Raw genomic sequence first — 72089 nt, 5'->3', positions numbered from 1 at the left:
TATCAATCAATTTTGATTTGAATTGAAGGATAATATCAAAGATTTATTATTGATAATACCAAAAGCAGATTTTTTAGAACAGTTTATTCTGCAAGCCATTGCATGCAATAATTGATTATTTGAAAGACATCAAGAATAAAGACTTAACTAGAGAAGAACAAATTAAGTAATGTTGGCAACTTCCAAGTTTTTAAAAACTTATTCATTAAAGTCGAAATCAATACAAATTGATATAATATATTTTGAATCCTTCATTAAGTAAGAAAAGTCATAACATTGTCAAGAGGATTTATGCTTATATTGTGAAAAAGCTAACCACACTGCTCAATATTTTCCTAAAAAGCAATATAATCACAAAATGAAGAATATAATTACTAAAGAAGATAATATTGTGGAAAATGAGTTTTTCCAAGCTATAATAGGAACCATGCAATTAGAATCATGTGCAATACCTAGTAAAGGTCCTATTCTCTCCTTAGATCCCTCATCTTGTTTTATAATAGATGAGTGTTTAGAACCTAAAAATCACAAATTCTTTGCATTATTAGATTTAAGAGCCTCAACCTCTTTTATAGAGAAAGACTTTGTCAAAAAATAAGAAATATCTTTAATTAAGAAATCTAAATTTGTACATGTAGAAGTTATAGATGGTCGTTCATTATCTTTTGGAGATGTTATTTATGAGACTCTTCTTTTAGATGTAGTAATTAAAGATTATAATAGTGTAGTAATATTTAATATAATAAGATTTTCTTCTAATTTATTTATTTTAGAATTATCATGGTAAAAAAAATATAACCTTCAAATAGATTTGATTTCTTATAATCTTAACTTTTATTATAGTTTAATTTCAAATTTTGATAGTGAAGTAGAAATAGATAAGCCTAATATATCCAAATCTTATTTGATAGGTGCAAGAACTTTCATACATGTGACAAAAGAAGGGCTATCTTTTGCTATATATGCCATATCTATTTTTGATGGTAGAAAGATATCAAGTAGTATTTCTAACAAATAATCAAAATTTTCAAGACTTTTTTGAATAAAAAATATATATTGACAAAAACTTGGCCAAGAACTTTATACATCACTTGAAATTTTTAGTAGAAGCTCTTATCTTATTTATAAAAAAAACAAGATAGATCTTTGTGGATGTGCATAGAATATTGAGGACTTAATAAGATCACTATAAAAAATAGGTATTCTTTAACTTTGATTTTAGAACCTCTTGACCAATTCAATCAAGCAAAGATCTAGATAAAAATAAATCTATAAGAAGCATATAATGTGGTCTATATTAAAAAAGGTGATGAGTAGAATATTACTTTTCAAATTAAATAGGGGCATTTCAAATATAATGTCATGCTTTTTGGACTCACAAATACATTAGCTGCTTTTCAACATCTTATGAATGATGTCTTTTATGAATTTCTTAATGATTTTGTTGTTTATTATTTAGATGACATTCTAATCTACTCTAAGATAGAAAAGTGTATATTCTACACTGCTCAAGTTGATTTTTTTTGGATATATCACTTCCAAGAAAGGATTAATAATGGATCCTGAAAATGTTTAGACTATTATGGATTTAAAGATTCCAAAAACAGTCACAGATGTGCAATATTTTTTAAAATTTTCTAATTATTATTGAATCTTTATTATTTTTTTTTTCAAATTGTAGCTCTTATTTCACATTTGACATGTAAAGACAAACTTAAGTGGAGCAAAGAAGCAAAAATATCTTTTGAAGCCTAGAAGACAACATTTATTTTTGCACCAATTTTTTATCGTGTCAATTTTCTAAGGCATTCTTCATGGAAACAAATGCATTGGATTTTGCTATGGGTCCTATTTTATCAAAAATGGAAGTAGATGATGAACTCCATTTAATTGATTTTTATTCCAAAAAGTTTTTAGCAATTGAGATTAATCATAAGATCTATGATAAAGAATTTTTTGCACTTGTGGATTCATTTTAAGAATGTCAATATTATCAAGAAGGTGCTTTTAATCCAGTTATTGTGTATACAAATCATAAGAACCTTGAGTATTTCATATTAGCACATGTTTTAAATTGTCTATAAGTCCGTTGGAATACATCTTTATCAAAATTTAATTTCAAGATTACCTATAGACACCAAAAATAATAAGATTTGTTAAATGCCCTTTTTAGATGTTCTTATCTTGTACCAAAAGAAAAAAAATTCAGCTTTTAATTAACAAAGAATAATTCTCTTGAATCCAAAGTATTTTCATTTTTGAGCAATAAAATCAACATTGATTGTTGATTCAATATTTGACAAATATTTGTAAATAAAACAAGTGAATCAAGTTTTAGAGTAATATTTGAGATATATCATTAATTAACATCAAGATGATTGGACAACTCTTTTGCCATTCATAGAGTTTGCATATAATAAATTGATATATTCTTCTATTCAATAAATATCTTTCTTTGATAATTATGGTTATCATCCATAATTTTATATTTTTGACTTTTTAGAAGTTGATAATCTTACAACAAAAGATTTTGCAAACCATTTCTTAAAACTATTTATAATAATAAAGGTGTAGTTAAAAGAAGCTCAAAAACAACAAAAAATCAATGCAAATGTCTTTTACAAAGAATAACCATAATTTAACATAGGTGAGAATATATGTTACTTTAACGCAATATGAAGACTACTTGTCTTTGTGAGAAGTTGGATATTATAGGCTTAAAAAATTTTCTATTTGTGAATAAGTCAATCTTATTACTTATTAATTATATCTATTGGAATCTATGAAAATCCATCATGTATTCTATGTATCTTTTCTTGAGCCATATAAGATAATGAATATCTTGAGAAGAAGACAAATACCACTTCTTTCTATAGAAGTATATAATAATCAAGAATTTAAAGTAGAAGAAGTCTTAGATTCAAAGTGGTACCAAAATAGATTAAAATATCTTATTCATTGGTATGAATATAATATTAATAAATATACATGGGAGCTAGCAAAAAATCTTACAAATATAATAAAAAAGGTTGAGGTTTTTTTTATTGATAACATCTATCAAAATTAAAATGGAGAATAGTAAATTTTTTCTATAAAAAAAAAAGATCTAGTGAAGATAGCATTCTATCTTCTATTCTTGTTTAGTACTTTTGTGCATTTGTAACAATAAAGAGATGGAAAATCAACAATAAGTGGATTCAATTTAAGAACTATCTTTTATTCACTTATTAGATAAAACATTGTAATTGGCACAACCTTCAAGATGACATAATCATAATGAAGATCCTCAAGAACAACAAATCTTTCCTTGAATAAATGGCGAGATACAACATGTTTGATATCATAATGTTGGAAGAGACTCTTAATGTTTGGTGATTTTTTTATAGGTCAGAATAATTCATGATGCTATTTCAAATATTTTATTTGAAGAAAGTTATCAAGGCCTCAACAAAAAATCAAATAATAGGATGGTCTTTTTACCATAATATGAAATATTATTGATAGCTGAGAGGACCTATTAATCATCTTTGAAGAGTACAAAGATCAAAATATGTAGCAAATATAATTTTTTGCATCTTGGATTTTCTCAATATATGATGATTGTTCTTTGTAGAACTTGTCTCTAAAAGATAAGCTTATATTATGGTGTTGTATTGTAAAAGCTTATAATATATAAAAATTAGTTAAAATATATTATATATTAATAAATCTAGATATATTTTAGAATGGTTAATAGATTAATTTAAAGAAAGTAGATATAAAAAACTTTATTTTGAATTTTATCTTTTTTGATTATAACATTTAAAAAAATTATAGGACCTAAATATTTAAAACAAAGCCTTGAGAGGAGATTAGAGCCTAAAGAAGAAATTTTTAACTAGTTGGAGGCTTATTTGGAGGGATGAAAGCAAGTCATGGTTGGATGAAGGCAAGGAATGGAGATCTTCATTCCTATTGGTTGAAGGCCATGTCCAATGGGCTTCAAGGAGGCTGCCCGAGGCCTTATTAGGGATGAGGGTTTTTTTTTCGAAGTCATTCGAGCTTTGGAGGCTAGAGTCATCAAGTTTAGATTTTTGGATACGGATTGGGTGCAAATTTTATATAATTTGGAGTTTTTATGAAGGAATTATTGGCGCTCAAAGTTAAGGTGTCAATTTCATACCTACTGTCACTCTTTGGGGCATAACATACGTTTACAGAGAGCAATGAAGGATCGGCGACTAAGGTTGGAGAGAACACTTTTTTTACTACAATTTTTATATATTGTTTGATGAATTCGAAGTCTGAATGAAGGAGTTATAGGGCATTGAAGACAGCACATGTAATTCAAAGGCAGTAAGTGAGTCATTTTGTTCATAGTAATGGTTTGAGCCATATCTTGATTTTCTAGACAAATTTTTGGCTAAAATCTTTTGGAAAAGGTAAATTATTGTGTTAAAAAGCCATATGTATAAAATTTGTGGCATTTGAGTGCTTAATTGGTGAGATATGAAGAAATTTTCATGCAAGTGTATAAACACTAGGATTTGAAGCTACTATTAGGATTTTGGTGATATCTTAAGATCCGTGATGAATTTACAGTTGAAATTTGTTGTAGTAGTTTTTAAAAGTATATAAATACTCTTTGTAAAATTTTAATGTGTTTGAATGGTCCGATTGGAAGATATGAGTTTTTGAAGTTCAAGAATAATACCCTATAAGGATATAAAAGGATTTAGAGGTTTTTATCATATTTTGGATATTTTTGAGAACTTAAGATATATATATTTAGTATAATAGCACCTAAAAATATTATATACATATATAAAAACTTTGTCTTTCTTATCTCAAGACTTGGTTGAGTAATTAGTGGCAACCAAGAGCCTAGTGCTTTCTTGAGGCAAACTCTCTTTACTCCCACAATGGATTTATATATATATATATATATATATATATATATGTAAAAGTAGATAAAAGTAGATTTATTTCATGATATTTTCTAGAGAAGCTTCCTAAAAGCTTTATAGATATTATTGAGACTTCACATGTATTTGTAATTGATTAGTAGTATAGAAACTTGGTCAACAAGTTAACCACGTCTTGATAGCTTACAGAACAAGCTAACTATGTGGTATACATATAGAAAACTTGTCTTGCAAGTTCAGATACATGTCTTACAAAGTCAACATATTTTGGAGATTCTATAAGATAGTGCTATGTAGCTCGTAGTTAAAAGTATATATGGAGGCAAGAATGAAGCCTTTTTCATTCTTGTCAATGCTTTTTTAGACCTTAGTCTTGTTTTTAAGACTTTCTAGTCTTCTTGTCTTTGATAATAGTCATTCTAAGTTAATACTATATCATCTTTGAATAAAATTTTAGTTCTTTTAAATGACATAAGAGTATTTTGAGGATTTCTTTTTTCAAGTTTCATGTCCTTGACATAATGGCTATAAAATTTTGTAAGGTCAATGACAAGGAGTTTTTGATCTTGAACAAATCTTACATAATTGTACAAAATCTTTGACTACTTTCTATATTTGAGGCTACTAAAAATCTCTATATATTAATTTCAAAGTCTTGTTATATCTAAAATATCATATTGTAGAGAGGCCCCAATGTACTTAAAAATCACATAATTGTGTTTTATATTTTGGAAAATAAAAACAATCCTTGAAATAAAATAGATTGTTCTTGAATTCAAACTTAAAAGTATTATGAGATTTTTTTTTTTTTTTTTTTTTTTTTTTTTTTTTTTTTTCTTAATATCACAAATAAAAGGATCAAAAGACATATTTGACTGAAATTATTTAAGTAAAATTAAATAAATATTTAGTATTCATTTTGTTACTCAAAGATAAAATTAGTCTAGTTTTAAGAAAATTATCTATTATTGATTAAAAGCCATATTTTTTTTTGGTATAAGGTAAGATTATCTAAAAAGAGCATCTAATAAATCTTGTTGTTTTTTGGTCAATAAGTGATCTTGAATTAAAATTTTGACAAATACATGCTGCAATAGGCTTAGCAAGGATTCAAAATACATATTAATATAAAATATTCAAGATTCTTGTAATCTATATATAAAGTGATTAGAATAAAAATACCTTTCAGATAATAATATCATTCTTGAAATAAATCCATAATTATAAGAAATTATTTGCTATGGGTCTTATAGATGATTATGGTTGTTGAAAATTTTCTTGAATAAAAAGCTATTAGATAAAATTTATCATTTGTTTCCATTTGTAACAATATACTATCTAAAACAAAGTTTAATGTATTTGTTTCCACAAAGAATGGCTTAGAAAAGTTGATATGATATAAGATTGGTACAAAAACAAAGGTTGTCTTTAAAGCTTCAATTACTGCTTCTACTTTTAGATTCTATTAAAATTTATCTTTACAAGTTAAATATATTAATAATGTTACAACTTGAAAGAAGTTTTTAATTAAGATCTGATAATTATTAAAAAATCTAAAAAAATATTGAATATCTCTTATATTTTTAAAATCTTCCAAACTATAATGGTTTGAATGTTTTTAGAATTTATTGTGAATCCATCATTTGAAATGATATATTCTAAAAACTTAACTTGAGTAGTTTAAATTACATTTTTTTTTTTTTATTTTTATTTTATTTCATTTTATTTTTTTTTCTCTTGGCATAGAGTCACACATCTCTTAATTTTTGTAATACTTGATGAATATAAAGTTTATACTTTTCTTTGTTCTTAGAGTAGATTAAGGTGTTATTTAAATAACATATGATAAAATTTTCCAAAAACTCTCAAGAGACATCATTCATTAGATGTTGAAAAGGTGATGGTAAATTTTTAAGTCTAAAAGGCATGATATTGTATTATAAATGTTCATACTTGATTCAAAATGTAATCTTCTATTCATCTCTTTCTTTAATGCATACTTGATTGTATATTCTTTATAGATCTATTTTTGTATAGATCTTAACTTAATTTAATTACTCAAGAAATCTTAATATCAAAGATAAATAATACATATTCTTAATGGTGATCTTGTTGAATCCTTAATAATTGACATACATTTGTAATGATCTATCTTTTTTCTCAACATATAAGATTAGAACTCATGCCAAAGATTTGAAATGGCATATGAAATTCTCGACCAAATTTTCTTCAATATATTCTTTAAGTTTAAGAAATTTATTTTGTAATAAATTATAGAACTTTTAATAATGGCGGTAAAGCTCTCTCTTGAAGGTCAATTGAATAGTCATAGGAACAATGTTCTAAAAGAGTATCTACATTCTTCTTTTCAAAATTATCTTAAAAATCTTGATATTAGCTTGAAATGCTACTTAAAGTCTTTTTTTTTATTAGAAAAAAGTGTAATATAAATAATAAAAGGTAATTTTTCTTTTTCAGCATGCAAAAAAACTCTTATATCTATAAATATGGATTTTCTTGTATTAAACTTATGACTTTCTATTTCATTAACAATACTCTTAGTTAAATTCTTAAAAAATCAAGACTATGAAAAATATAATTTATTTGACAATTATAATTTTTTTAATCATAATAAATCTAAAATAATTAAATTAAAAATAAATCTAATAATATTAAATATTTAAAAAGCTACTATGACCATTAATTGTTACTTCTATAGAAAGGATTTCATGAATAATATCTCTAAAAGATAATATACGATCATCTATGACTTCTACATGAACAAGTTTAGTTTTCTTTACTAAAGATATGCTATGTCTTTTAAGAAACTCTTTATTTAAGAAAAAAATTGAAGTTCTTGAATCTAATAAGACAAAGACTTTGTAATGTAAAAACTAACATCTATTGTAAAACAAAGAAAAGATTTTGAAGACAAAATATGAACTTCACTAGGTGTTGTACAAGATTCTAGTTGCATGGTCCCTATTATAGCTAAACTAATTTATTTTCTAACATACTATATTTTTTAATAGCCATATTTATTATTTTATAGTTGTGTTACTTTTTTGGATAATATTAGGAAATGTGCTTAAGTTCTCCACAATATAAGCATAATTTTTTTTGACAATGACAAATCTTTTCTTATTCAATGAGAGGTTTAAAACATACCATATTAATTTTCATATCTTCTACTTTCAAATGTATGGATTGAGAAGACATTAATATTACCATTGAAATGAAATAACATTTAAATCTACTTGTAAGATTCTCGGATTAAAATTCAAAAAATTGGTTATCACTCTTTACAACAAAGTTGATTACTTGGCTTAATATTTGAAGGTCAAGTAAATTGAGTATTAATTTTTTACCTCAAGTTGTAATCTATAAAGAAATTGGTTAATAAATGTAATATCATTCTACTAAATATCAATTATAAGTTGTCAAAATTTTCAAGTAAAGAATATTACAAATCAATTGCATTGTCACAAAATATGTATCTTGTTTATTGCAATAAAAATTGATCATTTTCTTTATATAAGGATCAAAATTCTACCAAAAAAACCTCTAAATATCATTGATATATATACTTATTCTAATATTTACCTATATAATTAAGTAGAAGTAAGTAAAAGTAGATTTATTTCATAAATTTTTTTGAAGAAGTTTGCTAAAAGCTTCATAGACGTTGCTTTAACTTTACATGTGTTTGTAACTGATTGATAGGTTAGAAAACTTGGTCAATAAATTAACCATGTGTTAATAGCTTGTGGAACAATCTAAGTATGTGTCGTATATATAAAAAACTTGCCTTATAAGTAAAAATAGGTATCTTATAAAATCAACATGTTTAGGAAGTTGTATAGGACATCGCCATGTAGCTCCTAGTTAAGAGTATATATGGAGGTAAGAGTGAAGCCTTCTTCATTCTTGCCAATGCCTTTCTAGACTTTAGTCTTCTTTCAAGATTTTCTAAACTTCTTATCTTTGGCAATAGCCATTTTAATTTAATACCATATCATCTTTGAGCAACTTTCTAATTCTTTTGAGTGACATAAGAGTATATTAAAGATTTTTTTTTTTTTTTGACATTCATGTCTTTTGATACTAAATTTTCTAATATTAGATCATTTTAAAGAAGTATATAAAAACATATCTTCTTCTAATTTAACTTTTCAAAATTTTATTCATCAAGACCAAAATCATTGCAAATTGATATGATATATTTTAAAATTCTTATATAGTAAGAAAAAACTTGAAGTCATCAAGAAAGCTTATACTTATATTATAGAAAGCTAAATACACTATTCAACATTGTCCAAAAAACAAAGCAATCATAAAATGAAGAGCATGGTTGTAAAAAAAAATAATGTGTTGAAAAATAAGTTTTTCTAGCTACAATAGGAACTGTGCGGCTAAAATCTTAAGTAACTCCTAATAAAGGTCTTATTCTCTCTTGAAATCCTTCACCTTGTTTTACAATAGAAGTCTATTTAGTATCAAAAAATCACAAAGTCTTAGCTTTGTTAGATTTAAGAGCTTCAACTTATTTTATAGATAAAGATTTTATCAAAAAATAAGAGATATCATTAATCAAGAAACTTAAATCCATACATATAGAAGTCATAGATGATCATTTGTTATCTTCTGGAGATGTTACAAATGAGATTATTTCTTTAGATGTAGCAATTAAAGATCATAATAATATATTAATATTTAATGTAATAAGAGAACTACCCAATCTAATTATTTTAGGAGAATCTTAATTAAAAAAATATTTTCTTCAAATAAATTAGATTTCTTATAATCTTAATTTCTGTGATAGTTTAATCCAAAATTTGGTTAGTCAAGTAGAAATACATAAGTTCAATACATCCAAATCCTTATTGGTAGATACAAGAGCTTTTATGGATGTCTTAATAAAAAGACATCTTATGTTATATATGCTACATCCATTTTTGATGGTGGAAAGACGTCAAGTAGTATTTGTAACCAGTATCAAGATTTTTAGGATATTTTTGAAAAACAAAATATAAATATTCTTCTAAAGCATCATCTTTATGATTATTTCATTGTTCTTCAAGAAGCTCAACTACTATTTGGACCAATTTATAGTCTTTTACAAAAGAAGTTAGGTGCATTTAAGGAATATATTGATGAAAATTTAGCTAAGAATTTCAAATGCCATTTTAAATCTCCAACTAGAGCTTTTATCTTATTTGAAAAAAATAAAGATAGATCTTTGCAAATGTATGTGGACTATTGAGAACTTAACAAGATCACCATTAAGAATAAGTATCCTTTATCTTTGGTTTGAAGACTTCTTGATTAACTAAATCAAATAAAGATCTATATAAAAATAAATCTACAAAGAGCATATAAACTGATATACATTAAAGAAGGAGATGAAAAAAAAATTATGTTTTGAATTAGGTATGGAAATTTTGAATATAATGTCATGCCTTTTAGACTCACAAATGGACCAACAAATTTTTAATATTTAATAAATGATATTTTTTGTGAATTTTTTGATGATTTTATCATTTTTTATTTGAACAATATCTTAATTTAGTCTATGAATATAGAGGAGCATAAAGTTCATGTTTATTGTGTATTACAAAAACTTAGAGATGCAAGTTTATATGCCAAATTAAAAAAATATGTATTCTATACTACTCAAGTTGACTTTGTAAGATACATCATTTCTAATGAAGGAGTAATGATAAATCCAAAGAAGGTCCAAAATATTATGAATTAGAAGATTCTAAGAATATTAAGAGATGTATAATGCTTTTTGAGATTTGCCAATCTTCATCAAAAAAAATTCTCAAGTTGCAACTCTACTTATACGTTTGACTTGTAAAGACAAACTTAAGTAGAATAAAAAAGTCAATGTACTGTTTGATGTTTTAAAAAAAGAGTTTATTTCTATACAAATCTTATAGAGTATTGATTTTTTTAAGGCACTTTTCATGGAAATAGATGCATCAAATTTTACTTTAGGTGTAGTATTATTACAAATAGGAATAAATAACAAACTCCATTTATTAGCTTTCTATTCTAAAAATGTTTTAGGAGCTGAAATTAATTATGAGATCTACAACAAAGAACTCTTTATAACTATAGATTCATTTCAAAAATAGTGTTATTATTTAAAAGGAACTTTAAGTCCAATCATCGTATATATAGATCACAAGAATCTCAAGTACTTCATGTTGGTATATGTTTTAAATTATCGCTGAGCTTGTTGAAATATGTCTTTATTAAGATTTAATTTCAAAATCACTTATCAACCTGAAAAATAACAAGATTTATTAAACATCTTTTTAAAATATTCTTATCTTATACCAAAAAAAAAAAAAAAATATAAATTTTGATCAATAAAGACTAATTCTCTTGAAGTTAGAGTATTTTTATCTTTAAGAAATAAAATCAATATTGACTATTGATTCAACCTTTGTCAAGAAAATTCAATCAAATATATCTTGTGATTCTCTTATTTATGATATAAAGAATAATTCTTCTAAATCTTATGATACTTTCAAGTTTGAGTTTAAGAACAACCTATTCTATGTTGAGGGACAATTATACATTTTGAAAGGTGAAGTATAATTATATGTTTCTCACACTAGTCATGACTTTTTAGTAGCAGGACATTTTAGATACAATAAGATTTTGGAGCTAAAATTAAGAGATTTTTGGTGGCCTCAAATATTGAAGACAATCACAAACTTTGTGCAATCATGTGATATTTGTTTAAGATCCAAAACTCCTTGCCATCAATCTTATGGACTTTTTTAGCCATTACATATTCTAGAACAACCATGGTCTTCCGTTTCTATAGATTTTATCATAGATATTTTTGTCTCAAGTTTGTATAATTCTATATTTATAATAGTAGATGATTTTATCAAAATGATATATTTTATATCATATGTAAAATCTATCACAAGTGAAGAAACAACTAAGTTTTTCTTGACAATATCTTTTACTATCATGGATTATCTAAGGATATTATATCAAATAAGGAGATTCAATTTATATCAAGATTTTAGAGAATCCTTTTCAAGATTTTAAAGATAGATGTAAATTTTTTTTCACCTTTTCATCCTCAAACTAATGAATAAATAAAATAGATGAATCAAGTTTTAGAATAGTATTTAAGGTGTATCATCAATTATCATCAACATGATTAGAAAATTCTTTTGCCATTGATAGAATTTATGTATAATAATTCAGTACATTCTTCTATTCAATAAATATCTTTTATTACCAATTATGATTATCATCCATGATTTGATACTTTTAAATTTTTAAAAATTAATAATCTTTTAACAAAAGATTTAAAAAATTATTTACTAGAATTATATGTAATAATAAAGGCATAATTAAAAAAAACTAAAGAACAACAAAAGATCAATAAAAATATCTATCAAAAGGAATAACCATAATTCATTGTTGAAGACAAGATATGGTTACACCATTGTAATATTAAGTCTAATTTTCTTTGTGATAAGTTGGACTATTGTAGGTTTGGATCTTTTCCTATTTACGAGTAAGTCAATCTTATTGCTTATTGATTATATCTATTAGAGTTTATGAAGATCTACTCTATACTTTATATATTTTTGTCACGAACATACTCATGTAAGCCAGTAATTACATATACAAATAGATAGAAGTAAGTAAAAGTAGATAAAAATAAGTCAATTCTATAGTATTTGATATAGAAGCTTCCTAGAAGCTTTATAGATACTGCTTTGATTTCATAGGTGTCTTTAATTGACTTTTTGGATTAGAAACGTGGTCAACAAGTTGGCCATGTACCACACATGTTATTAGCTTGAAGACCAAGCTAACTATGTGGCCCACACATAGAAAAACTTGCCTTGTAAGTCAAGGCATATGTCCTACAAAGTCAACATATATTGGAGGTCCTATAGAACATCGCAATGTAGCTCCTAATTAAATACTATATATAGAGATAAGAGTGAAGCCTTCTTCACTCTTATCAACTCCTTTCTTGCTTCTAGTCTAGTTTCAAGGGTCTCTAATTTTCTTATCTTTTGGCAATAGCCATTCCAGTTTTTCTTTCAATATACATACTTGTTTATTTATATTTTGTTACCTTTTTTTGAGTGAAGGCTCAATTATCTGAATTATTTTTTTATCAAGTTCTTGTCCTTGATAGTTTCTTGTTAAGCTATTTAAGACAATAAATATCTTAGAAAGAAGATAAATACCATGTCTTTTTATCAAAGTGGATAATAATCAAAAAATCGATATAGAAGAAGTTTTAGATTCAAAGCGGCATCAAAATATATTAGAATATCTTATTTATTGGTATAGATATGATATTAGTAAACACACATTAGAGCCAAGAAGAATCTTATAAATCTAACAAAGAGACTTGAGGCTTTTAATTAATATTTATTAAAATTAAGATAAAAAACAACAAATCTTCACTATAGAAGATATAAGATTTAAGGAAGATAGTATTCTATCTTCTACACTTATTTCTAGCTTTTGTATATTTATAATGTTAAGAAGATGGAAAACCAACAACTAGCAAATTTAACTTAAGAGCTTTTATTTGGTAATTTGTTAAATAATATATTATAATTGTGACAACCTTCAAGACAACGTAATTGACATGAAGATCTTCAAGAATAACATGTCCTATCTTGAATAGATAGAAAATTATAACGTGTTTGATATCATGACCTTGGAAGAGATTCTTAATGTTTGATGATTTTATTAGAGATAGGAACAATTCTTGATAATATTCCAAATGTTTTATTTGAAAGAAGTTATAAAGGCCTCAATAACAATTAAATAATAGGATGGTCTTTCTACTCTAATATGAAACATTATTGATGGCTGAGAGGACCTATCAACTATTTATGAAGAGAACAAAGATCAGAGTATGTAGCAAATGCAATTTATCTCATCTTGAATTTTTTCAACATATGAAGACTACTCTTTGTAGAACCCATCTTAGAAGTGGAAATAATATCATGGACATATATATTTATTCTAATATTTATCTATATGATTAAATAGAAGTAAGTAAAAATATATTTATTTTATAATATTTTCTAGAAAAGCTTCTTAGAAGCTTTATAGAATGTCCTTATACTTTACATAATTTTGTAATTGATTGATAGGTTAGAAACTTGATGAACAAATTAATCATATATTAGTAGCTTGTGAAATAAGCTAAGTATGTGGTATATATATAAAAAAAAACTTGTATTGTAAATTAAGATATGTGTCTTACAAAGTCAATACGTTTCGAAGATCTTATAGGACATTTTTATGTAATTTCTAGTTAAGAGTATGTATGGAGGCAAGAGTAAAGCCTTCTTTATTCTTGTCAATACTTTTTTAGTCTTTAGTCTTATTTCAAGACTTTCTAATCTTCTTGTCTTTGGCAATAGCCATTCTAATTTAATACCATATCATCTTTGAATAACTTTCTTGTTCTTTTATATGACACAAGAGTGTATTAAATTTATTTTTCTTCAAGATTCATATCCTTGACACTAAATTATTCAATATTAAATCATTTCATTCAAAAAATATATAAAAACCATAATAACATAGATTCTAGAAGAAGTATATTAATAAACCTAACTTGTGATTTTAGAGTTTGATAGCTTTGGACTTGAAGTTCAATTTCCAATTGTATTTGATTGATTATTCTTCAAAATTTTGATTTTAAACCATCAAACTTCTTAAGTAAGGCAATGCTTGGTTTTTTTATGCTTAAATGGTGTTCCATCATTGGAAGTGTAGCATGATTTGATGGAGATATTAAAGTAGCTCCAATCATCTTATATCTTTATAACTTGCTAATCTTATTGCTTCTTATGGTAGTAAATTGAATTGATGCATAACAAACATTAATTCTCTCAATTGCTCTTATATTTGTGCCATTATATTCTTCATTTTAACCAGCTCCATTGTCGTATTACATGAATTCTTGCTTGAAAATGTGCCAAGCACTTAGCTATGGAAGGTAAAAGAAATTCACAACAACAAGTTCAAACAACTCTAATATAATTATATATAAATTATAATTAAAGCTTAATATAAACATTGATTAAGTTCAATCTTTTATAATAAATTTAAAAATTTAATTGAGCTTCATCAATATTTATTAAGCTCAATATTTAAATTTTTAAAAAAATTATAAAAAAATATAAAAAAATCCTAAAAAAATTCTAAAGAAATCATAAAGAGACCTAAAGAAATCTAAAAGAAATAAAAAACAAATAATATTTAAAGAAATCTACAAGAACTTTAAAAAAATTTCTATGAAATCCTAAAGAAATTTTAAATCCTAAACCAATAATAATTAGATTCTAAATCCTAAATCAATCTTAATCAAATTCAAATCTTAAATTAAACTTTAAAGAATCCAAAAGAAATCCTAAAAAAATCCTAAATTCTAAATTAATCTTAATTAGATCCTAAATTCTAGATCAATTCAAATTATATTCCAAATTCTAAATCAAATCTTAATAAAATTCTTAAATCCTAATCCAAATCTTAATAAAATCTTTATCAAATCCTAAATAAATTATAATTAAAATCTAATTAATTCAAATTAATTCTAAAGTAATTTTAAAATCTCAATATCTATTGATTAAACTATTGATCTTATTTAAAATTATACACTTGTTAATCTTTTAATTAACAACAACAAAAAATTTGAAGAGAATTGAACTTAGAAAATAAGAAAAAAATATCATATTCATTTCAAGTGCTAATTGGCTTCCATCTTTGATCTTAATGTTGATCTTCCAACAATAATAATTCCTAATTAAATTTTTAACTTGCTCTCAAATTTTGCAAAAGTATTGAAAGTTAAGTCAACTATTAGCTATAATAAAAATCACTTCAATCCAACTTGTAGATTGTTGCAAAACTTAGTTAAACTTACTATGTCTATAAACCCAATTTTTGAAATCTCAACCTACTCAAACTTCAATAACCTCCAATCCAAATATCTAATTAAGATCAAATTTATAATATATATTAAGCACAACTATTATAACAGGATATAAATAAGATATTTGTATTATTGATATATAGAAATAGATAGTTAGAAACATATTTGAGAAATTATGGAAGTTTCTAAAATTAAAGTTAGATTAGTAGATGAGGTAGGATCCACTGTAATACATTCTAAAAAGAATTTAAGGTGGTTTTTAAGATGGAGCCTACTATAGAATCTTCTAAAAATAGCTTAGGATGGTTATCTAAATAGGATCTATCATAGAACCTTCTAGAAAGAATTTAAGGCGATTATCTAAGTGAGATCTATCATCTAGGAACATTTTAGAAACTCCAAGGTAGTAGAATAAAGTATAAATAGGATTAGCTAGGGCCTTTTTGGACATCTGGTCAGATACGGCTTTGGATCCTTTCTCTTAATATAATTGGATTTTGTTTCTTTATGTTTTTTATGTTCTCTTCTAGTTTCAATTGCTCAGTTTTGTGTTTTGTATCTCATTTTGTTTAATTGTGTTTAGTTTTGTTCTAATTCAGTTTGTCTTATCTCATAATAAAGTTTTATATTGTTGTGGATTAGAAAGATCTTCAACATTTGAGATAGACCAGTTTTGTTTCAACTATACTCACAATGCTACAAAATTATATTTATAGATTTACTACAAAACTCATGAAATTATTCAAACTGTAAATTCTATTTTATTTCACAAAACCTATAGTCATATAAAACAACATTGATTTTATAAAGTTCTTATAAAGTCATTAAATATTCAAATTTCTTTAAATTATTTTTTCAAAAAATCTTATAAATTCTTTTGTCAAATGCTATTCTTTGATTTACAAAAGAGCCCTACAATTGCCATAGGTGTATAATTTTGTGCCTTGAGGTTTGATTTTGATCCATGTTGATAACCAATCCTCTTCAAATATCAATATTTATTTTTTTGAGGTGATTTTTGCTAAAACCATCTTATAACTACCTTCTATATATGCTTATATTTTTTTTTTATTTTTCTAATCTATCTTATTTTGTCTTATTTATGGCTTTATAAAATAAATAGAAGCTTATTTTGTAAAAAGGCAGTATTTGTCCTTTTAATTTATTATCTTTTGATTATTATCTATATTTTTAAAATAATTTTTTATAATATTTTAAAATAAGATATATTATAATATAATATTTTTTTCACTCTTTTATTTATTAGTCGTATTACATCATGATACTATCATGATTATACAATAGAAAAGAAAAAGTCTAATATCTTTTAAGATAATGAAAAGAGAGGATTGAAAAGCAAAAGAAATTTTAAGAATAATATCAATTTAAAAGTTGATAATCCACAACTTTTAATACAATTATGTATTATATAAAAATATATAATCTATTTTTAATCAAAAAGAGATAAGATTTGATATTATAAATATATTTTTGATAATTTTTTAAGGACAAGAATTCAATGAAGGCAAATAAATAAGTGAGAATTTTTTCAAAGAAATATGAAAAAATAAAAATAAAAAAGTATGTATATTAAAAAAAAATTAGAATGGCTAGTGCCAAAAAATAAGAAAAATTTAAGATCCATGAAACTAAACTAAAAGCAAGAAAAGAATTAACAAGAATAAAAAAGGCTTCACTTTTGCCTCTATATATACTATCTACCTAAGAGCTATGTGGTGACATTCTATAAGACCTCCAATACTTGACTAATTTATAAAACACATGTCTTAACTTACAAGGTAAGTTTCTCATATGTATGCTATATCATAAGCTTATATCACATGCTACTAATACATGCAATACATGACTAACTTGTTAGCCTAATTTTTAATCTATCAACCATAAAAAGATATGTACAAGGATAAAATTTTATTTATGAAATTTTTATAAAAGATATTATAAAATTAATCTACTTTTATTTACTTCTATCTATTCATATTAACTAGGTAGTTATTTGAATAAATACATATCTCTATGATACATACTTATATAACATTAAAAATAATTATGAATTCAAAATTTAATGATTTATTTTGAATTAAGTTTTAAATTAATTTATAATAAAAAAATAAAAAATTATTAATGATATAAAATTTTATAATAAAAATAAAATATTTATAATAATAGCTAATATATTTTTTTAAATAAAAAATTATTAATACTATATTTTAAAATATTATTATTATACCTATTATGGACATACATATTTACTCTAATATTTATCTATATGATTAAGTAGAATTAAATAAAAGAAAATTTATTTCATAATATTCTTTAAAAAAGCTTCTTAGAAGCATTATAAATATTTCTTTGACTTTACATATGTTTGTAATTGAATAATAAATAAAAAAACTTAATTAACAAATTAATCTGTATTTATGTCAAGGACATGAATCTCAAAGAAAGAAAATCCTCAATATACTCTTCTGCCATTGAAGAGAACTAAACAATCACTTAAAAGGTGATGTAATATTAAACTAGAATGGCTATTGCCAAAAACAAGAAGACTAAAAAGACTTGAAACAAGACTAAGGACTAAAAAGGCATTGACAAGAGTGAAGAAGGCTTTACTCTTGCCTCCGTATATACTCTCTGATTAAGAGCTATATGGCAATATTCTATAGGACCTTCAACATGTGTTGACTTTGTTAGCCACATGTCTTAATTTGTAATGCAAGTTATCTATATATGCGTGACATAATTAGTTTCTTTCACAAGCTATTATATGAGATTAACTTGTTCTACAAGCTACCAACATGTGATTAACTTGCTAGCCAAGTTTCTAACCTACAAACACATTTAAAGTCAAAACTACATTTATAAAGCCTCTAGGAAGCTACTTTAGAAGACTTTATGAAATTAATCTATATTTATTTACATCTACTTAATCATATGAGTAACTATTGGAATAAATATATATGACTGTTACATTACCTACCTTTCTAAGGACAAGTACCATGAGGAGCAATCATCATCTTTTATAGATCTTGCTATTCTTCATCTTAGTTTTGATTAATGTCATTAATGGAAGGTTGCAACTTTTTTTGCTACATTTGCAAGATTCTTTGATGGCTCCCATGTGCATTCACTAATATCATATCCATGCCAATGAACAAGATATTTCAACCTATTTCGGTGCTACCTTGAATCTAAAACTTCTTCTACCTCAAATTCTTGATTATTATCTATTTCTATAAGAAGAGGTAGCATTTGTCTTCTTTCCAAGATATTCATTATGTTATACGACTCAAGAAGGTACATATAAAATACAGGGTGGATCTTCATAGACTCCACTAGATATAATTGACATGATTGATTTGTTTACAAATAGAAAAAGGTCACAACCTACAATAATCCAACTTATTAGAAGGACGAGTAGTCTTGATATTGTGACAAAGTAACCATATCTTATCACTTATGTTTAATTGTAGTTTTTTCTTATAATAGGCATCTATGTTTGTCATTTTTCATTCTTAAGCTTATTTTAATTATATCTTTATTATTGCATATAGCTCTAACAAATAATTTGCTAAACCTTTTGCTGCAAGATTATCAATTTTTGAAAAGTCAAAAGTATCAAGTCGTCGATGATAACCATAATTGGCAAAGAAAGGTATTTATTGAATAGAAAAATGTACCAAATTATTGTATACAAAATTTGCCAATGGCAAAAGAATTTTCAAATCATCTTGATAATAGTTGATGGTACACCTCAAATATTGTTCCAAAATCTGATTCACTTATTTTGTTTGTGGATCAATTTCAGGATAAAAAGCCAAAGAGAGCTTTATAACTAATTTTAGAATCTTAAATAGAATTTTCTAAAATATTAAAATAAAATTGAATCTTTCTATTCAATATAATATTCTTTGGTAATCCATAATAGCGATAGATATTATCAATGAAAAACTTAGCTATTATTTCACCTGATATAGATTTTGTACATAATACAAAATATATTATTTTAGTAAACCAATCTACAATTACAAGTATACAGTCATATAAAATTAGACTTGAAAGATCTATAATAAAATCCATAGAAATAGAAGACCATGGTTGTTCAGATATAAGCAATGGTTGAAGAAGTCCATGGAGTTGATGACAAGGAGTTTTTGATCTTGAACAAACATCACATGACTAGACTAAGTCTTTTATTACTTTGCATATTTGTGGCCACTAAAAACCTCTAGATATAAGCTCTAAAGTCTTATTATATCAAAAATGCCCTGCTGCTCGAAAGTCATGACGTACTTGAAGAACACGTAAACGTGCTTCTCTTTTTGGAACATATAGACATTCTTTAAAATAGAGTAGGTAGTTCTTGAACTCGAAATTTGAAATATCATGAGACTTAAAAAAAAAAATTCTTAATATCATAAATAAGAAGATCAGAGGACATACTTGATTGAATTTATTTGACAAAGGTCAAATCAACAATCAATGTTGATTTCATTGTTTAAAGATGAAAATGCTCTAGCATTAAGAGAATTATATTTTGTTGATCAAAAGATATGTCTCTTTCTTTTGGTGCAAGATAAGAGTGTCTAAAAAGAGCATCTGATAAACTTTGTTATTTTTCAAATTAATATGTGATCTTAAAATTAAATCTTGATAATGACATGCTCTAATAAGCTTAGCAATGATTCAAAAAATGTGTCAATGTGAAATATTCAAGGTTCTTGTGATCTATATATACTGTAATTAGATTTGAAGCCCCTTCTAGTTAATAATGCCATTCTTGAAATGAATGCATATTTGCAAGTAATTCTTTGTATGGATTTCATAATTAATCTTGGCCACTGAATTTTTTAGAATGGAAAGTTACTAGATAGAGTTTGCCATCTATTCTCATTTGTGAAAAACCTCTACCAAAGGTGAAGTCTGATGCATTTTTTTTCATAAAGAATGCTTTGAAAAAGTTGACGTTGTTGTGTTGTAGTTCAGCTACTATATGAAAATAATATAATTATGTACTTAATATATAATTTATTTAAGTAATATGGTGAGAGCCATGTTAGTAGATTTAGTTGGTTTTAGAATACAATTTGATTATTTTCTTGAACAATGGTTGTTTAAAAAGATTACTATAAAATTTGTATAACATTAATTTCTTTTGATAGTGGCTTTTAAGATTGGTTTTGATTGATATTAACTTCTAAATATTTAGAGTTACCTTTGTTAGACATTAGTGACCTTTAAAAACTTATTTTGGTTCTTTTATTTGGTGTTTAGAGCATAAATTATGTAAACTTATAAGAAAAAGGATTGAAGAAGGATTTTGGTAGCAAAGGGAGTAATTAGGGCACCAATATAGATGAATGGAGATGAATGATAAAAATCTCTATTCCTATTGGTCAAAAATCATGAACAATGGGCTTTGAGGAGGCTGCCCGAAGCCATATTAGGGATTAGGGTTAGTTTTTCGAAGCCATTCAAGCTTCAAAGGCTAGAATCAGCAAGTTTAGGTTTTTGGCTATGGTTTTGGTGAAAGTTTTGTATGGTTTGGAGTTTATATGAAGAAGATACAAGCGCTCAAAGTTAAGGTATTGATTTGGGAGCTATTGTCACTCTTTTTGGCATAACGCAAGCGTACGAATAGCAATTGAGGATCGGCAACTACGACTAGAGAGAGCACTTTTGCAGCTACACTTTTCACATACTACTTATTGGAATCCAAGTTTGTATAAAGGAGCTATTGGATTTTGAAGTTAGCACATGCAATCTAAGGGTAGTAAGTGACCCGATTTATTAGTGGTTGTGTCTTGAACTATATTTTGAGCAATTTGATAAGGTTTTTGCTCAAAATTTTAAGAAATGTGTAAATTCATGTTGATAATCTTTATACATAAGTTTGATGACATTTGATTATTGGGTTCTTGAGATATTAAGAAAATAGTGCTCAAGTGCTTGTAAATTAGGGTTTAGAGTGTCTGCTAGGGTTTCTTAGATGTCAAAAGATGGAAAGTGAATTTGTAGTTGGTTTTTTTTGTGATAAAATTTTAGGATGAATTCTACCTATTCTATGAATTTGAAACAAATTGATCAATTAGATCAAGAGTTATGAATTTATAAAGTTTAAAAAAAGAAAACCTTTTGTAAGAAAAATATGTTTTGAAGGGATTTTGTTATATTTTGAGTTTTATGCAAAATAAAGGAATTTTAGAATCTAAGACAAGATTCATATAAAGATTTAAGTTATACTCTCTATAGCTAGATATCCAATGTATTTTCAGATAGCAAATCATGCCATACGACAATGTGTTACAAAGTTGATGCAGAAATAAACTCTTTCTTTAAAGTAACAAATGATGCTTTTGCTTCTTTATTCTATTCAAGTTTGTCTTTAAAAGTCAAATACATAAGTAAAGCTATAACTTGAAAAAAATTCTTAATAAAGATTTGGTAATAATTGGTAAAGCCCAAAAAATATTGCATATCTCTTATTATTCTTAGAATCTTTCAATCTATAATAGTTTGGACCTTCTTTGGATCCATCATAAGGCCTTCACTGGAAATGATGTATTCCAAAAAACCAACTTGAATACTGTAGAATATATACTTTTTCATCTTCGTGTATAATCTTACATCTCTTAGTTTTTGTAACACACGATAAACATGAGCTTCATACTCTTTTATGTTCTTAGAATTGATTAAAATTTTGTCTAAATAATAGACAATAAAATCTTCAAGAAATTTACAAAAGACATTATTTATTAGATATTCAAAAGCAGCTGGTGTCACGGACATATATATTTATGTCAATAATTACTTATATGATTAAGTAGAAATAAGTAAATATAGAATAATTTCATAAAGTCTTCTAGAGAAGCTTCCTAGAACCTTTATAGATGTGGTTTTGACTTTAGATGTGTTTGTAGATTAAAAACTTAGTCAAAAAGCTAATCATGTATTGGTAGCTTGTCGAAGAAGTTATCTTCATGTAGTAGCTTGTGGAACAAGCCAACTACGTGGCACATACATAGATAACTTGCCTTGCAAGATAAGACATATAGCTAACAAAGTCAATATATGTTGGAGGTCCTATAGGACATCACCACATAGCTCTTAGTTAGATAATATATATGGAGGTAAGAGTGAAGCCTTCTTCACTCTTTTCAATACCTTTCTAGTCTCAATCTTGTTTCAAGTCTTTCTAATCTTTTTGTTTTTGGCAATAGCCATTCTAGTTAATATTACATCATCTTTTGAGTGACTTTCTAGTTCTCTTCATTGATAGAAGAGTATATTGAGGATTCTCTTTCTTCGAGATTTATATCCTTGACAGTTTGATAAGAGTACTAATATATTATTTTTGTCTTGTTTTAGAAGTGAGTGGATTATTCCACTTCTATTGTTATATTTTGAAGGTTGCGGACTACCGACCTTTAAACAAAAAAATTTGTTTTTTAACACTCATCATTTCCTTAAAGAGAGTGGATTATCTTTCTTTGTAGGATTTATTTTTAGAGATTACAGATTATCCTCTTCTAATTTAACTTTTGAATTCGTTTGAGTTATCAATAGAAGGAAAGATTATGGATGCTACTCTCAACGGAAGTGAGAATAGATTTGCAACTATGGCAGATCTTCATGAGCTTGTCAATACTTTAAGAGTAGAAATCTCACATATTTCCAATGTGAAACATGGAAGTATTATACCCACGCCTGTGAAAGAAGTTCAGAGTCTGTGGTAAGAAGTTGTGCAATTGAAAGAAGTAAGTAGATCAAAGTCACAACCAAATCCAAAGAGTTTTGCTTCTATAAGTATGACAAGGACAAGGATTAATATGCTTGAGAAGTTTGATGGAACAAGATTAAAATTTCGAGGATTTTTGCAACAAATCAAGCTCTATTTAAAATTACACCCTTTCTAATATCTTGATGGATTTACCCAAGTCAAATTCCTATGCGCACTACTATCAGGAAGTGCTCTCTTTTGGTTTGTACTTTTAATGGAAAAAGATTTATAACTCTTTTATGATTTGAATTCATTCCTAGAAGTGTTTATGGTCACATTTGGAAAAAGTGATTGAAAATGAGTAGGAGAGATCTAACTTTTATCCTTATGGCAAGGATCACAATCAACCACTATATATACTGCCAAATTCCAAAACCTTGCTTGCAATGTGGACTGGAATAACAAAGCACTTATCAACCAATTTTGATATGGATTGAAAGATAGTGTCAAAGATTTGTTATTAACAATGCCAAAAGTAGAATCTTTGAAATAATTTATTATTCAAGCCATTCCATGTGACAATCATTTATTTGAAAGGTATCAAGAATAAAAATTTGGTTAAAGAACAACAAGTCAAGTAATGGCAGAAGCTCCCAAGTTTTTTGAAATATATTTGTTAAAGTCGAAACCAATGCAAATTTATATGATATGTTTTAAATCTCTCATAAAGTAAGAAAAGACTCAATGTCGCCAAGAGAGGTTGTGTTTATATTGTGGAGAAGCTAAGCACACTGCCCAATATTATCTAAAGAAATAACGCAATTACAAAATGAGGAGCACAATTACCAAAGAAGATAATGTGTCAAAAAATGAGTTTTTCTAGCTACAATAAGAATCGTGCGATTGGAATCATGTGCAACACCTAGTAAAGGTCCTATCCTCTCTTCAGACCCCTCACCTTATTTTATAATAGAAGTATATTTAGGACCTCATAATCAAAAAGTCTTTGCCTTGTTAGATTCAAGAGCCTCAATATATTTTATAGACGAAGATTTTGCCAAAAATCAAAAAATATCTTTAGTGAAGAAAGTTAAATCTGTACATGTAGAAGTCATAGATGGTTGTTCGTTGTCTTCTAGAAATATTATCCATGAAACTATTTCTTTAGATGTAGCAATTAAAGATCATAGCAGCGTAATAGTATTTAATGTAATAAAATCTCCCTCTAATCTGGTTATTTTAGGATTATCATGGCTAGAAAAATATAACTTTCAAATAGATTGGATTTCTCATAACCTTAACTTTTTTGATAGTATAATCTTAGATTGCGTTAGTAAAGTAGAAGTATATAAGTCCAGTATGTCCAAATCTTTACTAGTAGGTGCAAAAGCTTTCATGCATGCTACAAAAGAAGGATCATCTTTTGCTATATATGCTACATGGATTTCTAATGGTGAAACAACGTTGAGTCGTATTCGTAACCAATATCAAGAATTCTAAGATTTTTTTGAAAAGAAGAATGTAGATATTCTCTTCGAGCATCGACCTTATGATTATTCAATTGATCTGTAAGAAGGAGCTCAACCACCATTCGAACCAATCTATAGCTTATCGCAGAATGAGTTGGCTGCATTAAAAGAGTACATTGATAAGAATTTGGCAAAGAATTTCATACGCCATTTTAAATCTCCAGCTGGGGCTCTTATCTTATTTGTGAAGCAGAAAGACAAATCTCTGCGAATGTATATAGATTATCAAGGACTCAACAAGTTCACAATAAAAAATAAGTATCTTTTTTCTTTGATTTCAAGACTTCTTGACCAACTCAATCAAGCAAAGATTTATACCAAAATAGATCTACGAGGAACATACAACTTAGTTCATATCAAAGAAAGAATTGAATAGAAGACTGCTTTTCAAACTAGATATGGACATTTTGAATATAATGTCATGCCTTTTGGACTCACAAATGCACCGGTCACTTTTCAACATCTTATGAATGATGTTTTCGTGAGTTTTTAGATGATTTTATTATTTGCTATTTAGACAACATTCTAATCTAGTCTAAGAACATGAAAGAACATGAGCTTCATATTTGTCGCGTCTTACAAAAACTTAGAGATACAAGATTATATGCCAAGTTGAAAAAGTGTGTATTCCACACTACTTAAGTTGACTTTCTTAGATATATCATTTTCAACAAAAGCATTATGATGGATTCCAAGAAGATTCAAACTATCATAGATTGGAAGATTCCAAGAATAGTATGAGATCTACAATGCTTTTTGAGCTTTGCTAATTACTATCGAATCTTCATCAAGAATTTTTTTCAAGTTACAACTTCACTTATATGTTTGACTTGTAAAGACAAATTTGAGTGGAATAAAGAAGCAAAAGCATCATTTGATGCTTTAAAGAAGGAGTTTATTTTTATACCAATCTTATATTATGTTGACTTTTTTAAGGTATTTTTTATAGAAACAGACGTGTCAAATTTTGTTATAGGTGTCATGTTGTCACAAATGCAAACAGATGAAAAATTGCACCCAATAACTTTTCATTCGAGGAAATTTTCAGCATTTGAGATTAATTATGAGATCCATGACAAAGAGCTCCTTGCAATCATGGATTCATTTCAAGAATGGCGTCATTATCTAGAAAGCACCTCAAGTCCAATTATCGTGTATACAAACTATAAGAACCTTGAGTACTTCATGCCAACACGTATCTTAAATCATCGTCAAGCCCGTTGGAGCATGTCTTTATCTAGATTCAATTTCAAGATCACTTATCGACCCAAAAAACAATAAGGTCTATCGGACACTCTTTTTAGACATTCTTATCTTGCACCAAAAAAAAGAGATGCATCTTTTGATCAACAATTCTCTTGAAGCCCAATTCTCTTGAAGCCCAAGCATTTTCATCTTCAAGCTATAAAATCAACATTGACTATTGATTCAACATTTGTGAAGTAAATTCAATCAAGCATGTCCTATGATTCTCTTGTTCAGGATATCAAAGATACTTCTTCTAAGTTCCAAGATACTTCCAAGTTTGAATTCAAGAATAATCTATTATATTTTGAAGGACGCTTATATGTTCCAGAAGGTGAAGCTTGATTACGTATTTTTCAAGCTCATCATGACTTTCCAGCAACAAGACATTTTGGATATAATAAAACTTTGAAACTAATATCCAGGGATTTTTGGTGGCCCAAATGTGGAAGGCAGTCAAAGATTTTGTACAATCTTGTGATGTTTGTTCAAGATCAAAAACTCCTTGTCATTAAGCTTATGGACTTTTTGAGCCGTTACCCATTCCAGAACAACCATGGTCTTCTGTTTCTATGGATTTTATCATCGATCTTCCAATTTCAAGTTCTTATGACTTTATATTTGTTAGAATAGATTGTTTTACCAAGATTGCACATTTTGTACTATGTATAAAATCTATCACAAGTGAAAAAATAGCTAAGCTTTTCATTGATAATATCTATCGCTATCATGGATTGCCAAACGATATTATATCGAATAAGAAGACTCAATTTGTATCAAGATTTTGGAGAATCCTATTCAAGTTTCTAAAGGTGGATATAAAGCTTTTTTCAGCTTTTCATCCTCAAATTAATGGACAAACAGAATGGATAAATCAAGTTCTGGAGTCAAATTTGAGATGTACCATCAACTTTCATGAAGATTATTAGACAATTCTTTTTTCATTAGCAGAGTTTGCATACAATAATTCAATATATTCTTCCATTAAATAAATACTTTTCTTTGCCAATTATAGTATTTTAAAAGTCAAAAGTATCAAGACATAGATGATACTTTTGACTTTTCAAAAGTTGATAATCTTGCGGAAAAAGATTTAGCAAATCGCTTGTCAGAGCTACATTCAACAATGAAGACAGAATTAAAGGAAGCTCAAGAACAACAAAAGACCAATGCGGATGCCTATCGCAAGGAAAAACCACAATATAATATGGGTGACAAGGTATAGTTACTTTGTCATAATATCAAGACTACTCGTCCTTCTAATAAATTAGATTATCATAAGCTGAGACCTTTTCCTATTTGTGAACTAATCAATCTTGTTGCCTAACAATTACATCTACTAGAGATTATGAAGATCCACCTTGTATTTCACGTATCTCTTCTTGAGCAGTATAAGACAATAAATATCTTGGGAAGAAGACAAATGCCACCTCCTCTTATAGAAGTAGATAATAACCAAGAATTTTAGGTAGAAGAAGTCTTAGACTCAAGGTGGCACCAAAATAGGTTAGAATATCTTGTTCATTGGCGCGGATATGATATTAGTGAACGCACATGGGAGCCATCAAAGAATCTTGCAAATGCAGCAAAGAAAATTGAAGTCTTTCATCAACGACATCCATCAAAATCAAGATGAAGAATAGAAAAACCTTTGTTATAAAAGAAACAAGATCAATGATATCTCCATGATTCTATCTATAATATAATACCTCCATGATTCTATCTTTCATTGTAACTTTTGTATATATGTGATGAAATGGAGTACCAACAACTAAAAAATTCAACTCAAGAGCTCTTGAGTTGATATGACTTTGTAAGAGCTTTGCAAAGTCAAGGTTTGTTTCGGATGAATTGGGTTTTATGAAATAAAATAGGGTTTATGTTTTGGATGATTTCAAGAGTTTTGTAATAGATCTACGGGTGAAAATTTGTGGGTTTATGGTTATAGTTGTGTTTAATATGTGTCGTAAATTTTAGCTTGATCTAACGGTTAAATTGAGGAATATTGAGGTTTAAGTGGATCAAGGTCTCAGAAAGTAGAATTTTAGGTCCAGTAGGGGTTTTTGACATTCCGTACAATATACTAGTTGGATTGGAGTGAAAATTATTTGAGAGGATATTAGACTTGTTTTTCTATGTGTATAAAAATTTTGAGATCAATCGAATGGTGTAAAGGAGAGATATTGGCTCTGGAAGATTGGCATCAAGATTGGAGAAGGAGGCCGGCCAATACCCGAGCACATTTTTGAGGTTATCGTCAATGTCGTAACTCCGATCCTTTTCAATTTTTTTATGCTTATTTTGAACTTAGCTTTTAAGAATTATGAAAAATTTGAGTTAAGATCAACGGTTTATTCATTAGTTATTGAGGTTTAAATCTGTTATAGGAATTACTAGGGTTTGGTTTAGGGTTTGATTAGGATTTGTTTAGAATTTGGTTAGGATTTGGTTTAGGGTTTAGGATTTGGAATAGAGTTTGGTTTAGGATTTAGAATTTAGATTAGGATTTGATTTAGGATTTGATTGGGGTTTGGTTTAAGGTTTGTTTAGGGTTTGATTTAGGATTTAGGATTTTATTAGGATTCAAGATTCAATTATTTTTGGCCTAAAGTTTGAATGAAGTTCAATAGGATTTTAATTAGAATTAAATTAAGATTGAATTGAGATATATTTGAGTGATATTTGTGATCCTTCTAATATTTCTTTAAGAATTTTTATTGTTTGTTTGAAATTTCTTAGAGGTTTTTTTTGAAATTTGATTAAGCTTGCTTAGCATTATTATGGTCTAATTAGAATATTGTTAGTATTCTATTAGAATTAGGATTTTGTTATTACAATTTCCATTCTTCCTTCCACAACCAAGTGTCCGGAGCATTCTCAAGCAAGACTTCACGTATTATGACAACGGTATTCTAAATATTTTATTTGAATGAAATTATGAAGGCTTCAACAATGACCAAATAATAGGGTGGTCTTCTTGCCCTTGTATGAGATACTATAGATGGTTGAGAAGACCTATCAACCATCTTCGAAGAGAGCAAATATCAGAGTATGTAGCAAATACAATTTACCGCATCTTGGTCTTCCTCAACATATGAAGACCGCTCCTCATGGAACTCGTTCCTAGAAGGAGAGATAATATCACAAACATATATATTTACCTCAATAGTTACTTATATGATTAAATAGAAATATGTAAATATAGAATAATTTCATAAAGTCTTCAAGAGAGGCTTTTAGAAGCTTTATAGACGTGGTTTTGACTTTAGATGTGTTTGTAGATTAGAAACTTGGCCAAAAAGCTAATCATATATTGATAGCTTATGAAACAAGTTATCTTCATGTAGTAGCTTGTGGAATAAGTCAACTACATGGCACATACATAGATAACTTGTCTTGCAAGATAAGACATGTGGCTAGTAAAGTCAACACATATTGGAGGTCCTATAGGACATTGCAACATAGCTCTTAGTTAGATAGTATATATGGAGGCAAGAGTGAAGCCTTCTTCATTCTTATCAATACCTTTCTAGTCTTAGTCTTATTTTAAGACTTTCTACTCTTCTTATTTTTGACAATAGCCATTCTAATTAATATTACATCACCTTTTGAATGACTTTCTACTTCTCTTTAGTGATAGAAGAGTGTATTGACGATTCTCTTTCTTCGAGATTTATGTCTTTGACAGCTCATGCATTTGTGAATCCAAAAAGCATGGCAATATATTCAAAATGTTTATACCTACTTTGAAAAGCACTCTTCTATTCATTTCTTTCTTTGATACAGACCAAGTTATATACTCTTCGTAGATCTATTTTTGTATAAATCTTTGCTTGATTTAGTTAATCAAAAAGTCCTGAAATCAAAGGTAGAGGATATTTATTCTTGATGGTGATCTTATTAAGTCTCCGATAATCCATATACATCTGCAGAGATCCGTCTTTTTTCTTCAGAAATAAGATAAAAGCACTAGTTGGAGATTTAGAATGGCATATAAAGTTTTTAGCCTAGTTTTCATTAATGTACTCTTTGAATGCAATTAATTCATTTTATAATAGGCTATAGATTGGTCCAAATGGTAGTTGAGTTCTTTCTTCAAATCGATGGTATAATAATAAAGATGATGCTCCAGAAGAATATTTGTATTTTTTTTTTCAAAAACATCTTAAAAATCTTAATACTGGCTAGGAATACCACTTGATATCTTCTCACCATCGACAATAAGTGTGGCATATATAGTAAAAGATGGCCTTTCATTTGCAATATGAATGAAAGCTCTTGCATCTATTAATAAGGATTTGGATATACTAGACTTATAGATTTCTACTTGCCTAGCAAGACCTTAAGCTAAACTATAGAAGAAATTAAGATTGCAAGAAATTTAATCTATTTGAAGATTATATCTTTCTAATCACGATAATCCTAAAATGATTGGATTAAAAGGAGATTTAATTACATTAAATATTACTAAACTATTGTGATTATTAGTTGCTACTTTTACACAAATAGTTTCATATGTAACATCCTTAGAAGACAATGAACGTCCATCTATTACCTCTACATGCACAAATTTGATTTTCTTAACTAAGCATATATCTTATTTTTTGACAAAGTCTTCATCTATAAAATAAGCTAAGATAAGACTTTAGTCTGTACTGGTCTTTTTTATCACTTTTTCTAAATGTAGCCATAAATACTTCTAATAATAAATTTAAATCATAAAAGAGTCACAAATCTTTTTTTATTAAAGATACAAATTAAAAAAGAGCACTTCTTGATAGAAGTGCATCTATGAATCTGACTTGAATAAATCCATCAGAGTATTGGAAAGATAGAGCTTGACTTGTTATAAAAATCCTTGAAATTTTGATCTTGTTCCATCAAACTTTTAGGCATACTAATCCTTATCTCTGTTATACTTTTAGAAGCAAAATTCTCTAGATTTGGTTGTGAGGTTGATCTACTTGCTTCCTTCAATTGCACAACTTCTTGCTATAGATTCTAGACTTCTTCTATTGGCATGGGCATAATACCTCTAAGATTCATATTAAAAATATGTGAGATTACCACTCTTAGGATATTAAAAAGTTCATAAAAGTCTATAATAGTTATAAATCTATTTTTACTTCTAGTAAGAGTAGCATCTATAATCTTTCCTCTCAAAGATAATTCAATCAAATTCAAAAATTTAAATTAGAGGAAGATAATGTGCAACATCTAATAAAAATTTCTTCAAAGAGAGGTAATCCTCTCTCTTTCAAAAAAAGATCATTGTTAGAAAAAATATATATATATATATATATATATATATATATATATATATATATATATATATATATAAAAGTGGATAGTTTGTAATCTTCAAAATACAACAATAGAAGTAAGATAATCTAGTCACTTCTAAAATAAGACAAAATAGTATGTTAGGACTATTATCAAACTGTCAAGGACATACATCTCAAAGAAAGAAAATCCTCATTACACTCTTGTGTCATTGAAGAGGGTTAGAAAGTCACTCAAAAGGTGTTGTAATATTAAACTAGAATGGCTATTGTTAATAACAAGTAGACTAAAAAATCTTGAAACAAGCCTAAAGACTAAAAAGGCGTTGACAAGAGTGAAGAAGGCTTCACTCTTACATCTATATATACTCTCTAATTAAGAGTTATGTAGCGATATTCTACAAGATCTCCAACACGTATTGACTTTGCTAGCCACATATCGTAATTTGTAAAATAAGTTATCTATGTATGTATCACATAGTTAATTTGTTCCATAAGCTACTATATGTAGTTAACTTGTTGGCCAAGTTTCTAACCTATAAATACATCTAAAGTCAAAAATACGTCTATAAAGCTTCCAAGAAGCTTTATTAGAAGACTTTATGAAATTAATCTATATTTACTTATTTCTACCTAATCATATGAGTAACTTTGAGATAAATGGATATGTCCGTGATAGTTGATAGCTTATAAAATAATCTAATTATATAGAAAATATATAAAAAACTTACCTTACAAGTTAAGATACGTATTTTACAAAGTCAACAAGTTTTGGAAGTCGTATAAGACAATACGACATAGCTCTTAGTTGAGAGTATATATAGAGGCAAGAATGAAGCCTTCTTCATTCTTATCAATGCCTTTCTAGTCTTTAGTCTTATTTTCAAGACTTTTTAGTGTTCATGTCTTTAGCAATAGCTATTCTAATTTAATATCACATCATTTTTGAATAATTATTTAGTCTTTTTGAGTTACAGAAGATTGTCTTCATTTTTTTATTTTTTAAAGATTTAATTCCTTGACAATTTGACAAAAGTGCAAACTCATTATTCTTCTCTTGTTTTAGAAGTGAGTGGATTAGTTCACTTCTATTATTGTATTTTAAAGGTTGTAAATTATCCACCTTTAAACAAACTATTTATTTTTTTAATACTGATACTTTTCTTAAAAAGAGTAGATTATCTTTTCTTGTAGAAATTTTCATTTGATATTAGAGGTTACAAATTATGCTCTTCTAATTTTAGTTGTAGATTTTTTAAGTTTTTTGAAATAGAAGAAATATGAATGGATGCTATATTTGACAAAAATAAGAATAAATTTGTAACTATTATTGATCTTTATAAATTTTTTAATATTCTTAAGATGCAAATTTCATACATCACTAATATCAATTATGGAAACACTTATCCTATGTCTATGAAAGAAGTTCAAAATCTATATCAAGAAATTATTTAATTAAAAGAAGCAAGTAAATTGACCTCACAATTAAATCCAAAAAGTTTTGTATTTAAAAGTATCTAATAAATCCTAATAAGTTTCATCCATTTAAGAAGAATGGAATTCAAAATTTAATTCAAAAATACTCTTCTTAGTAATCTCAACCATACATAAATCCCAATTACCTTATTACTTTCATAATTAGGATATTTTGATTTTCTTTTTGCAAGCATTAAGCATAGTCAGTGAGCTTTGGCAAGTTGTAGCTCCTAATTTAACTATCTACTTAGTGCAAAAAAAAATTCACAAATGCCACTATAAGTCTTCTATATATTTAAAAAAATTCAATCCAATCCAACTTACAAATTATAAAAAAAAATCCAAAAAACGCAGTGATGTCATTTGGCCACCAACTTGAAAGTTGATACAGATATTATAATAGCAATTTTTCCTTCTTTGATCATTAATTTCAACTCAAAATTAGTGCATAGCTTGATCTTAAAGTCTTCTAATATAAGCCTTATTTCCTTGGAATAAGCTTAAAGCTAAATTATCAATCCTAATTTTTGATCTTCAAATGTTTTTTTTTTTTTTTTTTTTTTTTTTTTTTTTGCCTTCAGCAATCGTTTTAGTAGATAGTTATCTAATTTTGACCTTGTTCCACAAACAGTCGATCCCTGAGTATTAATCCAACCTATCTTAGGAATTTTTTAAGTTAATCCTATCTTGAGCTTAAACTTAATATCAATAATATTAATTAATTACCTCTTTTATTCTATTTTTATAAATTTATGGCCTTTCTAAGATAATAAAAATAATTCTATAGTCTAAAAAATAAAATTATTAACTAATCTTTAATCTACTAGCTATTAAGATAGGAAAATAAACTAAGAGCCTTTTATAAAAGCCATGTTTAAATGTCTTGAATTATTTTTGAACCAAGATAATTAAATATTAATTAAATTTTTATTTTTGATTATATTTTTACTATATAGTTATATTACAACTTGACAATGGGAAGAATCATGGTCAACCATCATATATACTGTTAAATTCCAAAACCTTGCTTATAATGTGAACTAGAATGATAAAACCCTTATCAATCAATTTTAATATGGATTCAAGAATAATGTCAAAGATTTGTTATTGACAAATTTTTTGAACAATTTATTACTCAAGCCATTACATATAACAATCAATTATTTGAAAGACATCAAGAATAAAGACTTGGCTAGAGAGGAAAAAATTAAATAGTAATGGTAGCTTCCAAGTTTTTAAAAACTTATTTATCAAGACCAAAATAATTGCAAATTAATACTATATGTTTTAAAATCCTCTCAAAGTAAAAAAAGACTTGATGTCATCAAAAAGCCTTGTGTTTATATTGTGGAGAAGCTAAACATATTGCTAAATATTGTCCAAATAAAATGTAATTAAAAAATGAGGAGCATGGTTGCAAAAGAAGACACAATGTCAAAAAAGAAGTTTTTTTTAGCTACAATAAGGATCATGTGGCTAGAATCTTACATAATTCCTAGTAAAGATTTTATTTGTTCTTCAAATCCTTCACTTTGTTTTATAATAGAAGTTTATTTGGGACCAAAAAATCACAAAATGTTAGCCTTTTTAGATTCAAGAGTCTCAACTTGTTTTATAGACAAATTATTTATCAAAAATATAAGAGATATCATTAGTCAAGAAAATTAAATCCATACATATATAGAAGTCATAGATGGTTGTTCACTATCTTTTGGAGATATTATCTATGAGACTATTTCTTTAGATGTATCAATTAAAGATCATAATAGCATAGTAATATTTAATGTAATAAGTTCTCTATTCAATCCAATTATTTTAGAATTAACTTGATTAAAAAAAATATAATCTTTACATAGATTGGATTTCTTGTAACCTTTATTTTATTTATAATTTGATCCAAAATTCCATTACTTAAGTAGAAATAGATAAGTCAAGTAGATCCAAATTCTTATTAGTAGATGCAAAAGCTTTTATTACTACGGCAAAAGAAAGATCATCTTTTGCTACATATGCTACACCCATTTTTAATGGTGGAAGGATATCAAGTAATATTCTTAGCAAGTACCAAGGATTTTTTTGAAAAAAAAGAATAAAAATATTCTTCTAAAGCATCAATCTTATGATTATTCAATTGATTTACAAGAAGGAGCTCAACCACCATTTTGACTAATCTACAGCTTATTACAAAATGAATTGACTACATTAAAAGAATATTTTGAGGAGAAATTAGAAAAAAACTTCATATACTATTCAAAGTCTCTAACAAGAGTTCTTATCTTATTTGTGTAGAAAAAAAAAAGATGGATCTCTATAGATGTGAATAGATTATTGAAGATTTAATAAGATCACCATCAGAAATAGGTATCTCCTATCTTTAATTTCAGGACTTCTTGACCAACTCAATCAAGCAAAGATCTATACAAAAATAGGTCTACGAAGATCATACAACTTGGTTTGTATCAAAGAAAGAAATGAATAGAAGACTGTTTTTTAAACTACGTATGGATATTTTAAATATAAAGTTTTGTCTTTTGGACTTTCAAACGTATTAATTATATTTTAATATATCATGAAATATATTTTTTGTGAGTTTCTTCATGATTTTATTGATTATTATTTAAGCAATATTCTAATTTATTATAAAAATTAAAAAAAAAAAAAAAAAAAAAAACATCAATTTCATGTTTGTTGTATATTACAAAAACTTAAAAATATAGGATTGTATGCCAAGATGGAAAAGTGTATATTCTACACTAATAAAATTGACTTCTTAGGATACATAATTTCTAACAAAGGACTTATAATGGATCTAAAGAAATTCTAAACTATTATGAATTGATACACTTCAAAAACAATAAAAAATGTGTAATATTTTTTAAAATTTGTCAATTATTACAAGATCTTCATGAAGAACTTTTTTCAAGTTGCAACTCTTCTTACACACGTGACATTTAAAGATTAAATTGAATAGAGCAAAGAAGCTAAAGTATCTTTTGAAGCCTTAAAGTTAATATTTATTTTTATATCGATTTTGTATCACATCAATTTTTTTAAGGCATTCTTTTAGAAAAAAAAAATGCACCAAACCTTTTTATAAGTGTTGTTTTGATACAAATGAGAATACATGACAAGCTCCATCTAATAGCTTTTTATTCCAAAAAAATTTCAGTAGCTGAGATTAACTATGAGATCCACAACCAAGAGTTTCTTCTAATCATGGATTTATTCCAAAAATAATATCATTATCTAGAAGACACTTCTATTCCAATCATTGTACATACAAATCACAAGAATCTGGAATACTTCATGTTGGCATGCATTTTGAATTGTTGCCAAGCACCTTGAAGCATGTCTTTTATGAAGATTTGAATTCAAGATCACTTATCAAATCAAAAAACAACAAGATTTTTGAAACGCCCTTTTTAAATGTTTTTATGTTGCACCAAAAGAAAGAAATGTAGCTTTTGATCAACAAAAAATATTTTTTTTGAATTCAAAGCATTTTCATCTTTGAATAATAAAATCAATATTGATCGTTGATTCAACTTTTATTAAGCAAATTCAATCAATTATGTCCTTTGATCTTCTTATTTATGATATCAAGAATAATTCTTCTAAATCTCATGATACTTTTTAGTTTGAGTTTAAGAATAATCTACTCTATTTTGAAGGATAATTACATATTTTTGAAAACAAAGCACAATTCTATATTCTTCAAGCTCATCATGACTTTTCAACAGTTGAATATTTTAGATACAATAAAACTTTAGAGCTAATATCTAAAAATTTCTAGTTGCCTCAAATATCAAAGGCAGTCAAAAACTTTGTATAATCATGTGATATTTGTTCAAGATTCAAAACTCCTTGTCATCAAATTCATAAGCTTCTTCAACCATTATCTATTTTGGAACAACCATAGTCTTTTAATTTTATGGATTTTATCACAAATCTTCATGTCTTAAGTTTATATGATTTTATATTCGTGGTAGTAGACAGTTTTACTAAAATGGTATATTTTGTACCATGTACAAAATCTATCATAAGTAAAGAAATAACTAAGTATTTTCTTCATATCTATTATTATTATGGATTATCCAAGGATATTATATTACATAAAATGACTCAATTTATATCAAGATTTTGAAGAACTTTTTTTAAGATTTTGAAGATAAATTTAAAGCTTTCTTTGGCTTTTCATCTTCAAACTAATGGACAAACAAAATGGACGAATCAAGTTCTAAAATAATATTTGAAGTATACTATCAATTATCATTAAGATGATTGGATAACTCTTTTTTTATTGATTGAGTTTGCATATAAAAATTGAGTAGATTCTTTTACTCAAAAAATATCTTTCTTTGTCAATTATGATTATCATCCATGATTAGATACTTTTGACTTTTTAAAGTTCAATATTCCTATAATAAATAATTTTATAATTTTTTTATTAGAGCTACATATAACAATGAAGGCACAGTTAAAAGAAGCATAAGAATAACAAAAAAATCAATGCAGATGCCTATTGTAAGAAATAATTAGAATTTAATAGGAATGAAAATATATGATTACTTTGTTACAATATCAAGACTACTCGTCTTTGCGATAAGTTGGACTATTATAGGTTAGGATCTTTTTTTAATTGTGAAGAAGTCAATCTTGTTGCTTATTGATTATATCTACTGAAGTCTATGAAGTTTCATCTCATATTCCATGTATCACTTCTTAAGCCAAATAAGATAATGAATATCTTGAGAAGAAGACAAATGTTACTTCTTCCTATAGAAATAGATAATAATCAAGAGTTTAAAGTGGAAGAAGTCTTAGATTCAAGGCGGCGCCAAAATAGATTAAAATATCTTGTTCATTGGCATAGTTATTTATATATATATATATATGGACATTGAAGCCAGCAAAGAATCTTGCAAATGTAACAAAGAAAGTTGAGGTTTTTCATTGAAAATATCTATTAAAACCAAGATGAAGAATAGCAAATCTTTGCTATAAAAGAAATAAGATCCTAGGAAGATAGTATTCTACTTTCTATTCTTATTTATAATTTTTGTATATTTATGATGCTGAGGAGATTAAAAAAAAAAAAAAAAAAAAAAAAAAAAAAAAAAAAAACCAACAATGAGTAGATTCAAGTCAAAAGCTTTCACTTGTTGACTTATTAAACAAAACATTACAATTGTTACAACCTTTAAGACAACATAATCAAAATGAAGATCCTCAAGAACAACATCTCTTTTCTCAAATAGATGGCAAGATACAATGTATTTAATATCATAACCTTGGAAGAGACTTCCGATGTTTGGTGATTTTAATAGAGGTAGGAATAAGTCCTAATGGTATTTCAATTGTTTTTTAAAAGAGAATTGCAAAGGCCTCAACAATGTTCAAATAATAAGGTGGTCTTTTTGCCGTGATATGAGATACTATTGATGGCTAAGAGGACCTATCAACCATCTTTGAAGAGAACAAAGATCAAAGTATGTAGTAAATACAATTTGTTATATCTTAGATTTCTTCAACATATAATAACCGTTCCTCTTAGAATTTGTTTTTTTTTAAAAAAATAATGTCATAGATATATATATTTATTTTAATATTTATATATATGGTTAAATAAAGATAGATAAAAATAAATTTATTTTATAATATTTTTTAGAGAAGCTTCTTAGAAGCTTCATAAATATTGCTTTGACTTTACATATTTTTATAGTTAATTTGTAGGTTAGAAATTTAATTAGCAAATTAACTATGTATTGATAGCTTATAAAATAAGCTAATTATGTGGAACACATATAAAAAACTTGCCTTGCAAGTTAAGATATGTGTCTTACAATGACAACACATTTTGGAGTACCTATAAGACATCACCATGTAGCTTCTAATTAAGAGTATATATGGAGGTAAGAGTTAAGCCTTTTTCATTCTTGTCAATGCCTTTGTAGTCTTTAGTCTTGTTTTCGAGACTTTCTAGTATTCTTCTCTTTGGCAATAGCCATTCTAGTTTAATATTATATCAGCTTTGAATAATTATTTAGTCTTTTCAAGTGGCACAAGAATTTCTTGATTTTTTAGTTCTTCAATATTCATATTTTTGACAATACCTCATGTGACTTCTATATAACTTAAATTAAGTACAAAACATGTATCTATGCTTATAATATATTTGATAGCCTAATATTAAATTCAAATATTAATCTAAAAATAAAAAATAATAATAATAATAATAATATTTTTAGCAATCAAATAATAAAAACATAAATTTGATTATTTTTTTAAATATATATATATATATATATTTTAAAATATCTCGTGACTTATTTTTTCATAAAATATTTAATTTCTTCTTCTTAACTACCACCATTTTTTAAAGCATAGAAAGGAAAAAATGCACAAAAGTAAGAGGCATATTATTACTTAGTTGTTTATGAAGGAGTCACATAAGGTATAGTATTGATAATTTCCTAAAAATATTATATTGTATAGTTTTAAATTTGTAAGTTGGATTTAAGAATAAAATTAAAGCATGATATATCTATTTGTCATAAATCCAAAATCAATAGTAAATTTTGTAACACTACTTAGAATAATGTATTTGGTTTATAATTTATAATTTCAAAAAAAATTGTGCTATAAAAAACCATTTATATTGCAATTGTCATAATATTTTGAAGGTTTGATATTAAAAGATTTTGATTCTCTAAAACCTCAATATGCACATAACAAAGACTACATGTTTTTCAATTATAGAGACAAAAATGCAACCTCATAATAAATGGAATTTCCAAAACATACAATCAGCAATGTTTGTAGAGATTTCATTTGCACCACGTTCTTCTACTACTCCAAGGTGTTTTAGACATCTTTTTATTTATTCATTTACTTATGTTTTCTCCTTCTTATTCAATTGTACAACTGCTCTTTACAAACATTCTCAAGGTTGTACCATATTGCTACATCAAATTATACATAAAAATAACATGAAATTTATGGAAAATACAGGATCAACTTCAAGTAAGACTAATAAATAAGTTAACAACAAAACTATATATATATATATATATATATATATAATCACAAAATAAAGCCCTTAAAAAATCCTCATTTTTTTTGTAAAAATTTTAAAAGTAACACAACTGAAGTTCGAAACGTCGCTCAGTGACATAAAGATATCAAAAACTTTTTCAGTGCTGTCTCCATGGGCGTGACGTGGACGAAGCGGGAGGGGTAATACGCTTACGTGGATCCGAGGATTTCCACGTCATCCCCCCACCCCAGCGAGCAAGCGAAGTGGAGGATGAGGACGATGACGATGGCGATGGCGATGATCGTGAGATGGCCCATTCTCTTGAGCATCGCGAGAGCATCGTGACTTGAAATTGCCCTTCAGCCACTCTGGTGATTGTTACAACGCCGTCGGTTCTCTCATGTCCTTGCGACATTCTGCTTGAGGAATTTGGCCCGCATCTGAACACACTTTGAACGGGATTCGAGGAGGAGGAGGAGGAGGTTGAGGTTGGAGAGGAGCACCCTACGCGTGAGGGCTCTGCTTTATGGCGTCTCGTCGATGAGTGTGGTATTTATGCGTTTCGTAGATCGCCTTCAGTTTCCTTGATTGTAATTGATAACAAGAGGAATTAGACGTTGCCTGGAATTGGAAAATTCTTCTCTAGATTCTGGTTTAGTAGTTGACGAATGGCTGAAGATTGAGTAGTTTGTTTAGCGTTTCTTTCTAGCTTGTGAATTGGTATGGATTCATGGCAGCCTTGATGTTTCGCTAGTTTATGGTGATGGCAATTTGAAGTTGCGATCGTGTTCCTCAGAGAACGCTTTTCTACACTGCTGGCTGTTTGTTGTTTAGTGCCTTGTTTTGTTTTGTTTTGTTTTGTTTCGTGTCTTAGAACATTGTGAGCTATGCTCTTGCTCTGAGGTTTTGATTGCATCGAAACCTATTTTTCTTTTGCATAATTAAAAGCAGTTCATGCATGAGTGAACAGCATATTGAAATCAGGCACTTGATGATGCTATGGATGATTGCAAGAGTTACTCCGGAGTGAACAAGGAAAGCTACGTTTAGCATACGGAGAGTATAGTAGTCTTGATTCATGAGTCTTGTCTCATTTTATGATTGGCAACCCTGAAACTATAGCATTCTCTTGCCCCCTGCAGGTGTCATGTTGTTGGTAATCTAGATGAAATTGCTGTCACACGTCACTGTAAAAATTCCGTCCGATATATATATATATATATATATATATACGTGTGTGTGTGTGTGCGTGCGTGTGCGTGTGTGTAATACGAATCCATTTGGCTGATAAAAGTTCAGACGATCTTACTGCAGGACGAGCACATGATTGGATGACACCTGCCTATCTGCAACAGTGTAGGCTATACCTACACAGAAGACATGTTTGCCTTCTAGACAGCATGTAAAAGAGGGTTCTTAGGGTCAGAGACGCATATTTTGGATTTGGAGTCAGGGATCCACATTGCAGGAGAGTGAATTGTCTTCCTGAAAACACTTCTGAAACAGAGATAGCATTTGTGAAAACTTGTATCTCAATGGGAGGAAGTGGCAACGCTTATAGATGGGCTCTTGCTGCCTTAGGAAACCAGACACGTCCTGCTCCTTTGCGACTCTTAAAATCCACTCAACAAAGAGCCGGAATCTGTTCAATTCTTCCTCTTCTAAGGCGCGGCGAAGATCACAACATACTTGATGCGACTTCCAATAAAACCCTTTCAGTTTTACCTTTAATTGGTTATAGGCTTTCCTCCACCCACAACTTTTCGTCTTCGAGCACTCAAGGGGAAGAGATTCCGAAAGCGAAATACATCAAGAAAATTTTAATTGCTAACAGAGGGGAGATTGCCTGCCGCGTGATCAAAACAGCAAAGAAGCTAGGGGTACGCACAGTGGCAGTTTATAGTGAAGGCGATAGACATGCTAAGCATGTGACCATGGCGGATGAAGCTGTTTTCATAGGCCCCGCTCTTGCCTCAGCCAGTTATTTGGATGGCTCAAAAATTTTGGCGACAGCTCTAGCGACTGGTGCAGATGTACTTACTTCTCGCGGTTCTCTTACTCATGAATTTATGTCTTCATTTTTAGCAGTGTATTTGCGTTGATTGGATTCACCTCTAAGCTCACAGTGAGAATGCTGAATCTCTTATTAGTTATGGTTTCCTGTGCATTGATTGTCAGGTTTTGTAGCTTTATAGGAGATTTCGAATCGGTTGGCTGCAAATCCTAAATAGTTAAAGAAGTCACAAATCTTTGATGTACTCTCTTTGATTTTGAAAGCATGATCGTGTGAATGTGTCAGGCAATTCATCCAGGTTATGGATTTCTGTCCGAAAGCTCGAAATTCGCAGAGCTATGCAAGCAGAAGGGGGTCATTTTTATCGGTCCACCTGCTGATGCTATTCGTGCTATGGGTGATAAGAGGTTATCCACTATGCTCTCTGCCCCCACGAACCCTTGTAATCTTCATTCTTTCATGCTTGAGTTGCAGCCATTGCAATAAATACAGAGGAACAGGAATAGCTGTGCAAAACGATTTGGAGCATTTAATTCGTAGATGGATCGAGATCTCGTATATTTAGGAGTTTTGGGGATGGCCTTGACCTTGGTTATGAACTGGCACTAAGTTCTGTGAACTGCTGTTGGGTACAGTGTCGCAAAGTCTTTGATGAGTGCTGCAGGGGTTCCCGTTGTCCCTGGCTATCACGGAGAAGATCAGAACCCTGAGCTGCTACAGGCGGAGGCGAATCGCATTAGTTATCCAGTGCTTATCAAGGCTACCCAAGGCGGTGGTGGCAAGGTTCATACTTAATACCCTTGCCAAATGTGAATCCTATTTATATTGACAGTATATCTAAAACCTGCAGGTTTCTAATATCTTGATAAAGAGCATGGATTGTATGGCTTATTAAGATGAATTTTAGGTGAATAAATTCTTATTTTGCATTAGGAGAAGGAGTGTTGTGGTATCTGTCGACTTTATCTGAGGTGTACTTCGTATTGGTTGTAGGGGATGAGAATTGTGCACAATGAGGCAGATTTTTTGGAATCTTTAGCAAGCGCACAACGTGAATCACAGGCTGCATTTGGGGACAGCCGTGTCTTAATTGAAAAATATATCTCACGACCTCGGCATATTGAAGTACAGGTGATGAACTGACTAACTCTCGGAATCATCTTGCATGAAAGAAAACTTGAAATAGATATATGAAACCATTTGGGGCACTCTATGCACGAGCTACAGCAAGCTCGCTCTATGTAGTGAGTTAGGTACTTTTTTGGACTTTATGTCAACTCATTCCCTCAACCACACTTTAATTTTTCTGATCCTTATTGTTTAAGTATGGCGCTGGTGTAGATCTTTGCAGACAAACATGGAAACGCGGTACATTTGAATGAGCGCGACTGTAGTGTACAAAGACGCCACCAGAAGATCATTGAAGAGGCTCCTGCGGTAGCTAAAACCTCTATCTTCTGAACAATGACAAGCATCCTGGACTGAGAGTTATCGTATGGCAGCTTGGCTTTGACATTAGCTGTACTGAGATACTACAATAGATTTCTAAATACAACATCCTGGTGATCTTAAAATTACTATACGTGAGTGAGCTTGTCCGCATTATTTAACATTGCTTCTGTGCACTAAGTTGCGGTGGCGTGTGTATGCAGCCAAATATAACACCCGAATTCCGACAAAGGATCGGGCAGGCTGCTGTTGATGCTGCTAAGGTCTTACTCACGATCGCCTTTTCTAAACATGTTATTCTTCCTGGCTTCCAGAATTGCCATGATTGCTCGGGTAACGTACGTCATTGTCTGCGTGGGGTGTCAAACGTGCAGGCAGTAGGTTATGTGAGTGCAGGCACAGTGGAGTTTATTGTAGACACGATTTCAGGTGATTTCTACTTCATGGAGATGAATACTCGACTACAGGTTCGTTTTCATTTTATGGCTGATGATTAAGCATAGTTCTACTTGGTTAGCAGCCTCATTTCTGGTTGAGGAGGCATTTATGCATTTACGTATGGGCCTGCAGGTGGAGCACCCTGTGACGGAAATGGTAACCGGCCAAGATCTTGTTGAATGGCAAATCCGTGTAGCCGACGGCGAGGCTCTCCCTCTTCAGCAAAGTGAAGTCAAGTTAATGGGTGTGAATCATAAAACATGAATCCAAGTCTCTAAATAAACTCCAGTTGCTGGAATCATGTTATTGTACATTTCGGCCAATGAAATATAGAAACTAAAATAAAGATTAAGTTATGTCAGACTTCGACATGCTTCATTTGTATCATTAACTGTCGCATTTCATACGGATGCCGTTTTAATTCTATACTGTAATGATCAGGCCACTCATTTGAAGCCCGCATTTACGCTGAAAACGTCCCAAAAGGTTTCTTACCTGCTGCTGGACGTCTGCAGCACTACAGCCCTCCATCGGCCTCTCCCACTGGTGATTCTCTTTGAACTTTCGCCCTACTCCCCGTTCAATAATGACAGAAACAGAATGCAATTGTAACAGCTTTGTGCAGGGGTCGCAACCACTTGTAGTTATTGTGAGGATATTGCATATTTTTTTCGCATACGCAGTATTTTACAAATGTGTTTCCTGCAATTCAATTAGGATAATTGTTGGATGACCCCGTTCTTGATCACCAAGTTTTATGAGGAGTGGCGTTCGTGCGGTGTTCATGTTATTCTTCAACCTTCATGGAACTTGATGCCTGTTCTGTTTTGAGCTACTGTTTCTACTCAAATGCAAAGTTGTGGATCTGGCGTGTCCTTTCAGTTCGAGTGGAAACTGGGGTAGGAGAAGGGGACAACGTTAGCGTCTTCTATGACCCCATGATTGCCAAGCTTGTCGTGTGGGGTCGCGACCGGTCTGCAGCTTTGACAAAGCTAATCGATTCCTTAACCAAATTTCAGGTACGTCGTTTTAGCAACGTGATATTTTCATTTCAAGACCTTGGGTTTTTCATAGTTCTGAAGAACTTGTTCAATTCTAGTTCTATATCACCACAAACATTGAAATTTTTTAAAGAATGAGCTGAACTTCTCAAATGTTTTGGAAATTTCTGCTTTGCTTTCTGTGAACCAGATAGCCGGTTTGCCAACGAACATCGGTTTCCTGAAGACTCTTGCAAGCCATCATGCGTTTGCAGCTGGAGATGTTGACACTCACTTTATTGATCGTTTCAAGACAGATTTACTTCCAGTGACACAGTCAGACAGCATCCATGAGCCCTCCTTGCCCAAAGCGACTCAATATGGTGCAGCCTTGGCAGCTGCAGCTTCTGTGATCAAGTCTAGACGTAAGATAATGCATTTCATTTCAGTTTAGAAAGAGGATGATTTCGTACAATTTGATTATATCATACATAATGAGGTTTACCAGACGAACTTAGTTTGGCAATGAAGAGTCGATACGCTTGATATATGCAGAAGAGAGACCCGATGGGCTTAATTCAATCTGGAGCTCTGGATCTGGCTTTCGCTTAAACCATCTATACACACGCATGCTGCATCTTGACTGGAGACCGGAAAGTGGTGATTCGACTCCTTTGCCTGTTAATCTGAAACTCACTTACGAAAAACTTGGCAACATCCTTGTAGAGGTACAATTCTTTAGAAGTAAAATTCATCCGAAGAAATCGATTATTTGGTACTCAGTCTTGTAGAATATACTTCAGGTGTGAACGCTTCTTAGATTTATTTTCGATTTTTAGTGATATGTTCAGGTCTACTTTTGAAGTCGTTGCCATATCTTGATGTAATTCCTGTGTTATTTTAGCAATGAGTAGTTACTGAAAGAACCTGATTTATGAGTCTGGCTTCCAGCCTCGTATAATTATAGTGATTTTGGAATTTAATTTTAATTTTGTTATAAAAAAATAAAAAATAAACACTTTATAATTCGAAACTGGTGCTTGTGGTTCAAGATGTTTCATGTAATTGATGCTGGTGTGTTGTAGGGAGACAAGGTAGGGAAAATTGCTGTCACTGGCAAACAGCTGCCAGGTGATGGATCTAACTTGAGACTGAATGTGGAAGAAAAATCCGTTCCTGTGAGCCTTGCGCAATTCTCTCAGGTTCTCCTGTCATTCTCTTCTGCAATTTTTACTTCTGCAGTTTGTACTACAGCTCTTGCAAATCTTTGCGATTTGAAAATTGAGCCGGATCTTGATAGTCGGGTAATTATTCATCGCATCTTTGTACACATGGAATCAACACTGAAGCTTAAAAAGTAAAGCAGGGGAACACAAGCCACATCCACTTATGGGAAGGAGACCATCACCACCATTTTAGTGTACCAGTCCCGGTACATGACACTGATGAGTCTCAGGAGCACAAAAAATCGTCCCATGGTCGACATGAAAGGCATCCAGCGCAAGGTCCTGGTGCAGTTATTGCACCAATGGCAGGTCGGGTTGTGAAGATCTTCGCTGCTAATGGAACAAGAGTAAAGAAAGGGGACTCCATTCTTGTGCTTGAAGCTATGAAGATGGAGGTAATGTCATATTTTGTGCTTCAAAAGTTCTTCTGTAAGAGTCGTGCTTCTTCAGATTTTGAAGCGTAATTAAACTTATGCGTAAATTTAATTGCATTAGGGACTTTTCTCTTAAGCTGTTCGTTAGGTTTACGAGATGAAATTAATTCCTCTTGTATCGTGACCAGCATGTTGTGAAAGCTCCAATGGAGGGAGTTGTCAAAGGTGCCGAATTAGAGATTGGCCAGCAAGTTACTGACAGCACCGTTTTGTTTCAAATTGAGGTCTGCGCTTGCACTTGCTTCTACTTGTAGTTGTAGATATCTCAGTACATCAGAAATATTAATCATCTTGAGGACATCAAAAATTTGGATTATAATTGTAACCTGTACCAAGCCCAGAAGCCTCAGCTCTGGCTGCAACCTTCCAAATATGATCCTTAATTCTACTTAGCTCTTCTCAGTTGTCAGCATGTGTTTCAGTTAGTTCCTTGATTTCTGGGTAAGCCATTTAAAAGATTATTACAAAAAGAAGTTCCCTTTTTTTTTTTACCAGGCGTACTCCACGCTTCAAAGCTTTCATTCGAAATTGTCGAAACTGTTTTGGAAACTAATCGTTGCTCGGTGATGGTTTGCTCAACAGGTACCAGTTGCATAATCCTCGAATACACCATCAATGTTTACAGAGGAATGTCATTTATCGCAACCAACGGGGTCCAATTTAATTGTATAGAAATATGAATTTTTCTGCTCCATGTAAATAATTAGTTGTGAATCTTATATGAATGAAAAAGTTATCTCTATGTAACTGACAAGCATTGGACCCAGATGTCTCGCAAGCTCAAATGCGTTCTGGTCTGGATATGGTTTCTGGTTTGGCAGGTATTGTTTGTGTTCGCAAGCATTTGAGAGTGACACTCGTAAGAAATTCAGCAGATGGTTACATTCTAGGAGAACTTTTTAGAAATCTTGGGCTTTTTCGAACCCCCTCTGCTTTAGATCTTTTTAATGTTACTTAGGAAATGATCAAATACGGTTGGTTTAGCGAAGAAAGTTGTTTTGATTACAAAGTCTGGTTGCAGCTGGCCTTCCAGGGCCACCCCTGTTCAATATTTCTCAGAAACTCAAATCCGTTTTTTCCATTAGTCAATCTTACTGTGTCATTACAGTAAAGACAATGCCGGAATCCTACGTATAGACACTTAATTGGACACAGCAGAAAACATGAAATGATGATACACACCCCACAAAGCGTTTGATATTCACAGAGCATATTTCCATGATGCAAGCTGAAGTTGCCCCTAATATAACTCAAGCAAGTGGTGGAGGAACAGCCACTTTTGTAAGCCTGGCAGGGCATTTGAGCATCATGGAAGTGGGTTGTGTGTGTACTGAGTCCTAATCACAAACATGAAGAATGTACAAAGCCCAAAGGAAAAATGATGAGTTGCACAACTCTCTTTTTTGATGTTGGAATACTAATGTTTCCATGATGCTTGTTGCATTGCAGTCATGGATCCACAGGGTGTGAGAGGGAGCCATCAGAAGGCTGGGTGAGACCAAATCCTTTACTGGCATGGTAGTGTATGGGAAGTGAAACATTATGGCAATGGGTCCAATGTGTTTTGCCAAGTCCAATAAGATGACTTTGACTAGGTATTCTACAGTTTGAGGTCACTTAGTTGCACTTTGGATGCACTTCCTGCACAAGACCATTAGCCCAGGTTTTGGTGTGTGTGCTGCAGCTAAAATGAAAAAACATCTATATATATATATATATATATATATATAGTATTTTAAAAATAGGGGAAGGGACTCATGGACTACACCCCCATCACACTGGAATGAAACTACTATCCATGTCATTTGGGTACAAATGTATTGGCAGTTGGTAGAAGGTCACATGGACTATTAGGACCTGCAAAACATGCCAAGGAGGAGCAGCAATTTTTTAATTCCCAGGTACAACAAAGTTATCCATGGCATCCCCAGCCCCCTTCACACTGAGCTGCTTTGATTGCCTTGGCTAGACAGTAAGAATGGATGACTTGGAATATTTAGAGTATAACACACCCAAATCCTTATAAGAATTCAAAGGTGTTTATTCAATTCTTTTTATGCACTTATTGTCATGGAGCAGATGGTTGCTGCCTTGTCACTTGCAAGGCAGAGACATCACATTCCCCAGTGGGAACAGAGCTTCCAATGAGATGCAAATTTGTTATGATACCCCCACTTTTGCATCCAATGGAACAGTGTGCTCCTCATCACTGAGACCTTTTATTGCATATGGGTAGAACCCTAAGGTTTCAACTCATAGTTTCATGATAGTTTCTTGGTGTATCTGGCAAAACAGGTTCATTGTCACATTCCCATTCCTACAGTTATTCTCAGGTCAATTGGCTTCTATTGCTCACAAACCCAGCACCAAATTCTGAACCTTTTGGTTTTGGTTTATTTTATTACTATTATTCCTGTGTGGGGGTTTATAAACTATCTCACTGTGTGGACTTTGTGCTTTGTATGAGAATCAAACACCCCTCAAATCTTACAACAGTACTGCACAAAAAGTGTTACAGGGTCCACACAGACAAATATGATTGAGGGTGAGTAAACTATTCTTGGAATCCATCCCTGTGGCTGGCTTATGCTGCAAGTCACAAGATTCAAACAAGCATAAACTACAGACTAATTCTCCAGTTTTCCAGCTTGAGCCCTTCTAAAAGACAGATAGACAGAAATGAAAGAGGTTCTCTGGCCCAAAGCTCGTTTTCATTTTACAACATTTGTGTTCAGTGCATGATGAAGAAGTTCTTGCTCAGGAAGCAAAGGCAGCAGCAAGTCAAGGTCTGATACAAACTATCTGACCTATTGAAGTTCTACAGTGAGGCAACAAATTTTAAATTCCAGATGCTGAATAGTGATGGATTTCCGGAGTCTGTAAACACACTAATAAATAATGGTCACATGAGTTTTGGTGCTCTATGCCATTGAACAACATTAAAAACCTGAAAGAAAAACAATACTGACAATAATATAAAAAAAAACAAACAAACCCAATACCCAGATGAATACATTAAAGTTCCATAAAAAAAATTGACTATTCAGTAATAAAACCTCCACCCGCAAACAATTCCAATTCTTACAACAAAGTGGTGGTTTTTTATGTTCAGAATGTCAGAGCTCAATGCACAGTAACTGCCACACGTGAGTAGGTTCCACCACACTTTGCTGACATCACTAGAATGCCGTTCCTTCTGCTGAACCCGTAAATCTAGCTTCACACCAAATTTAGCAAACTTCTGAAGTAGAGACACCATTCCCCTCCAATTTAGTTCCCCATTGTATTCATTTTAAAATAAGCACACTCATTTAATGGGTAGTTGACAATCGTAAGCCGAAACTGATAACCCTCTAAATCTCGAAGCTAAATTAAGATCCCTCTGACTTCCCAATACGGGAGCCCCAGATACATCAGTGGAATGAGAGATCAAACCTTCTGCAACGCTCACTGATAAATTTGGATAACAAATGTTGGAGTTTCGCTGTTTTTTCCTTTCTACTGTTTTTTAAAAACCCCCACAGTCAAGTCTTGGTGACATGAAAATATTTGTTATTATTTTATGATATTACAGGATTATCTGATTGGGTGATCGACCAACACTCATGGTATGTGTACCTCTGTGATTTGTTTGTTAATTTTTACTTTGGTTCTTTTTCTTCTTCTTCTTCTTCTTCTTCTGTTTTTTTTTTTTTTTTTTTTTTTTTTTTGGGGAGGGGGGATGGAAGGACAAATACAGAAATGGGACAAATTACATAAGGGCCACTTCAGTTGGCTATGCAGACTCCTCCTCCTTCTCCCTTGTTTTCTTTCTTTCTTTCCTCTTTCATTTGTCATAAGAATGTCATGGATTGGTTGCTATTGTGAAGCAATGGGGACTCATATTGAAGTGTGAATCCTCATTCATTATATATATATATATATATATATATATATATATACATACATAAACCAGCAAGTCAACATAATATATGTATATTTATATTTTACAAATGAACAAAGGTGAAACCTACTTTTTAATTTGGCACACTTTTTAATGTTAACAATTATATTTGTGACATTGTTATTTTTTATTCTTTTATACTTCTAAAATATATGGTTTTTATTTTTACTTATTCATTGCTATTAAATAAAAATCATTGAGGAGAAAATTCTCATGCTTAGAGTTTGAACTGGCAATGTTTTAGTACAAAGTTGTGAGCCTTTCTTGTGCTAACCCTCATAGTCAATTCAATTCATTTTTTTTACTAGTTTTGATGATTACTTGTAACTATGTTTAGCAGTATAATATATTTTCCTCATATGTTGTTTCCATGAAACACTATTTTAAAATCAATGATTGGCCAATAACTACAAATGGTTAATGGAGGCAACAATATATCTTCCTAAAAATTTGTCAACCTATACTAATGGATTTTGCAATAGTGAAGAGATATAATGAGAGAAATCAAACTCCAAACAACAAAATTGTTTAGAACACCACATTCAAACAAGGCAATGTTGAACAGTGATTCTGCTATGCAATAATATGATAAATATCATACAATTGTATCTTAATGATATTTAAAATGTTTCATATACTATACTTAGTTCTTTGTGTGTTACAAATTCCATTGGTAAATAATAATGCTGCAAGGGACAATTACATCTCAAACAACCCAACATAATCTACCATCTACTTCTGAGTTTTGTTTTAATATAGCTGTTGACATTGAAAGGGTGGACATGAATATGAAAGATGGAATTTTCAAGGGGTGCCCAGCTTTGTAACATATTATTATACATAACAGTAGAATAGTAGATTAGAAGCTTACAAAACAGATTGAGTGGCAACAATTACAAAACAAAATGGTATTAGTATAATAGAGATGTTGCTTAACATTTTGAGAGAGAGATGGATATTGCAAAAAGAAAATAAACATTGATTGAGACCCAGCTGTAGAAGTATAGTTGAAAGGAATTACAGGATAACTTCTAACTTCGTCAACAAATTTGTTTCAATTACAAGTGTATATATATATATATATATATATATAACTTGGTCAACTGATTTTAAAATTATTTCTATTTCCATTTTATAGATTACACCGTACTACTATTTGTTCTTAGGTCATATATTTTGATAGTGATATTGCTTCTGAGCTTAAACGTAAAAAGCAACTATATTTTCTAACAGTAGAGGTTGTAATAATATTACCATATATTCTATTATTCATATATATTGTGAGTATAATTGTATTCTATTGAATTTAAAATTATCCTAATTTGGTACAAATTTTGACTATATTTATAAACATAATTGCATTAGTGCCCTTGCTTTCTTTCAGAAGTAGAATGTTAAAAGCAAGTTATTGAGGTGTGATAAAGATCAATACGAATTGAATTTATGCATGATTGGATGTAGATATATAGATACACAATTAGAAACTTTTTACATTCATTATATATATATATATATATATGAATAATTTTGTATTATCAAAATTTTAAATTTTAAATTATGTAATGTAAATTTATATTTTCAAAAAAACAAAAAATATATATACTTTTTTGTAATAACATAGTTTTAAATTCTTTTAGAAAAAATGTTGTATTATAATAATAACAATATAAAGTAAGTATTTTTCACCTTGTTACATTTATTAATTTATTCTATTATAAAATAATAATTAAAATTTTATTAATTTTTATTGTGAAGAAATATCATTGTGACATATTTTAAAATGAAAAATCAATCAATAAAAAATAAGTCACACACACACACACACACATATATATATATATATATATATATACATATGATGCACAAAATATTTGGGCAATTTTAGATTGATTATATATGGGTGGTTAAATAAAATGAATTATTCACATACTTCAAAAAAATACCATCACTTTTTATCTTTTTTGAAAAAATAAAAAAATCCTTACTTTAACTTGAATTTATAAAGTTTAATTTCAAAAGTATGTGTGATTTTTTTATTCTTTTCTTAAATAACTGTATATCAACATTAAGAAATTTATTTTATGATATTTATTTTATTTGATTGCCATTCATTTCTTCATTATTAGTGATTTATTATCATCTATTATGTTTTTTTTAATACCAATAAAGATCTATAATTTAAGTATAAACAAAAAATACTAACACAAATATTGTTTGCTTTACTGTATAATCTACTTCTTCAGATTACAAGGGGCAACAATGAGTAGTGCTTGGAGCAAAGTGAAATAGAGAATTGGTGCATGGAAGTGCATAGTTGTGGGATCTCTGTTGTGCATAATAGTAGCTCATTTGGTTAGAAGCTTATGAGTTTTAATTAATATCAGCAATGTAAAGCCTAAAGTATGCAACAATTTCCAGGCTTTTCATATACTATGTTGAGACCTTTAAGTGGCAACAACATTCGTCAAAAATCAAACACCTGTGTATTTTTTTTGATATGCTCCACTTTAGTAGTTGATTGCTCCCACACTTTGAAGTGCAAGATGTGCATTATGTGCACAATGCAAATATGCTCCTTTGCCAATTTGGATGCAAAACATGTGTTTATCACAACACTGTCATTGCTACTAGCATTTTGCTTTGTGGGTTAAAGAGGTTTGCATTATAATATGTTACTTTGATTTTTATTACTTTGTTAATACTTGGAACTGGTATTGCTGGGAAGAAGGCATTGAAAAATATTAAATTGAGTAATGTGATTTTGTATCTAATCTCATTAATGATATGCAGAAAAATAAAAGTTAGAATTATGACAAGTAGGAGATGATCACCAAGAATGTTCATACATTTTCACACAAGTATGTGTTTTGTCAAATGCCTATGCATACTTGAATACTCACACACCAGTGTAGACATGTATTTGTCCAAAGTCTGTCATGTATTCACATCAAAGTGCATATGAAGCTTAGTATACTTTGGACTCAACAGCTGCTCCTAAAACTCAACTGACTAATTTGATAATCAAATTGGGAAGTTGCTTACTGATTTTGTGAGAATGAACTCCATGCTCTTTGTCAACTAAGATCACCTTACAATGAATTTGAGGAGCAAAAAAAAAGAAAAAAAAAAAACAAACAAACAAACAAACATTAAACCAACTTCAGTGGCAATAACAATTTTGTCTCAAATCCAAACTGAAATCTTCAATTATTATTATTATTATTGCTGTTGTTGTTGTAGTATTGCTGTACCAAGGTTGTCACTTATCATCCAATATAGACAATATCCAGTTCCTGATATTACACCTTCTACATCATCAGTACTCACTTTGGAAAGACATTAAAAAAACAACAACAACAAAATCCTTAAGTGGATTGATTCCAACCTTGGATGCCAACTTTGTAGAAAGTGTGAACTGTGATTCACAAAGCAACAACAACAATACCATATGAATTTTTACATCACAATCTATAGACAACAAAAACACATTATTTACACACACACACACATATATATATATATATATATATATATATATATATGTATGTATAATTAATTGCTGCCAATGTGCAAATGACATGTGCTAGTGTTACATTCTCTGCTAAAGAGGGGAGGATGCAGTGTTGTTGTACCCACAAATCCACCGACTATCTAAACACAAATTGTCTTCATTCCTCAAGTGTATTATCCCACAATTGCTGCCACTGAACTAAACTAAATTTGGCACCACTGTACTACTTACTACAAAGCCACCACCACACTTCCATGGCAGAGCATCATCAAAAATTGAAGAAGGAAGGGTCACAACTAATGAACTAACCTACTTACTTACTTCATAGTGTAATTGAGCAGTATAATAATCCCCAATGGCATTTACAAGCATTGATGTTATTAAATACCATCAACTCAATATACTGTGCAGTGGTACCCAATGAAAACATTAACAAAGGAAAAAAGAAGAGAAAAAGTTTGACAAGGACTTGCAACCAACACTATATCAAAAAGGAGTCCCTTTGTTTGCCTTAAAGTGGTGTTTATTTCATTCATTCATTCATTTTTCCCTTTCTTTATTTCTTTCCTTATCACAAATATTGCGACAACTGGCCAAATCTAACCAGGTACAAATAAATAGGAAGGGATTTATTTTCAAGCCACACTAAAATTCTCTAGTTTTTGCTTTCTGAGGGTCAACCTCGGACTAGATTCAAGGTGTCAAAAGAATATATATAAACACACAAATAAGTCAATAAATATATACAACTATTCAACAATAATAAAAAGATCATTAAATTGACATATTTGTCTTTTGGACAAATTGAAGCTACTGGTTTTGAACTCAATATGAAGTCTTCAGAAGTAAATGCAAAAAGACGTTTTACCTGTACTAGGTAAGTTTTTTATTATTTTATTGTGGTTTATATATATTTATATTTATATCTGGAAGACTGTTTCCTGTAGTAATGTATGGATGATTTATGCCCTCTAGTTGAAGAAAGTTTCAACAGCTAATGGTGAACAATGAACTCCATGATTACATGTAATGAGCTTAATTTGTCCACTCAAAATCAGTCTTCCTTTGTTCTTCCAGGGCCAAAATCAGTCTTCCAGATTGGGGATCCCAAACTTTGTCCTATTGAGTCCATCACTAATTGATGCATTAGTGCACTTAAGTTCAGGAAATTATACAAGAGTGTTCATAATTTCACCTGGAATATGTTGGTTCTCTTGGCCCCTATCCACGTTGACACACAGGCAAAGCATTGACTCTGAAGGGGCATTCATTATGCATATTCTTCCTGGTTTGCTCAATAGTGGGTCAAGGGCCAGTTGTTTATTATACCAAATATGTGGAGCCTTGAAAGCAAGGGAAATAGTGATAAAAAAGGGGCCCTTGTTGAGTTGCAGCCACAAAAATAGGAAATAAACAAACAAACTCAGTCAATCACCTTTGAGCTGTCACCACAGAGGATTTTCTACCATATTCATTACTCCAATGTGCAGCATAAATCATGGTGAAACACAAAAACACATGGTAAATTTGTATGGCTAAGAATAGAAATGTGGGATTTGCTTCAAAGCATGAGGGAATTTGTCAAAGGAACCTGAAGGCATGATTCCTGATAAGCATGGCTGTCAACTTATTCATAAGCATGGCTTGTGTTAAACTCCACACTAACCAGTCTGTGGGTATAGTTTGATTGAGGTAGAATGCAAAATTATATGATGTTATAAGAATCATATGTCTCTTTAATGTCTTGTAACATCAAAATTCTCTGGAGAGGATGAAATGTTGAGCAGTGTTCTTAATTTAGAAATATGCATCAATGGTTGTAGTTGTTGACCAATATTTGAGGACTTGTTGTCATTGTTTTGCATAGTTAATCTTCAGCAAATTACAGTAAATTTAGTGTAATGTTTTGGTCTTTGTGTGTTTGGCTGACCAACTAATGTCTACCACTCTTGTGGTTGTGGGGATAGATATTTGTCAGCTGAATGATCTTTAATGCAAAACACTGGCACATGTTTCTCAACCGAAGTCTTCTCTCACTCTTTTACTTCTTGTTTAGTTAAACAAACAAACCACACACTGTAACTTATCACACACAGCTCAGCTCATGTTTTCTCACAAAAGTAGCTCATGCATCTCCCTTCACGCAGTCCACCTCCACAAAAAAGTGTAGTTATTTTATGAAACTTAAAATTAAATAAATAAATAAAATTAAGCTTCATGCAGCCATTGACTGTTCTTTCTACCCCCCCTCCCCCCCCTTTTTAAAAAATCACAAAAAGGTAAGATAAAATTAAAACTATACTTTCAAGATTGGTAGCTGAAACACATCCCACATATTCTAACTCAAACATGGGGCCAATGATAACACTCCAGCTCAGATTCCAAGCATGCTAATCACCTTTTTGCATACAGCAATGCAAAGCCAGATAAACAACAGGTGAGATTTACACCCATGCAGAGCAAAATTATGTAATTTATCATTCATTTACCCATCTCACATCACTTCACACTCTTTTCATCCAAAAAATTATTCATCACAAGACAATTCCCCTGGATGGGTTTCTAATCACACAGTCATTGATTACATGACAACAAACATGCAAAACAATTACTAATTTGTGACTTTTTGGGTTGGTTTTCGGGACAATATTCTCAGCTCCATTCTAATCTCACAGGAGTCATAGGAATAAAAGCAAATAATTATTTTCCCATCTATCCACGATTTTTTATTAAACAGAATGATAGTGGATTAAAATAATCCCAATTAATCGTTTCCGCAACCATCATCTCCCGTGTTCCTTGTATTAGTGGCACATTAAGCACAGTGATCAGATATTTATTTATTTATTTATTTATTTTTATTTATTTTTGTTGTTAATTCCTTTGATTTTTCCAGACTTATTGTTTTTGGCTTACCGTCACAAGACAAGTACAACACCGTCACAGGACCTCCAGATCTGACGCACACAATCGGGGCAGCAAGTTCATTCATCTCCTTGGGTGTAACCAGAGTCCGCCCTCACACACCGAATCGGGCAGGTTATAGCAAAAGGCAGTCAAACCTGCAGTCCCGGAAGCGGGGCTAACGGCTCATAACGAGACAGACAACCCTACATACACGCAGGACCTTTCCAACCCCCCCTCATATCTAATCAATCTCTCCCTTGGTTTCGTCAACAGCAACTCCACACACCCTGGTCTCCCAATCGCCACTTCGAATGCAATCCTCGAAGCGCTACTGCATTGTGGCACACCTAGCATCTCCTAATTCCTCTCTCTCACTCTCGCTCAAAGCCCCCGCCTATGATTAATCGCGGGTGGCGGATGAAGACCCCTAATATCGGTAGGAATGGAAGGGACCCACCCGGCTCGAGAGGAGGACCTGTTCTTCTAGTTAATCAACGCCTTGTTACTGTGGCTAGACAGTAGACGGCTGCATTCGTGGGCACAAGACAGAAGGAGAGAGTGTGAGAGAGTGTGAGAGACGTGGCCACCGCCGCGCGCATTCGCCTCGTGTGCTCAGCGGCGACTGTAGCCATAGAGTTTCGATCCGGCGACCAGGGTCCTATTAAGAAGCGGGTATCACTCATGCTGTAGACAGTCCTAAAGAATCGAAAGTGATTGAGGGAGTGTGGGCGAAGAAATTTGTCAGGCTCCCAGCCACCCTCCATCGCCATCGTCGTCGCCAGCTAGCTGCGAGCGAGCGAGGCCTTTGGACTTGGCGGCGTCGTCGTGGGAGAGTGGTGTGGTGGTGCCGCTACTACTTCAGCTCAGGATTGAAGAGGAGAGGGGGGCGGCAACGACGACGACGACGATTACAACGATGATGACGACGCAGCGCAGGGGAAATAGGGAGGGCATCCCAACGAGTGGTTAGTGAGGGATTTTTGAGTTGGGAACTGGGGAGTTAAGTGAGAGAGAGTGAGAGAGTGGGAGCGAGAGAGGGGAGGCGGTTGTCGAGGCCATCATCTGCCTGCGTACTGTAGCTCGTGGGCTGTGGTGGCCTCGCACTCGGTACATGGCGTTGCAGGGTGGCAGAGGGCGTGTGTGCAGACTTGAAAGATCTTGATTTCGTGGCTTTGTGAACTTGTTGTTGTTGTTGTTGTTGTTGTTTGTAGTTTTGTTTTTGCGTGTTTGTAGCTCCGGGTGACTGTTTGTGAGGTTTTCTGACAGGAAGAGATATGGAGAGATTGAGATTATAGGGTGGGGATTAGGAGGCAATGGTGATCGATCCTTGTTCTGGATTGAGGATTATGACCGGGAGTGAGAGATCGCAGTTTTGATCGCCCCCTTGAGTTCGGTCCCCGTGACTGCATTGAAAGGTGGAGAGCAGCAAAGTCGCTAGTTTTGAAGCTGCAGTTGCATACCTGAAGTGAGCGTGCTGCTGCTGCAGTTCTACCTTCTTGAGAAGCGATTGTAGTTGGTGTGTGCATGTTGGATACATGGGGAGGCTGCTTTGGTGGTTAGCATTGTTTGTGTGTCGGTAGTTGATGCTGCTGTGGGTAGTTTGTCCCCAGGTGATTGCGCTAGGATGCAGCATGTTTCCGGTGGTTTGAACACTAGCATAAATTTCATCGTTGTCGTTTACGGTGCGCGCACTTTTTCACTAGTGACCCACTGTCCAAGGTGATTTGTGTGACGGGAGCGAGTGGGTATAGTGGCACCAATTCTTGCTAGTATCTCTTGGTCAGTGTTCCAATATCCGGACGAGGGCCTCTCCAAAACTTCACTCTTTAGGTCCGTAGCTACCATACGTTGATAGTGGCAGCATTGAACTTCGGAAACTTGCAATTGTCGAAAATGCGCCACGATGCGTGTTTCTTTACTTGATCTCGTGCACATTTCTGCTTTATTTTTGACGGAAGCAGCGTGGTCGTAAGTGTCGACTGTTGTCCATTTCAAGGTGTTCACAGAAAATAGGGTCGAACTCAAGAGTGTTATAAACTTGGCGACGGAAGGTTGTCGGGATGACTGCGAAGTTTGATTTTGTTGATTGGTGGAGCAAGGAGAAGCATCGTGGGACTCCGGTGGTTGTGAAGATGGAGAACCCAAACTATTCCTTGCTCGAGATTGAGAGCCCAACCAAGTCTGGTTTTGAGGACCACCAAAATAAAGGGAAGCAAGGGAATGCGAAACAGCTAACATGGGTACTGCTTCTCAAAGCACACAAAGCTGCGGGTTGTGTCGCTTGGCTGGCCTCCGGTGTAATGTTGTTGCTCGCAGCGATCAAGAAACGCCTCATCCTTGGTCAAGGATTGGCTCAGCCAGATAAAAGCAAGGGAAAGTTGTTCAAGGCCATTGCAGCTTTCTTGATGTTTGCTATTCTAATGTTGTGCGTGGAAGTAGGAGCACATGCCCTGGGTTGGCATTTCACAACGCCTCACTGGCCTTCTTCCACTGGCATTCGAGATATTCCGCACGCTGTTTATGTTGGGTGGATGTACACTCGGGCTCACTACGTTGCTCCTGCGCTTCAAACATTGACGAACTTCTGCATCTGGTTGTTCCTCATCCAGTCCGTCGATCGAATTGTGTTGTTTTTCGGGTGTGTTTACATCAAGTGGAAGAACATTAAGCCTGTTCCCGTCAATCCATCTCTTGAATCTGACGACGCCGAGAATCCCGACAGCGGCCATCCAATGGTTCTTATCCAGATTCCTATGTGCAACGAGCGGGAGGTTTGTAACATTTCTCGATCTTCATGCATACCAATTGGAGTCGGTCTATTTTCTAACGTAGTTCAACACTGTATCTGATGGTTTGTTCTCTTACTTTTACCAATGAAACGTGATTTCGGTTGAGATAGTTGATCCATTTCTGCCTTTTGAACGTAGGAAGGGTATGAATTTATACCATAGTTTTCTTACAGGATTCGTGAAGATCTGCAAGAGTTAATTGAAATCTACTCGATTGAAGAGTATACTTGCAATGCTTCAGAACTCATTTCCCGCGGCAATATTTCAGTGGTTTATTTGAAATCAATGTGAACGAAAACATTAAAGAGTTATTTTTTTTTGGGGGGGGGGGTTCCTTGTAGGTATATGAGCAATCTATAGGAGCGGTTTGCCAGCTTGATTGGCCAAAAAGTCGCATACTGATTCAGGTTTTAGACGATTCATCGGAAGTGGAGACGCGCTTTTTGATCAAAGGCGAGGTGAACAAATGGCATCAGAAAGGAGTAAACATTGTGTACAGGCACCGAGTTGACCGAACAGGATACAAAGCTGGCAACATGAAATCAGCCATGCAGTGCGAATATGTTAAGAATTATGAGTTTGTGGCTATTTTTGATGCAGACTTTCAGCCCAAGCCCGATTTTCTAAAACGCACGGTTCCTCATTTTAGGGTAAGCCTTAGGTTCTGCTCAGCAACGGATTAATCCAGTGTTCTTTACGGGTGCCCGATCCTCATGCATTATCAATGATGCGCTTGTGAATTGTAAAAAATTGTTGTGCTCATTTCAGGACTTTGTTCTTATCACCTGGAGTTTAGTTTAACTTTGGTAGAGAATGTTCTTGAAAAAGCTCTTGCACTTGTTTTTTCACAACAGACTTGTGGTTGTTTTGTTTTTGTTCCATTTCGTTTCCGAAGCTGTTTGTTTTAGAAATCTGTGTCTTTTGTTTCTAAGAATAAATATGTGCTGGTGACTGCAGGACAATCCAGAGCTTGCGCTTGTGCAGGCCCGTTGGTCGTTTGTTAACAAGGATGAAAATCTACTCACACGCCTTCAGAATATAAATCTTTCTTTCCATTTTGAAGTAGAGCAGCAGGTGAATGGTGCCTTCATCAACTTCTTCGGCTTCAACGGCACAGCAGGGGTGTGGAGGATCAAAGCACTTGAGGAGTCTGGTGGTTGGTTGGAACGGACGACTGTGGAGGACATGGATATTGCTGTTCGAGCTCATTTGCAGGGCTGGAAGTTCATCTTCTTAAACGACGTTCGGGTCAGTGATCATGCGTTTTCTATATTTCTTGTCCAATAAGTAATCGTCTTATAAATTTGGGTTCCTGTTTGTCGGCATTCGTCGTTATCATTGTGCATTTTAAGGATCTCGTGTTCGTACCTCTAATATAGTCTCACTTACTGGCGTTTCGGTAATCTGTATTTCAGTGTCTTTGTGAATTACCGGAGTCTTATGAGGCGTATCGCAAGCAGCAACATCGGTGGCACTCTGGCCCTATGCAACTATTTCGACTTAGTCTTCCAGACATCATTCGTTCAAAGGTGTGTGACAGAATCACCCCCGCATAGTCTTGCATTTTTCTGTTTTTCCGGTGTTGGCATTTTCGAAAATGTACCATGAATCTAACAGGGTATTTGGTTTTTGGCGTTGGGCAGATCTCTTGGATGAAGAAAGCCAACATGATATTTCTCTTCTTCCTTCTGAGGAAGCTTATTCTGCCATTTTATTCTTTCACACTCTTCTGCATCATCCTCCCAATGACTATGTTTGTGCCCGAAGCAACTCTGCCAATTTGGGTTGTGTGCTACATTCCAGCACTCATGTCAATTTTGAACGTCTTGCCGTCACCGAAGTCATTTCCTTTCTTGGTCCCTTACCTTCTGTTTGAGAATACCATGTCGGTGACAAAGTTCAATGCTATGATATCTGGTCTCTTTCAACTTAGCAGTTCACATGAATGGGTGGTTACCAAAAAGACTGGGCGAGCTTCTGAAGGAGATTCTTTGGTCGTGGGTAAAGAAGTAGCGAATCCTAACCCGGCTCTGGAGAAAGCCATGTCCGAGTCTGATCTTGATGCATTTAAGTCGAATGATGCGAAGCTGAAACCTCTTCTACTTCCCTCGGTTAGTGATGAGCCAGAACCAGCGAAGAAGAAGAACAGGTTGTATCGCAAGGAATTGGCGCTGGCTTTCTTGCTGCTTACAGCTTCTGCACGAAGTTTGCTCACCGCGCAGGGAGTTCACTTCTACTTTCTCCTTTTTCAGGGCATCTCATTCTTGGTGGTTGGTCTCGATCTTATCGGAGAGCAAGTAAGTTGATACTTGTGATCAAGATGAAGATGTGGACAATAGAAGTCTCCTCAACCTGCTTCTATTAGGTGGGGCGACTAAATATCTATTTGCTGGAACCTTTGTTATCCTGAGAACAGGGGTTCCAAAACAATCTACATTCTTCACCGCTGGTGGTAATGGGCAACTTGAGGGCAGCCAGGTGTGCTAGCTTCGATTCTAGGGTAGTTCTCCTGGTTACTGCTGTGTATCAATTTTTTGAGGTTTTAGCGGGAATCGTAAAATCACGTGTTGAGCTGGTGAAAGGTGCTGAGCACCAGTGTGACTAATCATCCAAGTGTGTTGGGGATGGAGAGATTCTTCAAGAGCTGCATATTTTCTCTGGTTGAGGCAAGCTGCTTGGAATGTGGAATTGCTGGTAATATAAAGGCAGCGGCTGAAGTGTTTCCAGTAGGGATTGTCAGCCTTCACGCTGCAAACACTTACTATTCATTGTGATCAGGTCATTCATTACCATATACCATTATTTCAGATGGCTCCATTTAGAAGCAGTAGTTGTTGTACTAAAAATTGTGCCTTAGGCTTATGTGAATAAATCTTCAGTTCTCTACGCACATTACCAGTCTTTGGAATGTGGCTCTCATGAAATAGAGACGAAGATTTCTGTGTATGGATGTTAGCCATTCTGACTAAAGGTATTCTGAACTGGAGTGTTATTGATTACTACTTTCTGCTAGTCTTTCATAATTTCTCTTCTAAATTCGTTTGTACTGGTTACTCTCTCGTGCCATTCACTAGTGTTAGGATCACATCTGGAAATCTCAGTTTGATAGACCTCTCATGCTAGGAGAAAGGGAAACCAGCATATTGTTCCACTCTCTACACCTCTGCAATACCACTCTCAAAGCAGCTTAACTTCCACCAGCTGTTTTCATCGACAGTTTCCTGTTTTTAAGGCATTATGGTTCACAGTATCTGAAAGCCTCTGTCTGAATTACTCCTCCATGCTAGGACCAAGTTGAGCTGGAACATCAGAAGTAACGAGGTGGCCGATGCATCTCCCCAGTCCCACTCCAACACTTGTCAATATAGTCCTTCCACATGCTTGGATTATTACCTGGTAATCTAGTGGTAGTTATGTCTCCTGGATACCTGTGACATCATTGTCGGAGCTAATCTGGCATGGTTTCGGTGTACTGGTACAGCCCAGAAAAAACACATAAATGGAGACAGTGATAGAGCACCATTACCACACAGCAAATCTGGGCTTCAAGAGGTGGGGGGAGTTAAAAGCCTCAACACCCTTAATGATGGATATATTTGTGTCTGTCTCTACAATTACTGTGAGTGAGAGTTCACTGGGTTGGGGTGTTGATGGGTTGCTGCACAGTCACTCTCCCACACCCATCTCCCAGCTGTGTGTGCATATGCCTGAGAGGGCTTCTCGCCACAGTGCCGCCCCTCCCTCCGTCCCTCTCTGGTCTGCTGCTGTGCTGCAAAAGCTTGCTTGCTTGTTCTAAACCCTAAACCCTAAACCTGGACTTCCTCTGCATGCATGCATGTTTTGTGCAGAGCACTGAGTGCTACAATTTTTCCTCATGTCCTTTGTCATGCTCTGCTTGTTCTGTGGAGTGTAAAGAAGCTTGGCAGTATTGAATGATGCATGTGACAACTCACAACCGTAAGTTTCTGTTGGTATAACTAGAACGGTTGTCAGATAATATTTACATATGTATATATATATATATATATATATATGTTTTGTGTGTTTTTGTCTGCTTGATATAATAAATTTATGGCATGATTTGTAATTTTTTTTATAGGTTGTTGAGCAGGGAAGTAATCTGAAAATAGAGAATTATATATATATATATATATATATATATATTTGCTTGAGTGTATGTTTTAATTTTATATTTATCTTTTGCGAGTTGTTGATGAAAGATGTCTGTATGGTTCTTAGTTCAATTGTTTGCATTGTGATTCATTATTATATTGTACATCATTACACATAAATATAAATACAAACATACATACATATATTTTAACATGAAAATAAGGCTCTTAATACTAGTACAATTTGTGATGTGTTCTATATTTTAAGGAGTGGAAGAGATTTGAAATCTAATTTTCAACTATTAGCTGATTCTTTTAATTTAATTTAACTTCTTTGTCCCTATATTTTTTGTTATATTTTAAAATGTTACTCATCATAAATTTCAATTATCAATTAAACTACCAATAATTATATTACTTTTTATGTTTGATTACATAATGATGTGGTCATCATATAGAGTTTATTTTAAATTAAATAGAAAAAATAAAATAAATGATCTTTTTTAGTTTATACGATTGAAGTTGAAGAATTTGAAGTGATTAATCAGAAATTAATTATTTTTTATTTTTATTTTTATTTTTTTTGATAGGGTTTAAGATACAATGAATTAAAATTAAAAACACAGCTATTTTTTTGTATCTATAATATACAACTATGTAACATGAACTTGTAGAAGCATTTTAAAATTAAAACCTCTTTTTCTCTGACTTGTTAGAAAAATAACAAAGTTGATGCAACAACTCATATTATTATCAATTTCATTGACTGTATTCATTATAAAACCTACAAAGATACTTAATACCCACAATAATATTACCTATTAATCTATAAAAAATATTTTATAAAATAATTGATATAAAGTAAACATTTAAATTTGATGTCAGAATCTTTGCAGTGAAGCTTAGTGGCAGGGAGTGTTGATTGTTGAAGCTCTTCGATTAGCCTCTTGAGATAAAACCCTTCTTGTGCCTTATCAGACAACGCTCAATACTCTGCTTTAGTGGTGGAGCAAGAAATGGTAGGTTGCCTATTGCTGCTCCATGTGATAGGTCCACCAGCAATTTGATATACATACCCGCCAGTCGATCTCCTAGTATTCAGACACAAGTTCCTCCAAGCAGACATGTTAATCTCAGCTGACAGTTCCAATTCCTTAGGGAGAGGTGTGGAAACTGAGCAACAGTCTTGCATGTCATAGTCTAGCACAATCTGATCTGCATATAACTTTTGATGTAGGAAAATGCCTGATTGCAATGAATGGAAGTCAACACCAAGATACCTCTTGACAGGACCTAGGTATTTCATTTCGTACTTAGATTTGAGCTGCTGCTTCAGGTCTGCAATGAGCTCTTCATAGTTTCTAGTAATTAGATGATCATCAACTAATAACAAAATTATTGTTTTGCCATCCTCTTGAAGAAGGTATAAATTTGGATCCAGTGAACTTCTTTTGCATCTAATTCATTGCAAGGCTGAATCCACCTCCTCGTACCATGTTCTTGGACTCTGTTTGAGTCCATAAATGGATTTCTTGAGACGACAAACTAAATCTTCTTTGCCCGGGCTGGAGAAGCCAGGAGGCTGAAGCATGTATATAGTTTCCTTCAGAGTTCCATTGAGAAATGCCGTCACTATATCCATATAAGATAGGAACCACCCAAATGAAGTTGCCAACGCAACAATTAATTTGACTGTCGACCACTTCACTACAAAGGTGAAAGTTTTCTTGTAGTCAAGACCCTCTCTTTGCTCATTTCTTCATACTACAACTCTAGCTTTGAATTTAATGTTTCTTTCATGGTCGATCTTTTCCTTGAAAACCCAGCGTGCTAACAATGCTTTCTCTCCTGGGGAAAGTTCGACCAATTTCCAAGTACCATTTTTGAAATGTGCATTCATCTCACTTTGCATGGCGGCAATCCATAGGGGATTTGATGGAGCAATATGAAGCTGAACATCATCAACAAAGTCAACTAGAGGTGCAATGCAGACACGTTGCTGAAAAACATGTTGTAAATGCTTTCGAGCAATTATCAATTGTCGAGTGATTCCAAAATTTTGACAAAATTCACTGAATAGCTGGGAGAGATATTTGCCACTTCTCTAGTGCCTCATTCTTGAATTTCAAAAAATAGATTCATGTGTACCTTGAGAAGTCATCAGTGAAGGTGATGACATACCAAGATCCCACATGTGAGAGCACTAGCAGAGAGCCACATAGATCAGAATGCACTAACTCCAATGGCCTAGTAGCTCAAAATGCGGCTGCCTTAGATATTAGTTGTCTGATTTTCTTTCCTTTCACACATGTTTTGTAGATTTTCTTTAGAAATGGAATGAGATGAATGCCATCTGCTAATTTCTTGGTGTACATGTATCCAATTTTGTCATTGCTAGAGTGACCTAAAAGATGATGCCACAATTGTTGTTTGGAGAGTGTGGGTTCTACTAGATTACACTAAGCAGAGGCCTTTGGATGAAGTATGAATGAGCTTCAAGAAATGTGCAAAGAAAATGGAGGAGAAACAAAGGAAAATTTTATTTTGTAGAGTTTATTTGGAAGGTCACAAGTTAATTTTAAATGAACCTTTAATAGAGATTTTTTATCTATGACATAATAACTTTTGGTATCAAAGACAACTATGTGTCTTTGATTAGTCAGATTATCAATAGAGAGTAAGTTTCTAGTTATATTTGACATATAGAGAATATCAAATATAGATTTATTTCTAAAGATCAAAATACATCTAGAGCTTGTAACATGCATTTTTGTGCTACTTATAATAAAGACATTAGAAGTACGAGTATAGTTTTTAAGTACAAAGAAATTGTGCATGTTTCTATTGATATGAAATGAAGCTCCAATATCCAAAATCCAAGTATTTTGGCTACCAAACTCATTGTCTAGTTTATTGAAGATTGTTTCAAGTATGAAAAAAAATTGATTGTTATCTCTACTTTCTCCTCTTTTAGATCCACTATCACCTAAATCACTTTGAATTGCTAGGTAGGAGTTAGATTATCTTGGAAAATAGCTCTCAATTTTATTATTATTATATGTTAATGCTTATCATTAGAAAGTTGAAAAAGAATTCATCTTGACAAGAGTATTTTTTTCAAAGTAATCTAGTTCTTAGTGCCCTTTCTTTTCATAGTAATTAAAAATATCTTTGCTATGTCATCTTTAATCATATTGGTAGACTTCATTGCTATCTTGCATTGATTTTTTTTAATAAAATCTTTTATTAAATCGTCCTTAGTTCCTTCTAAATCCTCAACTTCCTTTATAGGCATTAGTAGGATGATGCCTTAACTTCCTTTGTAGGGAGTAGTAGGATGATATTGCTCATTGTTTGCTATAAAAGACTGCTATGTTCCATCAAATTGTGACTTCCATCAAAAATCTTTTATTTGGATGTATTCCTCTAAATTTGTAAAAGTGACTTGGATGTCTTTTGCATACATTACACCATATATTGTCACGGATATATACATGTAAGCTAGTAATTACTTATATAAATATGTAGAAGTAAGTAAAAATAAATTAATTCTATAATATCTTCTATGGAAGCTTCTTAGAAGCTTTATAGATTCTACTTTGACTTTATAGGTGTCTTTAATTGACTTTTTGGGTTAGAAACATGGTCAATAAGTTGGCCATGTGCCACACATGTTGTTAGCTTGAAGATCAAGGTAACTATGTGGCCTACACATAAAAAACTTGCCTTGTAAGTCAAGGCATGTATCCTACAAAGTCAACACATATTGGAGGTCCTATAGAACATCGCCACATAGCCCCTAGTTAGATAGTATATATAGACACAAGAGTAAAGCCCTCTTCTATCTTGTCACTTCCTTTCTTGCTTCTAATTTAGTTTCAAAAGTCTCAAGTTTTCTTATCTTTTGGTAATAAGTCTTTCCAGTTTCTTTTAATATACATATTTTTTTATTTTTATTTTATCATTCTTTCTTTGATACGAATTTCATTGATTTATACATCATCTTTTAGTTCATGTCCTTGACAGATTGACAAGAGTACACTTACAATATCAGAGCTTTCACTTATCTTGATTAAGAGTGGATTATCTCTTTCTCATGATAAGATATAAGTATATTAGAAATTTCAGATTATCCTCTTCTAAAGTGATATTGTTCTTAGTATTTTCTTTGTCCTCAAGCCCTTTCTTCTACTTATCTTGAGTGGTATTAGATAATTTTTTAAGTATTATTATAGCAAAGCTTGTTGAAATGAAGAGTGCAATGACATAAATGCAAGAATAATTGAGGGAGTTGATGCTTGTGACGCATCAACTTAGCTTACTACCATAAAGATCAACAAGAATGGCAGGAAGTGAGGATATAGAAATGATTAGAATTGCTTCAATATCTGTACCAAATCATGTTTCTCCACCCATGATGGAACATCTTTCAAGTATTAGAGAATCAAGAGTTGCTATGCCTAAGAAGTTTGATGGTACAAGATCCAAATTTTGAAGATTTATCAATCAAATACAACTTCTGATTGAACTTCAACTTCAAAGCTATGTAACTCCAGGATCATAAGTTAGATTCATTGGTACACTTCTTTCAAGTTCAGCACTATCATGGTTTTTATCTTTTCTTGAATGACAAGATATAATATTGGATAATTTAGAGATATTTTTGGTAGAATTCCGGTCCATGTATAGAAAACATGATGTAACTCATGTTGCAACCAACAAGTTCCATATTTTGTAACAACGTAATTGATCTGTAACGTTATAAGCTTGACAATTTTGACGACTTGCAACTGATATCAAGTAGGATAATGTTGCATTTGTTAGCCAATTTTTCTATGGATTACAATATGAAGTAAAGATATTGATGCTCAACTTAACTGATCTTCAAACATTGAGTCAAGCTATTGATTTTGCTGTGAAATGTGACAATTGACTTTTTAAATTTTGATCTAAGAATCATACAAATAGGCTTCAACATTACTACAATTTGATGGCAACACCAACATCTCTTCAATACATACATTTATAAGCAGAGGATATGTAAATTGATGTAGTATATTTTAAACCTCTTATCAAGCAAGAAAAGACTCATTGTTGTCAAAAAGGATTGTACTTATATTGTAAAAAATCTAAATATACTTCTCAACATTATTCAAAGAAGTAAAAAAATCACAAAATAAGAAGCATATCTGTCAAAGAAGACAATATGTCAAAAAATGAATTTGTCTAGCTACAATAAGGACTATGCGGCTGGAATCTTATATAATTTCTAATGAAGGTCCTATCCTCTCTTCAAAACCCTCTCTTTATTTTATAATAGATGTGCATTTAGGATCTAATAATTATAAAGCCTTTATTTTAATAGATTTAGGAGCCACAACTTGTTTCTTAAACATAAAATTTGTTAAAAGTCATAAAATATTCTTAGTACAAAAAATCAAACCTATTCATGTAGAAGTCATAGATAGTCATTTGTTGTATTTTGGAGATGTTACTCATGAAACACTTACTATAGATGTAGCAATAAATGGTCATAGTAGTTGCGTAATATTTAATATAATTAGATCTCCCTTTAATCTAGTCATTTTAGATTTATCATAGTTAAAAAAGTATGATCCTTGCATAGATTAGATATCTCATATCCTTGATTTTTCTAAAAGTATAATTAAGAGTAAAATTAATCCACTAAAAAGTTATAAGTCTAATACAATTAAACCTATATTTGTAGGTACAAGAGCTTTCTTGTATGTTGCAAAAAAAAGATCATCTTGTGTCATTTATGCCACACCTGTTTTTAATGATGCGGAAACTTCAAGTGGCATTCCCAACCAATATCAAGAATTTAAAGATATATTTGAGAAAAAGAATGCAGATATTCTTCCAAAACATCGTCCCTATCACTGCTCAATTGACCTTGAAGAAGGAGTACAACTACCATTTAGACCAATGTATAGTTTATTACAAAATGAATTGGCTGAGCTCAAGAAATATATTAAAGAGAATGTGGCCAAGAATTTCATATGCCATTCCAAATCACCAGTAAAAGCTCCAATCTTATTTGTGAAGAAGACAGATGGGTCATTACGGATATGTGTTGATTATCAAGGACTTAACAAGATCACCATGAAGAATAGGTATCTTCTATCTTTGATATTCGAACTTCTAGATCAATTAAATTAAGCTAAGATCTATACAAAAATAGATCTATGGGGAGTATACAATCTTGTATGTATTAAAAAAAGAGATGAATGAAAGACTGTGTTTCAAATTAAGTATGGATATTTTGAATATGTCATGCCTTTTGGACTTATAAATGCACCAATAACTTTTCAACATTTAATGAATGATGTTTTTCAAGAGTTTTTAGATGGTTTTGTTGTCTATTATCTAGATGACATCTTGATCTATTCTAAGAATACAGATGAATATGAACTTCATGTTTGTTGTATATTACAAAAATTAAAAGATACAAGATTTTATGTTAAGATAGAAAAGTGTATATTCTGCACTACTCAAATCGACTTTTTAGCATACATCATTTCAAATGATGGACTTATGAAGGAACTTAAGAAAGTTCAAATAATTATAGATTGAAAGATTCTAAAAATGGTAAGAGATGTCCAATATTTTTTGAGCTTTGTCAATTATTATTAGAACTTCATCAAAGACTTCTCTCGAGTTGCAACTCTACTTACACGTTTGACTTGTAAAGATAAAATTAAGTGAAGTAAAGAAGTTGAAGCATCTTTTGAAACTTTGAAGTCAGCCTTTATTTTTGTGCCAATCTTGTATTATGTCAAATTTTTTAAGGTACTTTTTATGAAAACAGACGCATCAGACTTTGCTTTAGATGCTGCATTATCACAAATGGAAGCAGATGATAAACTTCATCTAGTAGCTTTTCATTCCAAAAAAATTTCAATAGACGAGATTAACTATAAAATCCACGACAAAGAGCTTGTTGCAATCAAGGATTCATTTCAAGAATGGCGCCATCATCTGGAACATGTTTTTAATCCAGTCACTGTATATACAGATCACAAGAATCTCAAATATTTCATGTTAGCATGTGTTTTAAATTATTGCTAAGCCCGTTGGAGCATGTCCTTATCAAGATTTGATTTTAAGATCACATGTCGACCTAAAAAATAATAAGGTTTGTCAAATGTCCTTTTTAGGTGTTCCTATCTTAAACCAAAAGAAAGAAATGTATCTTTTGATCAGTAATGAATAATTCTCTTAAAGCCAGAGTATTTTCATCTTCGAGTAATGAAATCAACGTTGACTATTGATTTGATCTTTATGAAACAAATCCAATCAAGTATGTCTTGTGATATTTTTATTCATAATATCAAGAATCCTTCTTCTAAGTCCGAAGATATTTCTAAATTTGAGATCAAAAACAACATACTCTATTTCAAAGGTTGATTATATGTTTCAAAAAGAGAAGCATGATTACGTGTTCTTCAAGCACATCACAACTTTTCAATAGCAGGACATTTTGGATACAGCAAGACTTTGGAGCTTATATACAAAGATTTTTGGTGGCTACAAATGTAGAAGGATGTGAAAGACTTTGTTCTATCATGTAATATTTGTTCAAGATTAAAAACTCCTCATCATCGACCTTACGGACTTCTTCAACCATTATCTATTTCAGAACAACCATGGTCTTTTGTTTCTATGGATTACATCATAGATCTTCCAAATCTCAAGTTCTTATGACTCTATATTCATGATAATAGATCATATTACCAAGATGGCATATTTTGCACCATGTACAAAATCTATCATAGGTGAGGAAACAACTAAGCTCTTTCTTGACAACATCTATGGCTATCATGGATTATTCAAAGATATTATATCAAATAATGGAATTCAATTTGTATCAAGATTTTGGTGGATTCTTTTTAAGATTCTAAAAGTAGATATAAAACTATCTTCGACATTCCATCCTCAAACTAATGAAAAAACACAGCTTGTTAATGAAGTTTTGGAATAGTATTTAAGATGTACCATCAACTACCAATAAAATGATTGGACAACTCTTTTGCCATTGGCAGAGTTTTCTTATAATAATATGGTACATTCTTCTACAAAATAAATACCTTTCTTTTTCAAT

At 31.3% G+C, this 72089-nt stretch overlaps 2 protein-coding genes across 5 annotated transcripts; both read left to right on the top strand.

Moving 5' to 3' along the window:
* Positions 1-40467: 40467 nt before the first annotated feature.
* On the top strand, positions 40468-47471 carry LOC112295470 (methylcrotonoyl-CoA carboxylase subunit alpha, mitochondrial). Of its 4 annotated transcripts, none has more exons than XM_024547126.3 (17): positions 40468-40713; positions 41479-42197; positions 42464-42585; positions 42814-42961; positions 43172-43309; positions 43520-43615; positions 43831-43890; positions 44002-44094; positions 44198-44309; positions 44507-44611; positions 44948-45084; positions 45257-45470; positions 45601-45773; positions 46131-46247; positions 46412-46666; positions 46834-46929; positions 47288-47471. In XM_024547126.3, the coding sequence occupies exons 2-17, from the start codon at positions 41700-41702 to the stop codon at positions 47300-47302; spliced, it is 2379 nt and encodes a 792-aa protein (XP_024402894.1). In that variant the 5' UTR covers positions 40468-40713; positions 41479-41699; the 3' UTR covers positions 47303-47471. The 4 variants fall into 4 exon arrangements, with proteins under 4 accessions (XP_024402894.1, XP_024402895.1, XP_090100318.1 ...); XM_024547127.3 differs by having other exon boundaries at positions 40478-40713; positions 41464-42197; XM_090244192.1 differs by having other exon boundaries at positions 40542-40674.
* A 10295-nt stretch (positions 47472-57766) lies between these two features.
* Positions 57767-62857, top strand: LOC112295593 (putative xyloglucan glycosyltransferase 5). The gene is made up of 5 exons (XM_024547379.3): positions 57767-59837; positions 60197-60505; positions 60813-61103; positions 61271-61384; positions 61499-62857. Exons 1-5 carry the CDS (start codon positions 59127-59129, stop codon positions 62159-62161), a joined length of 2088 nt encoding a protein of 695 aa, XP_024403147.1. The 5' UTR covers positions 57767-59126; the 3' UTR covers positions 62162-62857.
* Positions 62858-72089: the final 9232 nt, after the last annotated feature.

Source organism: Physcomitrium patens, chromosome 18 (assembly GCF_059467195.1).
Source record: "Physcomitrium patens ecotype Gransden chromosome 18, ASM5946719v1, whole genome shotgun sequence".
Taxonomy (NCBI): Eukaryota; Viridiplantae; Streptophyta; class Bryopsida; order Funariales; family Funariaceae; genus Physcomitrium; species Physcomitrium patens.
This window is presented reverse-complemented; position numbering and strand designations above follow the sequence as displayed.

Bases quoted from the DNA above. Each gene is read 5' to 3' on its own strand.
- LOC112295470 (XM_024547126.3), top strand. From the start codon at position 41,700: ATGGGAGGAAGTGGCAACGCTTATAGATGGGCTCTTGCTGCCTTAGGA. The intron at 44,095-44,197 runs GTTCGTTTTCAT...ATGGGCCTGCAG, and splicing joins AGATGAATACTCGACTACAG to GTGGAGCACCCTGTGACGGA. The intron at 44,310-44,506 runs GTGTGAATCATA...TGTAATGATCAG, and splicing joins AAGTGAAGTCAAGTTAATGG to GCCACTCATTTGAAGCCCGC.
- LOC112295593 (XM_024547379.3), top strand. From the start codon at position 59,127: ATGACTGCGAAGTTTGATTTTGTTGATTGGTGGAGCAAGGAGAAGCAT. The intron at 59,838-60,196 runs GTTTGTAACATT...GGTTCCTTGTAG, and splicing joins CTATGTGCAACGAGCGGGAG to GTATATGAGCAATCTATAGG. The intron at 61,104-61,270 runs GTCAGTGATCAT...TCTGTATTTCAG, and splicing joins TCTTCTTAAACGACGTTCGG to TGTCTTTGTGAATTACCGGA.